The sequence below is a fragment of the Rhopalosiphum padi genome, chromosome 4, assembly GCF_020882245.1.
Source record: "Rhopalosiphum padi isolate XX-2018 chromosome 4, ASM2088224v1, whole genome shotgun sequence".
Lineage (NCBI taxonomy): Eukaryota > Metazoa > Arthropoda > Insecta > Hemiptera > Aphididae > Rhopalosiphum > Rhopalosiphum padi.
Window position 1 is genome coordinate 52,135,859 of NC_083600.1, and position 72,078 is coordinate 52,207,936.

The following is a 72,078-nucleotide window of genomic DNA, read 5'->3' on the forward strand; positions in this document are numbered from 1 at the left end:
CGGCCAAACTGAATAGTCCAACCAAATGTTTTGATAATGATTTAAAAGAAGATATTACTTCTAAACCTGAAAAAATTAATGTGGATATGTCTAAAGAAGCTAAAGAAGATTATGATATAAAAAAGAAATCGGAAACATTGAAACCAGGACATTCAGAAAACAAAACTAGTGTATCGTCAAAATATAATAAATGGCATGATGATAAGGAAATAGTTGAAACTGGTGAAACTGAAAACTATAAAAAGCATCGATCTGATACGGACAAAAGGTTTGCTTACAATAAACGAATAGATAATCGCCGTCAAGAATCCAAGACTGATCGTCGCATTAGAAATAAAGATCGCCCAGCTATTGAAATCTATAGGCCAGGAATGGGTAGACTTAGTAAGTTGAAAGCTGAGAATGATAATATTGAATCAGAAGCTCAAAAGTAATAATTCAAATTGAAATTATACTTAACAGAATATCACATATTCTTCTTGTATTTGATTTTTAAGCTGTTTCTCTATAATTCTCATGTATCTAAATTTTGTAACACATACATTTTTTCAGTAATATTAAACATATTATAATATTATATGAAGTATGGTAAATCATTTGCTGTTTGTTTATTAACTAATGAGTAATGGGTATTATATTAAAAATCTTAAAAGTATTAAAAAGAAATAAATTAGCAGTTTAATATAAATCTCACCAACTGATTTAAAAAAATTTACATTTTTTATGATATAGTTATTATGAATAAATAATTACAGCTATACGGTTGTACAAAAATATTTTTCAATTACCTATTTAAAAATGTATTGTTTCATGTTTGATTATCTACAACAGAATGTTCCAAAACTGGACATGAACTGCATAAATTGTATTCTTAATTTGAATATAAATATAAAATCAATAAAGAAATAATATTATTTTATTTTAAATTATAAATAAGGCTTATTCTCAAGCAACTAAAAAGAAACATTGGATGTATTAAACACACATAAGTACAAATACGTATTTTTTTAATATAATGTCACAAAATAAATTTCTTCTTGCTATTAATTTTCAATTAAAATGTAACACCTGCATTAAAAAAAAAGAGAAATATATTTAGGTATAGAAAATTAAAAGAAATCAGATTACTGATTAATACATGATTCATGGACTCGCGAGATCAATAAGGAGTTGTGTGTATTATAGTGTAGCGGTTAGGCACCGTGGCTAAATTGGGTCCAAAAAAAGGCACCGCGGAAAAAAAAGCTTGGGAACCGCTGTTATAGTGTAATAGTTTAATAGTGTACACTTAATTTCAATTATTATTAATTATTCCCAGGTTTTAATTTAGAATTTAAATTATTAGTTTTAACCTCAGTTGCAGTAATAGTTCACTTAAAAAATAAAATATAAACTAAATGTAACCCAAATTAACAAACATTAAATCTAAGAAATTTGAGGTCAAAATTGAAACTATATTGAAAACAATTTATAATTTTATATTTTTACCCAAGTATAATTTAAAAAAAGTCAAATGTTAAACAGTAATGAAACTACAATTATGTCAAAATTTAAATATTTGATATCTAATTTATATGTAACATGTATTCAAACCACAAATTAAAACAAATAAACGTTAATATCATAAATTCATAACTAAATAAATGTATGAGTTTCAAAAAATTATATGAGCGTCAAGTACAAATAGTATAACAACAAATACAAAAAATACAACAAATAGGTTTAAATTTGTGATGTTGATACTATCTGTTTATTATCTTCATGTTTATGGTCTCATCATGAACATTATAAAATGTTCATGGGTGTCATATAGAAATATTACTATTATTACTATTATAAATATTATTATTATAGAAATAAGTAGTCAGAAACTCAGAAGTAACAATCATATCATTAATATGGTATAATTATTTAAGGACCAAGATTTTTATTTTTAATCGGTATAGTTGATAAATGATAAGTGAACATGATAAGAATTCTCTATCTTTTTCTCAGTCAGTCACCCCATAGTCCACACCGGTAAATCGTAATTCGGTTATTTCAAAAATCTCGAAGTAAATATTAAATAATTCCTAACTGTTAGTTATTAGTAAAGTTTAAAATAATTTGAATTTTAAAAAGAGAAAATGTCAAAAAAATTACCATCTCCTATTTTCACGTTGAAATGTGAAAAATTTACTCCATACTGCTTGAAATTCTATTTAGATGGTGAAATTCTCTATGTTGGCACTTTAAACGGAGAAATTCTTGTCTGGAACCTAGAGGTAAGACTTTCGGTGTTCAAATAGTATCCCAACGATTTGATTATTTGAAGTATACTATATTATAATTATAATACATATATATTTTTCAATTAAACTGTTTCTATAATACATGTATCCATTATCTTATAAATTATGATATTTAAGGTACCTACATTTAGCATGATAATTTTGTTTTTCTGTTTCCAGTCCAATCGTTTAAAAAACGAAATTAAAGCTGGCACAGCGTGTATAATGACCCTAGAACTGTTGACCAAACAAAATCAATTAGTGTCGCAAAATAAAGTCGGCGAAATAAAATTTTGGCAGATAGATGGTATCGAACTCAAACTCCATCATACATTATCAACCCAAATAATTGGATTTTGTAAATTGGCCTTGTACAAAACAAATATGTTATTGTGCAAAGGAGAAAAGTCTACAATGAACTGTTATTCTACTGACAGTTACGATAAAATTACTGAATTTAATCCTCACCAAGACAACAGTTTGGGAGATTTGATGGCCGTAAAACCTATTGGTGATTATATATTTTGTGGTTATGAAGCTAATATAGTTGTTGTGTGGCAGGAAGATCATATTGTCAACCAGTGTAGCTTTCCCGAACTAGAATGTTTGATGGCTCTGGATGTGGATCATAATGTGACCAAAGGTATTTGTGCTGGTAGCTCAAATGTGATAAACACATTTGATATTACAGAGGGTAATCTAAGCTTAAATAAAAGCATTAAGATTACAAATCCTGGTGTTAATGTTTTGCAGTTAAGACCTGATGATAAAATAGTCGCTGCTGCCTGCTGGGATCTAACCGTAAGACTATTTTCTTGGAAAACCATGAAACTGTTAGCGGTTTTGGATTCCCATTCATCTGGAGTCTTAAGTATTGCATATTCCGAATTGTCAGTAACATTTTGGAAAGCTAAGTACTTGCTGGCTGTTACAAATAAAGATAACAAAATCACTCTCTGGGATGTCTACAATGGAAAAGATAAAGATTGACTCATATTAACATATTAGTACTTCCATATTTCAAAGTGATGCCAGTTCATGGGAAAGTACAAATTTTCAAAACAAATTATATACTTTATAGTCAATAAAATGTTTTAGAAAATTGAAAATGAAGCAATTTGATTACTATATAAAACACTTAGCAGAGTGTATTTTTATGTTATGAACTTATGAAGAACATTTTTAAGTGGTTTTTTTTTTAACAATAAAAACTTGAGATTGATTCGAGATTTACATTAAAATATCTAAAGAAATTATTTTTAAAATGTATTACATTATTTAGTTGTGAAAAATAACTATAAATTTATTTATAAAAAACTGTTTTTTTTTTTAATTCTAGTGTTTCATGCTATTCAATATTACTTGTATATTTGAGATGGATAAATCAAAATTTAATATTTAATGTGTAAATAAAAAGACACAATAACCATGATATATGATAATAGATTTTTGACAGAGTTCTTTGTAATTCATATAATCTTCAGTTCAATGTACAACTGTATGTCGTTTTGTAATGGGTACTGAATATCAGTTTTACCACATTATTTTAAACTTTAAAATTTTAGGGGGCATTCCTGAATTCAATAAGGGGTACTTCTATATCTATTGCATTCTCAAAATTTAAACCTGTATAACTATATAAATATATATTTTAATAAATACAGTATATTTTTTTTGTTGCAAAAATATATGAATGTTTTATAGAATAATTATTAATAATGTTATCATTTTTAAATTTTAAAACTGTAAACCAGAAACTAGGTCTGCTGTATAGCAGGTACTGAATATACTTCGTCAATGAGTAAGTCACTTAGTTAATCATTGTATATCTTTATACAGAAAAAAAAAAAACCATAGATGAAAAAATTTTTATGTTAATGATAAATTGTTTGTTGAAGATATACCTTTATAATATTTGAATTGTGTTAGTTTGTTTCTAACCAAAAAAAAAAAAAAAAGCAAATGGTGTTTTCGACCACCATTGAAAAGCGTTGACTATATAGCTACCTGAACTATTGTATAGGAGTAAATTTTGAATTTCAAAAATTCAGTTCCTTATTAGGTATGTTGCTGAATCAATATAAGTATAGAAAAACTAAAATAAAGTCAATTTTTTTCTTATATTGACCACAGCCACCTGTTGACGGTTTTTTAAAAAAAAACTTATAATTCGTCTTTTTAAAAGCATAGGGCATTTGTTAGACTATAGACATATGCTAGAATGTTGAAGGAACTATCGCTTTAACTTTTAAAACAATAATAGGCCTCAAAAACCCGTTTTAAAAAATAAACTATATTTTATGCATTACCCGGGTGAAAGGAATATCTTTGACGTTTGAAACTTCAGATACACGATACGGTGTATGACCAAAACAATATAACTATATAAGCTTAGAAAAACATAAATAAGATCAATTTTCTTTTCTCATATTGACCATGATGGCCATCTGTTGACGGTATTTTCAAAAAAAAAACTCATTTTACGTCTTTTAAGAGCATAGGGCGTTTGTTAGACTTCTACTTATTACCTGTACTGTATAAAGGAACGTTACCCTAGTCCCTAGCTATATTTAAAAACAATAATACATTTCACTTTTATTACTGTGGTCTGGTGGTTGATTTTTAAAATTAAAATAGCTCCATTAAATTATTCTTTGAATTTGTCTAACAAATTTTTTTGTATTAGGAAAATGCCGCCTCAAAATCATACAATCATTTTTTTTAAACCAATATGAGCTTCGTATAAGTGTTATTTTAGTGCACAATTAAAAACTTGTAAAATCAGGTACTTACTCGAGAAACTGGAGATACAAAAGTCAAGACATACAGTAATTACTTTAAAAAAATTTTCTTCGTGCCTTTTGTTGGGCAAATGTGTCGATTAGATCGTCGAAATTTAGGGCTGTCAATATTTCAGCCTCAACGTTGAGAAGCATCAAACTATTTAATCGTGTTTCTAATGTCACTGACCTTAAACAATTTTCTATACGTTTTAAAAATGAAAAGCTACGCTCGGCACTGCAATTTGTAACAGACATGCAATTGAATAATCTGTACGAGATGTCTATGTTCAGAAAACAGATGTCAGATCATGATCACGTATGTGTTGGAGTAGTTTTCGACGGGGAATCTTTTTCAATACTTTTATTTTTGCAGTATATGCAGTAATGAATCAATTCATTTGCAAATGACGACTTTAAATCATCTGGAAAATAATTTCGTAAAACTTCAGCTTCTTCTCTGAGATCAGTCTCATCTAATAAAAGAGTAAAATAATTTTTTTTCTGTTTATATAGAGACGAAAAAAGAGAAAAAATTTGCCGCCCTAGGCTACAGCCTAGTTAGCCTAATGGTAAATCCGGCACTATACAGTTACCTATAACTATGAACTATAGATTAATAGATTATATTTTTGAAATTTAACTCATTAGAACCATAGACATATAAATATTCATATGTTTATGATTAGAACAAATTGCGTTTGTCAATGGTACCTATTACAAAAAATAGTAGATATAGGTATTATGATATTAGATTTAATGCATATGAATTTTTATTATTTATTAAAATTGTTTTTTAACAATATTGCCAATAGCCGTAGTAAATTTAAATATTTAATATGTTGATGGATTACTACCAATGCTAGTAAGTAGTAACCACATGGTCCATCATACTTTGATCTTACCTATGTGTTCGGTTACCAATCTTACTCGTACCTATATAGACTATATAAACTGTATTAGTATTGAATATTTATCTAACTTCAATAAATTATTTTACAGCAAACTAAGCTGTAGGTACCCCAAACCCTGTAAACATTTAATTATAAATGATAGTTTAAATTTTAAAAGACAGAATTGGACAAAAAAACGAGTAAACAACACACACATTATATGTATAGTAATAAAATTATGTTATATATTAATTACACAAAATCATATACTTATCGCGTAGTATATAGTGTATATATATATATATATATATATATATATATATATTTATTTATTTATAGCCTTATAGGTATATAATAATAATATAATATTTCGTTTATGTCTATTATAGGTATGTATATTAACGCGTGTCCGACGCACGATGATAATCATACTTAGTTCATAATAATAATACGTTTTTTCCGTCGTTGTCGTTTTGCTAAAAATTCGCCGCCATATTAGCATATAATCATATAGAATATAACATAATATAATAATAATATATAACTGTACCGCTCCGAGCAGAGCCACTGCACCTACGCAATATTACATCACCTATACATAATTTATAACCAACTCGTTCATACGACGGCGTACTATTTTAATATTATTATACATAATCGTTGTGGTCAATTTAATATTATTATTCGTCGTAGTATTCGTCGGCGTACTCGTAGACGGGCCGCATGGGCCTCATCCTGTTGGCCGCGGACGTCGCCCTCGCCGCGTGTTTGTTGCTGTTGTACTGCGTCGCGGCGGCCTGCTGTTGCTGTTGCTGCGGCCTGTGCCTGTTGTTGTGCGAAACGGCCATCACTTGCCTGACGCTCACTCGCTGCGGCTGCCTGGCCTGCTGGTAGACCGCCTCCGCCGGTTCGTCCGCTCCCTCGTCGTCGACATCGGCCGGCTGTGACCGGTTGATTTTCGTCGGTTTCGATGGCCGCATCAAGAACGGCCCGGACGCTCGTTGCTTGGTCGCCGCGGAGATCGACTGCCGTGTGGCCGCGGCCGGCAGTTCGTCCTCGTAATCGTCGGCCGCGCGATCTGCTGCCGGCCTCTTCCGTGGCGCCGCAGACTGCTGTGGCTGCGGCGGCGCGACGGGCGCCGACACCCTGCTGCTCGGCTTATTGGCCCTGACCGTAGCGACCGACGGGCGCCGTCCGCGGTCCGCGTCGTAGTCGACCACCTGGACGGCCGTCCGTGCGGCGGCTGCCTTGGCCGGCTTGACCGCTTGGTCGGGCTTCGATGCGGCGGCGGTGGCGGCGACCGCGGATTTCACGGCGGCCGGTACTTCCGGTTCCGCCGCGTACTCGTCGTCGGCCACCACTTCCTCGTCGTCGTCGTAATACTCAATCGGATCTTCGGTCGCGGCCGGCCGTGGCGGCTCTTTGGCCTTGGACCCTGACTTGGCCGGTGCGGCTTCCGTGGTGGTACTGGTGGTGCTGGTGGCCGCGGTGGTGGACGCGGGAGCGGCGGCCGCCGACGGACCGGGTTGTAGGCCAGACTTGGAAACGGACGTGTAATCGTATCGATCCCGTTCGTTGATGGGCACCGGGCGGCGGATCTTGGGCGGGGCCCTGGGCTTGTCGTATACCGAAGATATCTGATTGGACACGTTCTTCGTAACTGCGGTGGCCGACGATGGTTGTTGCTGTTGCCGTGGCTGCTGCTGTTGTTGTTGTTGTTGCTGTTGCTGTTGTTGCTGCTGCTGCTGTGGCGCGTGCTGTTGTCCCCTGTGCTGTTTAAAGTTACCACTCGGCGGCGCGTCCGATTCCAAACTGCTTTCCTGGTAATCGGCTTCTAGGTCGGCCTGTTTGTAATCTGAAACGCGTTAACGACTGATTAATTACTGAAAACAACAGTTTGAAATGCCACTATATATATTATAGTATACCCCATCGCAGACCACAATAATTGAGCCCAATGGACGTAAACTCAATCTTTACGTTATTACTGTCAATAAATTATTTGAATTTTCCTACGCGAATAACAAACTAAAACTCAAGACTGTCGAAATAATTTTTATCTTACATTTCAATATTGTGTTTAATATTTGTTCAGAATAGGAACATTTTTAATTCAAAATCTAGTTTCATAAATCTTTCTTTCTCGATAGGTCTAAAGTCACACCCTCCCGGTTCCCACCACTTGCACAGATAAACAATTTGGAACAAATTATTCTCCATAAAATATAATTAATAAAAAAATAACACGATCTGACAGACTTTCATTATAAAATTATATTAAATTGTAAATCTACAAAAACCAATGTTTGACAGAAATTATGCATTTCATTAATATTTTATCGGTACCTATATTAAACCATTAAATTGTACACAAGTCGCAATTTCCTTTGTCAGCTAATGAGATTTCAAATCGAATCACTGAATACAGTCAAACGTTGAAACGTTATATATTTCATAGATAGGTACTCCTCATATGAGTAGGTGATGCATGACAACGAATAATGATACTTTCAAATTAGTGTGTGCGTGTCATGTGGATAATTACATAATTTCCATGTTAAAAAATACGTTTATATCATAATTATTGTATGATGATGTTATATTAAATGATTGAAATTACACGAATCACGATTTTTAATAAGATCCTGATCTAGTTGGGTCAATATATTAAATACAACTATTTGGGTTTTAATTTTGTATTCGTATTTAATAATACACAAGACTTTCTAAAAGAATAAACGTATGTATTTGAAAATGTAGTAAAGTCGATTTCAGTGAAAGATGGTTTATAACATATACAGAATGTATTTATATAATAATGATAGAAAATGATTGGAAATGTTAAAAAAATAAATTTTTAATTTATAAAACGCGCACGACGGCGACAGTCTCGAGTCGCCGTCGATGAACACTTTACATATGTGAAAGACACACTAGTTAATAATGCGTTTGCCTTTGATTCGTGTTCATAATATACAGTATGCACTATGCATCGATTAAAAAACTTCATTGGACGTGCTCGAGACGACGGTAGACTACAAACGTAACGTAGTCGTGTTAGTCGTGTTACACAATAATATCAAGACTCAAGATTCGTGATTGTTTTTAATTACAACGCTAGCCGCAGTTGTTGAAGAGTATGTTTAACACGTGTGAAATTTAACGTTCAACTTTTCATAATAATATACCTACCGACTAAGACTTTGTAACGACAAATATGAAATATACAGAGTTCTCCATTAGGAGGAGTGAGCGCTAATAGCCCCTCCAAAAAAAAAAAAAACTACTAACAATTCTATATTGGATATATGTACGCCATTAGGGATTTTTAGTTGTAAAATTAAAAAAAATCCAAGGGAATGTAATTATATAGCTTTCCCCGACCTCGTATAAACAAAACAAATTAATGATCACAGCCAGTTATATACGTATAAATCGTGTAATTTGTATTATAATAGTAATTAAATAATTTAATTTAAATAAAACGTAATACTGAATAATTGTGTTAAATATAAAGATTATTTTAGAATTTAAATTAACTTTTCGTTTTCTTATTGTCTATAACAACACATCAAAAATATTTTATGATCTAATTTTGGATTGCAACTAATTAGTTAGGAAACACTGGTAGATACACGGTATACCTACTACCGATCGCCATTTAAAATCGATAATGACAATAACAATATACACTCACTGTTGAACCGAGAATGTTTTCTTATGGGTTTTTTGGCCACCGGCATGTGCTCGACGCTGTCGTCGTAGTACTCCTGCTGGTCGTCGTAGTCATCTACGTAATAATACTCGTACACAGGTCTACGCCTCCGATAAGTGGGCCTGCGCTTCCGGCCCTGAGCGTAACCTGGTGGCATGGCCCTGCGCCCTTCGTACGGCATCTGCTGCTGTTGATATTGCGGATAGAACGGTTGTTGTTGTTGTTGTTGTTGTTGTTGTGGTTGTAGTTGTTGTTGCTGTTGTTGCTGCTGCTGTGGTTGCTGAGGCGCGGCTGTCGTGGACGTGGTGGTGGTCGGCAGCGTTGTCGTTTCGGCGGCTTTATACAGCGCATCATTTCTGCGTACATATTTTCATCGTTCAGTTTTTAAATCGGAATTGTAATGACATTTTAGAAATGTTAAAAATTAAATAAATAGTTACCGCCTTCAAATAATGAATTTTCACACTGGCGTATTAGAAGATTTTAAACATTACCGAATACCGACTAAATAAAACCCTACATTGTAGTAACATTTACATAATATTATATATGCGTATCGGTAATATATTTAAAGTATAGAAAATATAAACGTACAGGGTGATTTTCCAAGCATACTCATTCCTATTTTTTCCTTTAATTATAAATTTATTTAAATTCTGAATATTGGAATTTTTAAATATAATATCTTAAGACCTTATGTAATCTCAAATTCTTGAAAAAAAATATAAATCTTGATAAATTAATATTAATTGCTAAAACTATTAATGGATGCAGTTGCAGTAATATATATATATCATAGCTCATCATACACTGCAGTAGTGCTGTTATATCTACACAGATAAGCAATAGCAATAGTCGTTTTTGCGTTACTAGTACGTTTTTTTTACTTTCATTGGATTCTACAGTCCAAATAATCTATTATCTATGCGTAATATTATATCTATATAGCCGTGGCTATTGTGGTTAAACGGTCGATTTGGTTTTATAAACAAAATTTACAAAAGAAAAAACTATTTCGACGTAGACATTCCCGCAAAATTATTTCGTAATTGATGCAATAAAGTTTAAATACGCGAGCGATAGATACGTGTGTAGGTACACTGTGAATACTATCGGTATAACGTGTATATACAGAGTGATTCACCAAGAATGATCAACATTTATAATTTTTTTTAAAAGGTTCGAATATAATAAATAACTAGATTTGATTTTACATATATTTTATATTTTTATAAACCCATTTTAAGGACTATTATAAACCATTATCCTTAATACAAACATTATAAAAGCTGAAAAACTTCTTGTTCGAATTTTAGGTGACTATGATTGTAGAAGCACTTTGTATAATGATATATAGGTAATTCACTACGGCAGAGTGCCGTATAATATAATAACTTGGCATTTTAATAGGTCATAGAACGTATTCGATTTATTATTATTATCATCATATTATGTTGATATATAATATATATGTAGTATATCACATCCAATGCCAACATCCGCGATGCGGACGTCACGTCGGTGATTATAAAATATAATATGTATTTACGATGCGTACGTCGTGACGTCGTCATTACCTGCTAAAGTACTTGGCCGAGTTTGGGCAGTCCACCTGGGACACAAAATGGCAAATGAACGTCTTTTGATCGAAAGCTGTGTAATTGGCGCACAGGAAGTCAAACCTCGTGCCGAACAGACAGTGATGGTAGAGCTGCAATCGTACACATAACCAATAAAATATTACAAATCATAATACATATATTATAGGACTTGGGGCTGAATTAATTATGTGTAGTCAGGTACTTGATATATATTATATAATCCGTTGCGTACTGGCGTACTGTGTCCAGCATAATGACAACGATTGCATTTACGTTTGACGTCATAGGCCACTAGCCACTAAGCCACAGCCAAAATAAACATTTAATTTATTTTGGAACTAAATTTTTGTTTTTATGACGTACTTCTAATCTGTACATTAAGTTATAACAATTACAACGGAGAAACTCAAAAGGACCCTACCTCCCCTTTCATCCATACAACGAACTAAACCGTGTTTTATTAGTTCTTAAAACAATATAATGATTAATGCCAAATTGTGTAAATAATAGTGTAAATTATGATATTGCCAATTTCCCTATATTATGAGCTTGGCGTTATTATTCATAAATATAAATAAAATATCATCTTTTCGTTTATCATATGTTACATTATATTATTGGTAAACAAATATATGTCATGTTTTAATAGATTTCAAGCAATAATGTAGCTATAGGAATAACCCTCTCCCCCTACTTTAATATAAACATAAAACATCGACTCACCTGACATTTGTGGGGAATGCTCGCATAAAAACCATCGTGCAATCCGTCGCATTTGAATTCGATCTCCTCGGGTACCGAGTTTAGGAACGGATAGTCCGTCAAGTTGTAACCGTTTAGCTCCCGGGGCAAGTTTGGATCGTGCACATAGTCGATCTGCGGTATGCCTGTCAACGTGGGTTTGGTGGTCGTAGTCACGTTCAACTCGACTTGTTCCCCATTTTCGTCCACGTCGATAGCTTCATCCGGGTCCTGCGAATTTAACAAAAATTTTTTTCGTTGATTTATTATTGTAGATTCTCCAAAACCATTTAAAGCTATAACAATCAAGGTAATTGTAGAGATATCTTCGCATTGCACCTCCTGAATAAGTTCTGATTTCACTAATGGCGTTGGAATTTGTAAATGTTATTTCAATCATTATGGAACGGGCACGTACAACTCTCCCAATGGTGTTCATATAACATCGTTTAGTATTTACGGATTTATAGTTTTATTGTGTATAGTGATATAATAAGGTATAGACATTATAACAGTATAACACACACCCTGATAATTACGAAATGCCCTTGAAATAATTTAAATTATGGACCTGTCTTTTGCTTATAAAAAAAAAGTTACAACCGTAATAATTACATAAATATAAATGTACAATCGAGCTTATTTTTAAAAGTAGGAATTCCCATCACATATAATATAATAAATTATTAAAAAGAATTTTTTTCGAATTATACTTTATGAATAATATATGCTACTATAAAAATAAGTAGGTAAGATAATTTACATTGAATATTATTTTATCGGGATCATAAAACGACGATTGTTAAATTTATAAGCTATTCACAAATTTCAAAATTATTTACAAATGAAGATTTTAAACTACCACGTAATTTAAATGTTACATCCTACATCCTAATAATTATTTCTTTAAAATATTCTAAATAATAGATTTTGTAATTGAAAATTATGAATTATTTAAATAACTATAGTTTTAACGAGCTTTTATAACTTGAAATGTTGTAAATAATAATTAATTAACCGTCGATTGTACCTACATTTTATTCGATTCACTAAAATAAGGTGCGTAATAAATAAATATAAAAAATATGGAATACTTAATTAATTTAAAGATATTTAAAATTCAGAGATAATTGATAAAATTTAAAATAAAGTACGTATTACTATTATTTTATATCATGTACATTAAAGTTATAAGCTTATAACCTACCTAGTACCTATATGTATATAAATTATAAAATGGAAACAATAAAATCTATTATAAGACTATGTAATGATTAAATTTACTCTATTTCATGTTGTAGATATTTAACCTTTAATAATTTTTAAATTAATATCAAGCAAAAGTATCGAAACTTACAAGGTTGTCTTCGAATACTGAACAATTGAATTTCACCTATACACCTGTGTATATTTATAAATATAATAGGTATATAATATACACTATAATACATATTATGCTGTCAAATGAGGTTTTGATGTAGTATTTTTTATTCTAATGATAGCAATACTAACGAAATAACCTCGACATTTCTTAACTGACACTGCAGTACGTACCGAATTTTTTTTGTCCGCTTTCGCTCTTGCTTGAAGTACAACAGCAGAACCTCGTAGCGCATCTAACTCCGCTACAAATACGGACCATGTCAGTAAACCTGTAATTAAAATACACGAACGTCAATTGATTCACCTTCATTGTATAGGTTATGTTTACATACATTTATACTATGTCACACAAGCCACAAAGTAATTTTCATTCGTTTCACTGAATAATCAATAATATACTTTATCGTATTAAAAAGTTTGCTAAAATAATTAATAAAACCTATCACATTTAATATTTTTACACCTATTATGTATCTGTAATCAGTCCTGGTTATTTTAAAGACAATTATAGCTACTAATAATAATTAAATAAATATTTAAATAACATATTTTGTCTAGCACTATTATGTACAGAATACAATTACCCTAAAGCTGATTGCTACATATAAGGTCTTCAGTATTATTTTAAATAATAATTAATTAAAAATAATTTATTAACATTTTATAATTACAAATTGTGCATGAAAAAAATGTTACAAATAACTGGAGCAGAATATTTATAGCTCTAAGAACGGGGGACCCATAACTTAATACTTAAAAAACAAGAAACATGCAAAATAAGGTTAAACATAAAAAAAAATGATTTAAAAACTAATGCCTCTAAGTTTTGTTTCTTTTCATTAACTTTTAACTTCAAAAAATACTACTAGTAAATTTTTTTACAATAATATGTCGTTTTTAAAAGTAATGATACTATCATAAAAGCTTCAGACATAGTGAATCGAAGAACAAAATTACAATGAAAAAAAAAATTTTCTGAATGAAAATATTGTTTCGATTTCACTAAATCATTATTAATATTCATCTGATAGCCAGTTGTAATTTCACCATGTAGTTTATGTGATACACGAGTGCAAGTATTAATATTGTATAATTATTATAATATTAACAAAAATATATAATAAATAAACTGCAGCCAATAAATCGATATCTCCGTTAAGTCGACGAAATTGTGTCATACTAAATGATAAATATTTATCACAATGTATGAACATGTCATATTACTCGTATTATAATTATTTGTTATGTTAATGATTTGCTATGGTTACAGAATTTTCACCAAACATAAATATAAATGTATCACCTAAGAAAAACTACAGCCGATAGCAATAGATACCAATATAATAATAATAATAGTTATCTATCGTATGTATAATTCTTGTAGGTAATACCTATTTAATATATAGTTCGATTTGTTCCCGATGCATTTTTAATCAAGCATAATTTACGACATGTAAAATGTTCTGGGCATTGTGTAACAGTGGCATACATTTTCGATTGTTAATATTATGAATTAATGCGATATATAGCATTGCAACGAACCAGTTTTAAAAACCCATAAACTCGGTAACGCCCAGAGATACACTCACAAGCACACGCCATATGAGCACATGCGCCACGAGACCCACTGCGTTTCCTGGACAAACATGACAGTGGCATTTCAACATACCAATAAACACGTAATTAGGCGCCGAAAACACTAAACGTCTGTACACCTATGTATTCGGGTTAGTGGTGACGTAATTCTTTTATGTACATACTTGTGCGTTTAAATAGTTCGAATAAGATGACACAAACAAACCGTATAAGTTTATATATTGTATTATACATATATGCAATATATAATAATAGTATATACCACTATACCAGGGATGGGCAGCTGGCGGCCCAAGTACCATTTTTAACTGGCCCGGTGGCCTATGCTACATTTCAAATTACTTTATAAAAATATAAAATTTTAAAAATTTTATATTTTATTTTATTATGTTTATAAAACCGATATAATTTTTATTGTAAAACATAGATATGAATTCTTATTGACTTTTTTTTTGTTTTTGCTTTTTATGTTTTCTGGGCTACTATATTTTTTATACTTTAAAAAAATTGGCCCTCTAGTAGCATTGAGTTTCCCATCCCTGGTATATACTATTTAGGAGCACAGGTCACATGCGGCGTCACAAGTGTGAATTATAATATTATTCTCTCGTCGAAATCAACCATTACACAGCAATTATAGATAATAAATATTATATATAATGATATTGCGATTTACCGTGCACTATGTTCTAGTATATTGTGGACTGTGGACAAAAAATGAACAGCGAGGAAAAAATATACAAATCCTTGATCTTCGATCAATGTGAATGCACTTGAAATGCCCCTATATAATGCGTACGATATAATATACACCATACAGCGTGCGTATCGCGTACGCTGTGTACATACAAATTTATTATATTATATTATTATTATTGTACATATTCGTCGAATCACCTACACGGTATTTTTTTTTTTTGGATTACGCGTTATAGGACTACCGTCTACCATATACTGTGTCCAATTTTCGGTCGTTAACCTTCATAGCAGATTGTCATAATAATATAAAATATTTAATTTTATTATTGTTTTTATTTTACCTCAGTGGCGTCATTTGTGGGATGCAAGGGTGTGCAAATGCATCTCATGAACAAAATTATTATTATTTGTTTTATACTATAATTTCTATAAAATGATCTACATTTACACAAAGTGTGTTGAAAAAAATTCGTGGGATCACTCGACCATGCGAGTGACTGGTATTACTTTAGATTTTCAATATTGGTTTTGCATCCCATGAAAAAATGTGAAATGACGCACTTGTTTTACCTCCAAATGCTTATATTTTCCCATTTTGGTTAAAACGATTTATTCATCAAAGGCATATTTAATTTAAAATCCACGGACATAACTTATTAAATAGGTCGATTTATTATTAAATAAGTACATGAATTTAAAAAAAAACACTACGTATTCATTTTTATCGATAATTAAAAAATGTATGACTTATGTTAAAAAATAACTTAAAATTCTATGATACATCATGTTTGCATCAAATAAAACATACCATTTACATTTTAAACTCAACAAATTATTCAACTGTTGTTTGCTGAAGAGTTTGAGAATCCAAGTAAGAAATAAGTAGGAGTTCGGTAATAATGTAAACAAATGCATATTAATCTATATTGTTATTCATTAATGTTATAATTAATAGATAAATTCATTGAACTAATTTTTTTCTGAAATTTTGAATTAAACTTAATTGCTGCGTACGTATTTTGTGTGCGATTGTTTGCGTGTTATTTTATTATGTAAATAAATATCTAATTAATATTTAATACGTTATTTTCACTCTATATGACTCTTGCCAAATAAAAACCGTAATCACTTATCAATATCAATATGTAACGTCAATGGAAAGTTACGAATAGTTTGACTTTCATAAAGTAGTAATATCGATAAACGTATGTAATCGTGGGTGTTAACTATAGTCTGCGGGTATAACATTGTATAGACGTGTATTGGTATTAATATTATGAATTATAATTACAATGGCTGGGTACAATATTATTAGTGAATGAATAATTCAATAAAATGATAAGACAATACTAAAATACGCAATAGCTGCTTTATTTTCATAATTTATAAACATTTGGTATAGGTACTACAGGTTTTTTTTATTATACTTAGATTTTAATTTAAAAATATTTTATTGTATTTTTAAAAATTCGTAAATATATCAGTCAATTCAACATTTGGAATAAAAAAAAATAAAGTCTTACTTAACATGTTTATGAATTATATTTTATCTAGGGTAATAATTGATTATTGATAATAAATATTTTTTTAAATAAAAATGGAGTATTTAATTTCGTAATAATATATTCTCATTAATCGATATAAATAATAAAATAAAGTATCCAATACTTAGTTCATTATTTTTATACCAGAAACAGAACCAATGCAATTTAATGTTGTAAACATTTATGATAATATTGTTAGGTATTTTAATATCCGTATTTTAAAATATCATGTTTTTAATTTTAATATATTTTTTAAAACCACCTGATTAATTGTTGAATCATATAGAAATACATAGTTAGATGACTTGTGAAATATAGTTATTAATATCATAAATTCATAAAGAACTTAAGAGCTACAATTTATAATCATTAAATAATTATAAAACTGGATCTGAACAATATTTGAATAAATTAGAAGTAGGTATATAACAAAATATTCTACGATGAATACGATTCTTTACACAATTACTATTATTATTATTATTTTTATTGTATTGGTATAAAATATATAGAATGATTACAGGAGTCATGCACGCTTTGTAAAATATTAAATGAAAATTTTATTCAAGGACACTTTTTTTATTATTATTTTTTTAAATTAATTGAATTTTTTTTTATTTTATTACTATATATCTTTTATTTTGTATATATAAATATATTTATCGATAAATATTACGTACACGACTATGGAGTTTTTTTTATCGATATTTTGCAACATGTCATTTTTATACTACAATTTTTATACATGTCTAATAATATAGTGAATATAACGTAATATAATTAAATTTCTACTTTTATAGTTCCAAGAAACATCTACTTTTTATTTTTCAAAAATGTTATACCTATTTTAAACTATTAGCCCTTATTCACAACTATCCAGTTATAATAATTTTAATTTTAAACAACAAAAATAATATGATTATATAAAAATAAATTAATATTTTATTTTAAGTTACAAGTTATAACTAATTTTGGTAATTAAAACCATTACATTAGTAATACAAAATTTGACCAAAAGTAACGAAAATTTGTTGTATTTGACTACCTAAATAAAATTGTTTTGTACTTTATTGTTAATTTTTGGTTTAATATTTTTTTGAAAGAATTTGGATCATGTTTTGGTAATGAAAATCATTTTTCTTACATTGAATAATCATATCTAGAGATCCTTGAAAAGGGGGTAGTTAACTAAATGTGTAGTTAATCTAAATTATAAAATATATGAAGTCCCCTAAAATCACCTATAATAAAATGTGTGGTGTAGCTATAGCCTCACTTCACGAATATTTGGTCACCCTATGTCTCACAGAATAAACCTCGCATTTATACGAGGACAATGGCCTACGGTGTCTTTTCGGTATTGCGTCACATGTTTATAATAATAATATATTATTTATAACTTATAGTCACGAGGGTATTAGTGATTTAAAAACCAGATCATTGATTACAAATATAATATACATTATGTAGATTTAATCAATGGCCATAATACGATAGAATGATCAGCAAAGTACTAGTTAAATAAATAACTACCTATAGTTTGTAATATATTAAATATTTAGACCATAAATATAAAACAAATTTTAAATTATTAAGACCCTATTATAAATCAATAATAATTATGATATAATAACACGAAGACAAATTAAACTGCTTCACATATTGTATATATAATAAATAATATGTAACTACGTATAAGCGTACAACAGTTCTCTTTGTTTCAAGTTGTATTAAATTTAATATTCAAGATAGAAAAATAAAAAAACTCAACGTTGCTCAAGATTACATTTGATTCCTACTTTTCAGATCGATATAAAAAATAACTTCAAAACAGACAACGCCCTCAAATGACTTTCACAAACGTATTAATATTTTTTACAAGGTTCTTCCTATTAGTAACTAAGGCCTTTAAGAAATATGATACATTTAAAATGCATGCATGGAGATCATAATATTTTATTTTGAAACCATTTAGTAAATCATTACAAAATTATAATGATTTGAATTCTTAATGATTCTAAGGTATGCCTTCAATCTACATAGAATGTCATCATAAGAATAATTTTTATCAAAAGCCATTACAATTTCCAATACTTATACATTTTTAAATTAAATAATAATTTCCATTTTTAAAGAAAATTATTAATCAACCTTTATAATACATTTTATATAATTAAATTTTAAGTAAAAAATTAATAAGACAAATTATTATTAAACAGTTTGATGTAGTGATGTATCTTACAATAATAAACTTAATACTTATGTACAATGTACATAATAAGCATTATCTGTGTATGATATAATACATTATATATTATAAAAGTGATTTTATTTTTAATTTACTTACATATTGTCAGCTTACAAATGAATATAATTTTGAGCCGTCTCATTTCAGTCTGAAACAAATAAAAAAAAATAATTAATAAATCTGATTAATATAAAGGAAAATTGATTTCATAAAATCATATGTATAAGTAGGAAACAAAATATAATATATTTTTTTCAATTAATTTATATCATATACTAGAATCAGAATCTAATTAAAATGAATAATGAGTGCCAGATGTATAATATATATAAAATTATTCACCAAGAATACTCATTTCTCAATCTTCTTTTATTCTTTAATAATACATTAATTTATTTAAATTCCAATTTTTAAATTATTAAAGACCATACTTATAGATTTTTATGCCATTTAAGAAGTATCGTATGGTGAGGATACAAATAAATTAAAAATTTGTAAAATATTGAAATTGAATAGTACTATAATTCTCTTTAAAATTAAAATAATAAAAATAAACAACAACAGAACATAGATTATTATCATAATATTATTATTATAATAATATTTTATTACCTTTCAATTTGGTAATAAGTTAATTTACTATAATATTAAAATTAACAATACAAAATAACTCATTTACCGCGGCAATTAGTCTTATAATCAAATTTACATATAAGAAAATTACTCGTGATTATGCGTCGGTTTTTTACAATATTTTAACTTAAAGTGAGTTATTAAACATTTTCAAACTGCAAACTACAATATTGTACATACTCATAACTTGCTTAGAAATTGAACCTTAGTAAAAAACTGGCATACAAACACAGTTAATGTTTTCACATTTAAATAAATACATATCATCAATAATAGATTAATATTTCGCTTCATATTATTATAATATTATATGAGGGTGTGGAAATTGTGTGATAAAATAAATTAATAATAATTAATACATTTTATTAAAATAATGTAAATAATGACTTATTACAGCGAAATGGTAATTACATTGTATATTTAAATGATGTAGAGCAGATTCTTTGCGTACTTGTGTATGCAGTATGCGGATCGCAGAGGGAGGGGAGGATTTAGTATAAAATCATAATATATTATGTTGAAATGGTATAATATTGCCTAACAAAAATATCGTAACGATTCATATATTGACATACTATCATTACTATCAATTAACTATTATGCATTTATCGTTTTACCTCGTACCTACCCAAAACAAACGTAAGTAAATCAGTGTAAAATAGCTCCAATTCCAATACGATAACAAATATACGTCGAGGTAATTACTCGTCAGTAATAGCCGTCGATGTGCAAGTTTTCGTTCAGTGAAAAACCACGTAAACTCTCACTATACACAGAGGTTGGATACTTAGCTGTTGTCGACATAGGACCTTTATATATATATATAAATGTATATAAGCTAATAGCCTATACATCAACGAAGGTTGTAATATAATAATATTGTAAATTGTAATTATATTATATACTATAGACACGAGTAAAATAATATACCCTAATATATGTAACGACTAATGACGCTGACAAGTGTCCAAAATCACAAAAAAATCTGTAACAAGCGCCTGTTTTAATCGACGTGGTTGGAAACCTGTTTTTATTATTATCATAATATAGGTACCTACGTGATTATTATTGCATTTGCAATATCATATATACTTGGGTGTGACCATTACAACCTTGACTGGTCTGACCACATAATATATATATATATATATATATATTCTATGTATATTCTATCGGGAATCGAAGGAGGAGTGACGGCGATGGAGAACGGCGGACAGGGCAGACCGCAAGGAAATAACAGTGCAAAGAGAGAGAAAAAACACGATGACGGGGGAGAAACAAAATAAAAAACGCTACCAGTTTCCAGCACGAGCCGTAGCCCAAATATTACCACATATTTTTATTTTTACAATACCTACACGGTTGGACCTGTCACCTGTGTATGTGTGTGTGTGTGTATGTAGCGTACGACTTTGATCTCGTTTTGTGAAACACGCTTATATAGTTATATATATATACACACGAGTGCGCTATGTAGGCATTATATATTATTTTATGTATAGGTAGGTAAGCGTATTGTATACATATCGCAGCGCGGCAACGTCGTTATGGTTCGTTGCGGAAAATTCGAACGGTTTTTCGTGAGTTATTATGAAATTGATGTCTATTGCGATAATTACTCCACGTCTAATAGGCACATAATAATATTATATTTATATTATTACTGTGTATACTTATGTACATGTATCTGCGCGAACAGCATTACAGTTGTACTATAAATAATAAATATACACTGCACAACGAATAGTGCGCGCGTTACAAAGGCCCCGAAACAAATTTCTAGTCGTTAAAAACGGGTCGGCGCCCGCCGGCCGTAGCGTGCCCGAGTCAGCGCGTGGTTCAGAGTTAATTTAATTATAATATTATTATTAAATTACTACCTATGATTTTATTAAAACACTGCTTGAAAACGCCGTACATACACACCGCTTACATTATTTTTAATATAATATATAAATAATACTCAGCCTATGTCTGCAATTTATGTATATCAATATGTGTTGTTAGTAAATCTATACACGAGCGTATAATATTGTAATATATTATGCGCGTAATAGATATTTTATAATTTATTATAATCTTACATAATACTATTGGTTGCAAACGAATATTCGTGGAAAAATCGGTATGATATAATCCTCATTAGTCATTTTGCTGAAAACCTTAGGACGAAATATTCAAGTACACATGATTACGCACAGACTATATGAAAATATAGTCATATATATAGTCTGTGATACACACGCGAGACGTGTACTACAACTATATTATGTTTTTAATAAACGCATTATTAAAAAGTTGTTTATTATAGTTTTTTCCAAAAATAAATCTACTTAAGAACACATTTATTCCGTGGATATCGATAAGTAATATACGTCATTGAATATATACATTACATATCATATACATTAATATACTTATAAACTACGTATACTTTAAATATTATTCACATCACACTATACAAATTACAAATATATAGGTACTAAATAATTACATAATGATATGTGTAGAACTGCAGTAAAAGTATCCTTATACAAAAAGTGGTTGACATTTATTTAGTATTATAATACTTTATGTTTCTCTATTAGTTAGTATAATTAGTTGTAAATTTTATTTATAAATTATGATTCGTGATGAATGATGATCGCTTCATATCAATCAGATCTTTTTCGAGTACAATTACATACATTTATTAGCTATTAATTATTTCCAGTAAATTAGTCATGTGCAAATTAGGCATTTTAGCAAATTGTTAAATTGAAGCAAATAATATTTTAAGTATTAACGTTGCAATCAAATAATTTGCTAACAATTAATATAATTTTCAACAATAACACGAATTTGACAAATTATATTATACGGATCCCACTTAAGTACTTACTTTACAATTCATATTAGTATTGAATATTAACAACACACAGTTAATGTAGGTACTTTTTCCTAACAAAATAAATGTAATTATGTAAATATGTACTTGATATATGCTTTCATATATTTATAGATAATTTATATTATTATATAAATGTTTTAAGTATGATATAAAATTATTTTGAAGTGAATATTGTTCCAAATAAATGTATCAAACATAATGTATACCACAACTAACGTATAGGTACCTACATGTAAATGTATGCATTATCATATTGCCATCAAATTTTCAGTATACCTGCTTAAAATATTTTGTAAAATAATATTTTTTAAACAAAACATATGTTTGAATCTAACTAACTATATATGATTTTATAATACAAAGCCTATATATTTTACAATCTGTATTTCCATGTTATACAAGTAGTTAATTAAATAATATTTAAATAACGGCAAGGGGTTGGTATGGTTAAGTTAGGTTGGATTTACGGCACCCCGTATAAGTATTATAATGTATAACTATTTAAACATCCCGAGCTAATCCTTAATGATTAATTCATTCTTTATTGAATACAGACACATAGTATAAATCTTTGAATTTATGAATAGTTGATAAGAAACATATTCGATATAATTTGTATAATATACACAGTTGATAGTGGTTATATTTTAACTATGTCTACTGGCTAATAGGTTTATCTAACACAGGCTCATAAGTATATTGTCAATTGTCATTAAAACTATAATTATGTTTATAGATTATACACACCAAACGTAGACACTACACACGAGACACGACACCGCATAAACAGTGTAGGTTTACGGTAAACACTTAATGAGATAAAAAATAAAATTTTGATTAAGACAACAGAATAGTCCAACCGATTTATGATCACCTATGAATAATTAAATGATGCTTTCACATCTTTCACACATTGACTGTACGTAGTAACAACCACTCGATTAGTTGTACAACTAAACTAACTATTTTTTTATTACTATGCACGAAAGACTAGGTATATATTTTAATGAAACAGATTTTTTTTACGAAAAGTAAAAACAATATTGTTTTTTTCATATTTTCTGATCTATATATATTTAAGTATATACTTATATATTATATGGAATAATTGGTTATCAATGAATTGTTATCAATTTTAAATTGCTCATAAATATATTCAGTTAGAACATATTATGTATGAATATAAATAATAAATATATGACATTATTTATTTAATAAGCTCATTAAACATTTTGAAAAGAAAGTAAGAGCACTTTCAGTATTTAGAAGTTATACAAACACTAAACAGCATTCTTCGCATCCTAAACATATTAATTACAAAGTGTGCAATGCATAACATATGAGTTATTTATGTAAAATTATTATAAAACGATTCGTCATAACACTCACAACTCATAATTAACCACGTGATGTGATTTTCTTTCATAATATTATATTTTATCAGTCCACAATTCTAAAAAATAAAAGAAATTTATAATATATCGTATAAAATATAATCTATATAGAATAAGCAAAGTAGGTATTTATATGAATACATGGATATACATATTTTTTATCAGTGTTATAATAATGTACGTTAATAATTTTCACTTTTTGATTTTCTGTCAGTTTCAACCATAATATAGTTTCGTTATAATTATATTTTACTTTTTAATTTAAAACAAAAGACTTTCACATTTAGTTAATGGTATTTTGACTTATTTAAGTAATAAAATGTCAACAATTTTAAATGTTAATTCCATATTCTTGATACAACTAAACACAAATGTTATTAAAAACAATCAATTTGTAATAAAGTTACATCGTCTAACAATAACTTAACCTTATTTTTAAACCTTTAATAACCGATTTATTTCTGCTATGGGAGAAAACTAGTATAAATATCATTCGTGATATTATAATAGTAACGTTTTTGTAATACCTACAACAAAATGATAACTTAAATGTCCATCAAACTATTAAACACTATTATTAATGTATTAACGAATTTTCAACAGAAATTAATATCAATATTTCATAGGTTATAGGTTAGAAAAATGTTGACCAGATTATAATTTATACTTTCTCACATACCAATAATATTCATATTTAAAATGTATAGTTGTAAATTAAAACAATATCTATCGTTGTGATTGGAAAAATTAGTCGACACTATATTATATACGATTGTATATTAATTTAATGTAGTGAAATAAATTGAAATATTATTAGTTAAATACAAACTTACACATTTAAACATATCATATAAGTCATATTTAGCTTTAGAATAAACTATTATTTATTTATTTTTAGAAGAGAGTTTTATACAAATTATACAATTATACACATAACTTATTAATTTTTTACCATCGTAACTTACAAAAAAATTCTATTATAGAGATAGAATTATTTCCCTAAATTGTATGCTAAAAAAATTTAATGTAGTATTGTAATAAGTTTTAAGTACATACCTATAATATTATCTATTAAATAAACCAATATAGTATTAAACTAGCTATTAAGCTAATAAAAGAAAAACAAATCATCCTCATAATAATGCTTATATTCTTTAATCTTTTTTATTATTATTTAGCAAATTATTTTACACACCTAATAAAGGTATCTACATAATTACCGAATACTAAACTTTACCGATTTCTATATTCATCTGCATTTGATTTTTGATTTCATTATCATAATATTATACATATTATATTATTCGAAACTGTACAATATATAGAATACATACAATTTATATTCACAATAATATTGAATTGGAATAATAAAAAAAGAAATTGTTTATGATTCGAACCTGTAATTGAATCAATTAAAATAAAACTTTAGAAAAACGTTTATGTTAGCTTGTATAATTTACGATAAGTACAGTTAAACTAAACTATCACAAGTTTTTTTTTCATTTAATATAACATCATGAGAAATTTTAACAAACGAGTAAAATGTATAAGTAGTTGTTGATGACCACAAACTTCACGAACCGATGAAGGTTCTTATGAAATATGGTTACACTTTCACACACACGCCGGTACATAATACACACTAATATAACACCCGTTATATTTAATACATTGAATCGCTATATCAATCTATTGAAGATAAATGTTATAATAGTATGATATTATATTATTACTGTCTAGAAACAACTAAAATTTATTTAATACATTATTAAATTTACAATAATGTAGCTATAATAAATAACACTCATCTAATGAGACACTTTGATAAATATAATTAGTTGTTAACTTATTGTTTTTACTTATTATACTTGTAAACTTTAAATTAAGCTACATAATACCATCAACATGACAACATTTTTCATTAACAAGTACACAACTATATATTATCAAAATCATTACTTTTTGTCACATTCGTTAAAATCTCCAACAATAACGGAATTTCACTTAAATGCATAAATTACCAATGTCACAATACTACATTGATGGAATAGTTTATAATAATTTTATCATAATTAATATCTGTAACATATAGATGTTAAGTATATACTATACGTATATTTAAGACATAAAAAACACTTGTGTTTTCTTAGAAAATCAGATTTTTGACATTCTTTGTTTTATGTTGGGTATATTATTTAATCATGTGCTTATATTTATCATAACTATCATTTACCCCACAACAAGTTCAGCTTGTAGATAATTTCACTATATTATATTAGAACATATTATATTGTATTTTAAAATTTAATAAAAAATAATAATAAAAAAAAACTATCTCTGTCTAGTGTCTACTGACAACAATCATACTTATATTATGATGTAGTTTTTAAAGTAATTAAATGTATATTCAAGTAGATAACCCTTGTATTACTACAGAATATTGAATTTCCACAATTGCCATCTACTTTTATCAAAGAAATACTTTCGAAAATATTTATAAAGATGTTTTATCGAGTTCAACAATTTTACCTATACCTACTCAATACTCAATAAAAAATTAAACATTTTTTTTCAATCAACAATTAATAATTACTGAAACCTAATTTAAGGCATACACATATTTGTGCAGTAGATACAAAGTTGACAATTTGGCTTAATGCCGAACGATTTTCGTGAATATAGTTAGGAAACGATAGACAGTTCCTATACAAACGATGATGTGACACAGCACTACAGCAGCAGACGAGTCAACAAACCGTATTGTCTACACTCGACATTTATAATATACCTATATAAATATGTATTTATATACATATATATATATATATGGATAAGAAGTGCGGTGGCATTGAGAAAGTACCTAATATTGTTATTATTATATTTTTTTAAACGAAAGTGATATATATTATATATTTATATACAATATACCAACATATACCAATAATACGTACGTTGCCGCGAGATGATTACATCAGGAGCGCTGAACAATAGTGTTACGCGTCAGCTATCACGCGTGCCATTCTGGTCTTGTATCGGAATGATTCCATATAGTTCGCGCTCAACGTGTATGAGTATGTATATAATGTGTGTATAGTAAATATCGTACAGCCAACTGCCAAGTGTGTATACCTACGTATGTTATAGGTATAGTGGTGTGTGTTTGTGTATGTGCATTTATGTATAAGGACCAGAAGACGAAACTTTCACTGTGAACTGATTTTTCCTCTCTTTCTCTCCCCCTTGTCAATATCATATTATTTCTCTCTTATTTCCCTTTCTATCTTTTTATTTCTCTCCCTCTCTATCTCTAATTTTGTACATCATCATAAAGATGATCGCGTAGGTATCTAAATTACAATAATATACTCTGGAAATATTACGTGCACGTCATCGCATGTTCTACATACAGAAAATTATAAGCATCGGGCTCATCCATCCATCTATAACGATGATAGTCCATATCAAAATTTCTTTTATGAAGAATCGCACGCGTAACATGCGTAACACGTTATTAAACATTTGTTTACATAGGTACAACGAATCATTGTCGTTTTAGATTATAAAACGTGCTCGGTGTAATAATTTTCGTTCCAATGAAATGTACCTACAACACGTGTGCATGCAGTGTTTAACAAGACCACAGTGAATTATATTACTACTAATGAATCTTGTTAGATAGTATATGGTACTGACTCGTACGATCCAATAAAAATATTTTGATCAATACATTTAAAAGTTTACAACACTAACATTTAAACATTAAAAGTCTTAAAATAAACGATAGTACGTTAGGTAAATATTTATAATAGACTACAGTTAAAAATATTATTTTAGTCGTATAATTAAAACACTGTAGTTGATAAAATACGAGTATATATACGAGACAATATTAGGTATATGTAATTGTATGTACTGTTGGTTACTTGGTTATATTAATTAATGCTTTAATTTTTAATTAACATTTAATAATATGGTGAGTTTATGACTTTATGTTATATATACAGTTACAACACATATCTTAAATCTTTATTGTTGTTAGCAAAACGTGTTTTTATTTTAAATATGATGTGTTAAATAATATTGAAATTTGAAAGTGAAACAACTCCATGTAGTATGTACTCGACCAGATATTATTATACATTTCCTCTTTGGTGTATAATACAAGCCAAGGTTACGAGGAATTAGCTAACACCAGTAGGACTACATCAAAACGTGCGAATAACATATGATGCATTGTTGAATCTTGAATGCATTTTATTCTGAATAGTTTTCTCAATGTACCTTGTTAGTAGTTACAAATATTTATTTCAATAAAAATTTAATACAAAAAAAATAATAATAATAAAGTCATATAAATATAAATATTTTTTTTTAGTTAATATTAATTTTTAACATTGCAAAAAAAAAATTAATTCTTATAATTATAACTTATAATGAATAGATTTTAAGAGTATAAGACATTTTCCTGGATTTTAAACTATAATATAATTATATATAATATACATGTATATACCTATTTATATAAATTATGATGTAAATATTTTTAATAAATCTATAAACGTGTAGATTTTATCAAAATGTTTAATAATTAAACTTGTTTTTGATCAACATTAGTCAAACACACAGTAGAAAAATTTCAAAATCGAAAAAAATGTATTAATAAATTTTTTATTATAATATACGAGTAGGTAGTCCATATATAATATAGTAATACTAAAATATATAAATAATAATGACGTTTCAAGAATAGTTATCAATAAACATACGTGATAATAAATTGCTTATACATAAAGTTTTAGTAACACTGAATAATATTTTAAAAATATAATAATATGATGTTTAAAAGTTCATAAAAAGTTGGTCAGTTAATCAATAATTTAAATTTTTTATTTTAAAAGCCACACTAGATCAATAACAAAGAGCATCATTGTTAAGATGCATTGATTCTACTGCCTATATAATTACTTATACTACGAAACAAGATCTAGAGAAAATGATCCAAGCGAGTCACGCGCGTTGAAGTCACCTACAGTTATCCGTTCTTCTATCTACAGTGATCCCGAATCCAGATAGATCTGATGAGTGATGATATATTTTTTTTCCTATTTTCATATCCAGAATGATCGTTTAAGGTTATATAATGGATTTGATGGCCAGCACTATAACTGCCACGTCTATCAATATAATATGTACCTAACGACACAAAGTATAAAATAAACACAAACGATTTTTATCGTGTCAAAAACATTACATCATACCGGTAACATAACTACAGGATTCTAATTCAGATCAAGGATCTCCTATCTTTTTATGCCACGCCTAGAAGGCCATTATACCATAATATTTTGTACGTAAAAATTTCGTCGAACTTAGAACCGTGTGTGATCATAATATCAATATCATACATAAAAAGTGTGGTGGTATCTTCGTGTGAATTTAGCAAATAAAACAATATCTATGCGAGAATATTTTAATTACACATTCAAACGTGAAGTTTTACTTGCTAGATTGCATGAAAAAATTAAAAAAATTCATTAGCTTATTTTATATAATATCTAGCACCAAGCTACTCATATTATTCAATAAAAAAATAACATAAATATTATCGTAAAATCAAAAAATTAAAAATTAAATTAAACAAGGATCTAATGGCTACCAAATAAAAAAGTTAAATATTATTGTATCATTGTACAAAACAAGATTAGGCATTTAGTCATTTCCAGTAAAAATTTCTAAGATTACGATTTTATTAAAATACTTACGAAAAACTTCAATTTATTCCTTAATTACTACGAAAGCAAATTGATATTTTAATATTAATAGGAATCATTAAAAATACACATATAAAATTATTAATAATATTGCATAACACGCACTCAATCAAGACGTTATAAATCGAACCCGTATTAGCTATTAGAATGACGATATTTAATTTAAAGGATGGAAATAAAATTTTTTTAAATACTATTATAGCAGCCAACACTGGTGCGGAAATAGTAAATGTACGCAATATGATTCGACGACCGATGGGTACGATGTGGAACACACTCTGAATAGGTTTGGCGGACACGGCCGTGGCGGTCGAAAGCGTAAAATCATGGCATGTGAGACACGACTGCTGCACAGCTCTAATCGTTAATAAATTCAGATTGAAATTCTTGAAACATACAGTCAATACGGTTTTCCCAGGCGTATTATTAACAGCGGTAGAATTCAGTAGAATCGTCTTTGACGATCATAATATATCCTCGGTGGATGAGTTAATCGCTGGCCTTCGACCCGTGGACATTACCACGGCCCGTGGTAATAGCGAATCGTAAATCATATATCGGCAGATACACATGGAAATACTGTTATACCTTATACGATTTGAATCTATTTTAATTTAATAAGATTTAACTATTGATCTTTGAAATCAAGTATTACTTGACATTTACAATAACAAGTTACCCAAGTTTTGAAAAAAGCTAAAAATGACTCATAATGTTTAGACAATTCGAAAACCCCTTATAAGTTCTAAACACCCCCATCTTCCTTGAGGAGGAATCTCATTATTTCAGTAAAAATTTAAAGCAGAGAATTCAACCATAATCTGTATCATGTGGCATACGAATGATACAATTTCAAAAACAAGTGGGAAAGCGTAAATAGGGAATATAGATTTAAGTATGTAAATTTTAATCAAATAAAATCTGCAATTATACTAAAATAAATCATAACATTTTATATTTTTATAGGGCTATATAAAATATATGTATATCTACTATTCTATTTCACAGGCATACGATCATACGAGTATACGACCAAAGTTATGATGTAAATAGTTTGAGTATGAAGTCAAGACTCAAGGCACAGGTTTTCAGTTAAGATACCGATATGTCTGTACATAGTTTTAATTTCATTACTTACACGTTGTGTGTAAATATATAAATATATAAATGTATTGTATAGGTGCCAAATCGAATATAATTAGGTAGGTATTATACATGTATAATAAACTATATGACTGGCAGCTTATCTCATTATGAATCACTAATTAACATTACCTGTTTTCATTATATCGTTATTATATTTAATAATATTATGATAAATCAGAAAACACATATTACAGTAGTCAGATTTCAAGGATTTTGACACCAAAAATATCACTTAATAATAATATACGTAATATATTATATTCTTTTAATTCTTTCTCAATTATAATTTTCCCATATTGTAATATCAACCACCATCATGATCGTTTATCACGCATCCATACAGGGATTTAATTCAAAGACTATATTACCAACAACTAATATTGGCGTTCATTCTAATAAATAGAATATATATTACACATTAATTTAGATTCTTAATTTTAGACCCATTTCCAGATGATAATTAAACTTATCCTTAATTTTAACAATGGTTTAATATTAAAAATGTATTTAATTTTGCGTAGTAAATTTTACACTAAAATATTAAATACTAATTTTAAAAATCTTCACGGTTACCTAAATATTTATGAATTAGGAACGTGTCTCGTTATTATAGTGTCTTGCAATTCATAGTATGTATATTCTTTGTAAAAAAATTAAATTACTTCATGACATAAAAATTTAAAAAAAGGTAAAAATATTATTTATTAGAATTTAAAGTATTAAAACCGGCTAGTTAGAAAAATATACATAGAAAGTAAAAGTTGTAACGATTGCTAACAAATAGGTCACCAAAAAAAAACGAGCTCAAAAATGATAGTAAATACATGTGAAATGTTTACATCATAGCATTATACTCGATACAATAATAATTACATGTAACAATATACGAGTATAGCTATTAAAAAATAAGAATAATAATAAATAAGAATAGCATAGGCTTATAGAAGTATATTATCTTAAATAAAAACTCATTTTCATTAGGACTTATGTTGTAATTATGTTTTTGGTATAGTCAGTTCTAAAATTATATTTATCTATATAGATGGCTACTATAATTAAAATTATCATCAGTCTAAATGAGCTATATTATTCTATAATTGTATAACACATATTATTATGTTCAATAGGGTTAATTTCGTATGACGTATATCTTATAAAAATAAAATAATAGAAAAATTTACAAGGACGTCATTGCGTATAAAATCAAACTTTATAGTATAGTCTACTATATTTAGTATTAAATTAAAATTAATTTCCAAGCAATAAACTTTTATTTTTCCAGACTACCTAATTAAAATGCACACGAAATATATGTTTTTTAAGATATAAAATGTTTTGAATTTATGTATAAATATAGGCAATAGGTAAAGTAATTTGCAAAAATGTAAGTATTCTGTAAACAGTGTAAACAAAAAACGTTTTATAGCGTTTAACTAGATTCAATCTCATAAAACTATAGATAATGTTTGAAATTTTAATAAAATTAATTCATTATTAGAGATTTATATAGGTATTTATAGTACGTAATTTTTTATTCTTGTTTTAATGTTTTTTTCCGACACTTAATAAAAATTAATTTAAAACTCAAGGTAACCATACCTAGAAAACAATCCAATAAATTCTAAAAATTCTAAAAATTATTAAGAACTCGTATTTATGATTAAATAATAACAATCTAAATTTATAATAATTTACAATTATTTTATTGAACTTGCTAAATAACGCCTATTTTTCTTAATCAATAATAATTATTGAAGTATAATTAATTATAAACTTATATAATATTCCTTTCGCTTTTATAATATTCAATTTTTCTGGCTATATAACTATATATTTTAAACAATCGCTCACTTGAGTATCTTTTTTAACAAAACCTTCACCTTTCCAGGTCAAAATATATGAACACAGAATCTATGATTAAACTGATTAAAGTCATTAAATCTAAAACAGACCATAAAATGGTATTTATAAAACTGGAATTTTGAACCACATATTTTAACTGTAATTAATATGAAAAAAAATGAACTATGAATGTTTAGTACAATAATTATAAGTTGTTGCCGTTGTTGATAGATAATCCAATTAGAGGATTTAACTTTTACTTAAATGGTTGACCGAACATCGAAACAAAATATATACCTAAATATGAATAACTTTCTTAAGATTGCGAATAAAAGAAAACTAACTACTGTCTCTTCATTTCAATCATACAATGATAAAAATTCATTAATAAGTAGGTTCCTAATACAGTACAAATAAAATACTTACATTGAAAAAAAATAGTTTTGTAAAATTAATAAAAAACATTTAAAAAGAAAAAAACAGCAGAACTGAATAAATATAATATTATTATTACCTATGTTATTATACTCCTCTACATTTTAAAACTATTGAAACTATTATCATTTGGTAAAATGTTTGTTCAATAAAATTAAACATAACAATTTTTGTAAAAATATTCTTCATTAAAATAATAAATAAAATATTTAAGTAGATATATGTAAAATTTTAAATTTTAAAATTGTACTGGGTTCGTAATATTCATACGAAAAAAAAGACACCTTGAAAATATGAAATCACAAAGTATTATAATTTTATAACTATAATAGTTCTCATTTCTCGTAGTATTAATATTGCATTCAGAGCAATATTAAAATAGTCACATTCAGAGATCAATTATGTATCATAATATTAGGTTTAGATCGACGTAAATGAAAAAGTCATGATTTATATCTAAATTGGTAGAATTTAGTTATAAATTACATGAAAATTTCAAAAATTTGCAAAATAAAGATCAGTTATTTAGAATTGTATGTTATTGGGTCACATTTAAAAAAAAGTATCTTCCAAAATTTCTGAGCCTAAATAATTAATAATAAATAAAATAATATTTGACTTATCGGTGCAGGTAAATCATTAAAAATTAAAAGTAAATATCTAAAATACTGATTTACACACTTAACAACATACTTAATCCTACGGGGTTATAACCTCAACCTATTTTAAATTTTATTATTTTTTAATTTAAAGTTCTCCTGAAGTATGGCTACAGCCTATTTGCGACCCAGAGTAGTACATTTGCGCCCCGAGGGATATGGACAGATGCGCCCGAAAGATAAGGTACTACCTGCCGATTTATAGCCCATATGCGCCCATTTCGTATACAACGTTGCCGTTGTGATTCATATTATTATAGATTATATTTATCATGATAAATACTTAAATTAATTAGATTAGTAGATTATATTATAATAATTAATAATTATTAGTACTTTAATAGGTAATTATAATTGTCTTTAATACATGTTTTATGTTTTTACATACGCACTACAATCTTTTTTAACGCAACGCCAACTTATATTTCCCGAAACCAAATTTCTACTAAAGTGGAATTTAAAGTTACGAAAAATTAAACACTCACGATTTTTAGTAGTATTTATTATATTAAATTCCATTTTTAAACACTCGAAACTCACGTATAATACTCTAGTAAAATATTTTTTAATGTGATAAACAAACATTAATGCGTTTAATTAAAATTCTCACATTTTTGTGATTTTGTAATAGAAGCAATATAGTTTTCTTTTTCAAAGAATTACTTCTTGGAATACAATATGTACTAGAAATATTTGATATACATAGTCGACAGTGAATACAATAACGATATTCGATAACATCCAGGATTTATTTTTTTCTATAACATATAATGTAATAACGTTTACGTCTTCACGATAAGATCAAAGTGCAACTTGAGTTGATTTATATCCAAAGCCGTATTACATAGCGCGGTTAGGTAATGTTTATGCAATTGAAATTCTTGTTGTTTTACAATAATATAAACTAATATTATTATAAACAACGTGGGTTCCTCTCAGAAATTCAACTGTATTTATAAGTATATGCGAGTAGGTTGCTTCCGACTATAAACACTATCTGGTTTATTGAACTTGGATAGTCGACTGCAAGTAAAATTAGAGATATCTATACAAGCTACCACATTTTCTAACGCGTTCACATACTAATTAAAGTAAATAAAATATTCAACCTTTTTTGTGATAAAATCCATGGCTACTTGCCAGGTAAAAATATTCATATTAATCATGTGGATCGGATCATTTCGATAAAAAACTGTGATTTTATACCCATTTACATTAAACAACATACAAATACGTATATATAATAATATACAGTATAAATGACCTTATATTTAAAGATGATTCATTTTGAAAGCGCAAAATAATTATATATTAACATAGGCACTTGAGATTACATAATGTCAAACAACTATAACCATAATGATCGAGCATTATTTTCGTTAAGTTAACACGTTTCAACATTTGATCTAAGTAGGTACCTAAATCTATCATTTATTAAACTTCTTTATTTTTTTTAACATTTTACATTTGATGTTACATAAGAAAACTTCATTTTAAATTCTATACAGGTCGTAAAGTTAAAATGAATGCCATATCGTTTGCAATCTTGTATAGGTAATCAATTCAACGTTATAAATAATTCTTCGTCAGAAGTATTACTAATGACTAATAGGTAAGCTGAGTTTTTTTTATACATATTAGTAAAGACCTTTTAAAATAATTATAAATTAAGTAATATTTGCGCCATTATTTTAAAGGGAAATTTATTTTATTCAAGATGAAGCTATTTCAGAATATAAATAATAATTTTTTAGTTATATCAATACTCATTTTTAAAATATATAAATTATAAATATTATGATTATGCATTATGATTTATGTTTGTAGAATATAAAATAATTAATATACTGCAGACATTTTATAGTACCTAATATACAGAAGTAAGTATAACTGTATAAGTTAGGTTAGTTAAAAAATGGTCTAAGTATTTCCGTTATTCGTGAATTTTTTAAGTAAACGCAGATATTTAAAAATATATTTATGTATATGGAATATGGATAGGTAATTTAATTTTAGATTAATATTCAAAGTATTTATATTGAATAAATTAGCATAATACTGCCAGCATTGTTTTATATTATTGATCTTTTTCTCATTCTAAAAATGTTTTTCGATAAAACGCATCATTATTACAAATGCCTTTTATCCACTTTAAATCTAAAATACACAATAAGATTTAATAGGCAATTATGATTTTAAGTTAAAACTAATCTAACTATAGATGCCTTTTGTATAAGTGATAATTTAAGACAAACTGTAATAATTCACGTTCACTTAACCTAGCCTAATGCCCTGATCTGTTGTATAGACGGTCCTTTATGCTTACAAACTATTTAACTTTGTTGTAATTCGATCAATGTCATTTAAAAATCAATTGTGTTCGTTTTATCTACCTATGCGTATTATATAGTTTCACTATCATTTTGATTACAATGTTTAAAAATTGAAATTGATTCTTGTTGCACAATATTCACCACACGGCAGCGGTATATTCCGTTGCCATCGGGTGACTTCATAATAACGGCACCGTTAACTCGCTTCAATACACTCTGAGGGCGACCAGTCATGAAATCTAATGAGTTGATTTATAACGGATAGGCGGCTCTAGTGCGTTGCATTGAATTCTAATTAACGTTAATAGTTAATACTAACCATGACACGATGGAGAAAAAATAACAACAACTGCTATAAATTCATTAATAAACCATATTATCAAACTTTAGAACCATAAAATATTTATGAAGTATTTTTTATAACAGTTAAATTATGGTATTTTTATTAAAAATACGATAATACTACTTATATTATTGAATATTACGTATTCACATTTTAAATACAACTTAAATTTTTACAGAGTAGGTAGTTATTATTATTCGGTATACAAGGACATCACAGGAACATTAAAAAAATTAATTTCTCTAACACACTATAACAAATTTAGGTATAGGTTGATTAATGAAATATTGTTAGGTCATATTATTATACATGATGTTATCGTAAACAATGAATTGTATAATTGAGGCCTTCTTTTAACATACTGCTAAAGGAAATTAACATTTTGGACAATGTTTAATCTCTAGACGATTAAAATAATAATCCGTTTTAAACCAAATTGGATTTAATTATAATTAAACACTAATAAAATTCAATTTTTTTTTATTTTACCTTCAGACTATTTCATTAAACAATTTTTATGTATTAGGTATGTATGTATTTTTGAAACGATGATAATTGTATAAAAGATATAACCTGTTCCGCGAACCGAGCGAATGACCTCTGGGGACGATGTTTTGAGACGGAATAATATAAATAGGTATTAATAGGTATTATGATACGAGAAGATGAAATCAAAATTTTAAAGTCTATGATTATGATAATCATCTCAGGTGTGAATATTATGAAAACGCGATGAATTTCCATAAACACGTGTACCTATATTATTATATTAGGCATAATATTATACATTTTTTTATATATAAGTTAGACTTGTTGTGTATATCTGTCGACTGTCAACCGCTGTTATAAGCGTATAGATGTTAATTTCGCGTAGATTGGGACAACCAAACCGACAATACTCACGGGATCCCGAACCGATCGTTTGCGGGGAAAATATTGAATGCGCCACCGCCGTGTATATTAGAATATAATATTGTAAAAGAAATAATATATACCAACGAATAAAACATATAATATGATTAACTGGTGTTTTTTTCTCGGAGAAAATAAAATAGTTTCACGCGGATCCATTATTTGCAGTGATGGTAGGAGAGAGTTTTTGTGGCGTAACTGCAGCGTGTTCTGATTATCGTCCACACTGTAACGTCGCTATAATATTATAATTTATAATATAGACGGGCGGGTACCGCGATGATTGCCATGGCTCGATAACGCCGTGATTAACGCGTGATTTATATAAAAAACCACGCACGCGGGGAGGTGCTTATTTCCGAGCGATTGGTCGGAAAAAACGTACGGGTAGCCGCTGCTGCAAGTGAAATATTCATCTGGGAGGAGAGGGGTGAATCGAATAATTAGTACTACATTTATAGTGGCGGGGGTGTAAATTGTGGCAGAACACATAAGAAAACATACAATAGGGGAAAAATAAATTTAGGGGCACCGTCGCTTATTGCAAGTTGTGCGAGAATTGTAATTTTTTTTTTTATTTAAGTAAACTTGGTATGAAACCATTAGTTTCGATAATTACAGTTTTATGGGGAAAAAATAAATAGACAGTTAAAAATAATGTGAGGGACGTCACAGATGGCTAGAGAATAATGACGAATTGCTCTGCAGGTGTTGCACAAATCTTAGGTCCAAAAACCTCGTAGTATAGTTGTTGTAGGTTTCAGTATGGTCTTCTCGTCGTTTCGACATACCCAAGTAATATAACCGATATAATAAGACAAGCAATAATAATACGCACGTGGATAAGTATATACGTATGACTTTAGTGCCTATTATATAATATTGTATACCTATATATATATATATATATATATATACGCGTGATAAAACCATCGGGAATCGCGCGAGTCGAATCGTCGCACAGTTCGGACGGAGCCTCTCGCATATATTATTATTTTTTGATTATTATCATTATTATTATGTTACTTACGAGATCCTTGTCGTACTGCGGACAGTCGTGGACGTTCGGGGAGGTGCGTGCAAGAGGGTCGCATGGACCTCGGCGGTCAACGGGATCGTCGTGCGGAGTTGCGTTTTCCGCGGACGTAATCTAGGTGCATATATGAAGGCGTAGGCACGTAGTCGCGCAAACGGTTACGACGATGCCGTCGGTCGGCGGGCGGGCTGTCGTCCGGTATATCACCACGTCGTCGGCTCCGGGTCTGCTGCAGTGCGCATTACTCGCGAAGGTCGCGACGAGTGTGTATTATACACCCGCGTGATGGTATGACGCGCGGACGACTCGGCTGCGGGGGTACCGAAACGTCGCGGTTTTCGTCAGCTGATCAACGGGCCGAAACAGAATTAATAACAGACGCCTATAATATATAATATCGCACAAATGTGCCGCGGCAGTGACAGAAAAGCGTAGACACACCCCGAACGAGCGTCGCTAAGTTTTCAGATCTCCCGTCGAACGATCGGTATAAAATATAATTATGCGCGTACGATATTATTATAATAATAATTCAAACAGAACGAGTAAAACACGACGATTGCAATATTATTATTACGATTGGTTATTATTATTGTTGATGGTGTTGTTAAAAACAGCCGACGACCGCGGTGCGTGCGTCGTATATTGCGTATGACCGACGAACCGACACTGAGAGAGCTCTGCCGCGGCTGATTTGACGGCGGGACGACGACGGTGTGCGCGTAACGCGGTCGGTGGCGATCGCCGGGGGATCGGCCGAAAGACTTGCCGCGTCCTCCACCATGCAGCCCGAGCCCGGGCCACTTCCACCGGCCGTAGCGGTCGTCGCCACTCGTCGCCGCCGCCACTACCATTTCGCGTGCGTTCTTCTCCGCGGCGGCCGGTGCAACGCCCCCGTGGACGATCGCTGCGGGTCGACGACGCGGGTTTTTTTTCACACGGCCGGAACAAAGAGACGCGCGCGCGACGTCTGCAGGCGGACCCGTCGCTCGGTCGCTGCCACCGTGTGGAGAAGATTTTTCATCTGCACCGTGGTCACTGGTCGCTGGTCGCTGCAAAGGGCACACGTGAGGCGACGAGTATCGTGACCGGGTTACCGGCACCGTGACAGCGGTAAAGGGCGGTAGGGTTGCCAAATTTAAAAATTCAAAATACACGTAGACTATAAAATATGAATATACCTTAGGTATATCTCGAATGTCACAACTCTAACATTTTTTTTTTTATATATAAAAATATCTTGAATTTTTAAAATGAAAGATCTCTATTTTAAGGAGTGTTAGTTTTAACATGAGTTTTCTAAATTTAAATATTGTCATATCAGCTATCCCCAAACAGACAATAAGGTCTTTTTTAAACAACAATGTTTTTTATAAATTTCTGCATCAATAGTTTAATATATATAATAGAATGATATTTCAACAACATACAGGTTAGTTACATAAATATCAACTAAATAAAATATAAACATATTATTTTTAAGTTTAATAAAATAAATACCAACTTTGTCACAGTCCACAGGCATACATATAGTGATATAGGACTTTTAAGGCATGCTATTCATATATTCCTGTCAATCTACACAGCTACTTGTAGATCCAAAACTGCGTACACCGAATACACAATGAGACTGTGATCTTCAGATTTGTTTCAGTGTTTTGATATTGATTTATTATTATCAATGGAATTTTGATGAATTTGCATTTTTACCTTGTATACATAAAAACGTTGTTTTTTTCTTTGGTATATCTTTAAATGTTTCCCATTATACATAATAATAGTATGTATTTACATTAACACATAAGTCATCTCATAGTAAAGCCTCACAGCTCTTGTACTACGTATTTAAAATTATATTTTTAGCGGTCATATTTTACACATCTGCTTTTAGTATCGTATAGTATAAACCGGGGGCACTTGCACATGAGATTCGGCTGGAGAATATCTTAATTTTCAATCGGGAAAATATCAACAACGTATCACCTGCGATTACCAACAGACCGACGACAATAACAACACCGGCTGCAGTCAACAGGAAATCGCAGAGATTCCTCGAACACGCTTACACACATATAATATAAACGCTATTAGTAACTCTATATACTAATACATATTATATTATGACTCATTGTTTGGTATCTGTAAATACATCACGTTCCGATTGGTATACAATACTCGTTATTGCTTAGCCCTCGATACTTATTTTTCAAGCTCTGTAACCAGTAGTTCGGTTTACTTAAATTGTCCAAGGTTCACTTTATTTGCGAACTTTGTCCGTTTACGGATATGCATGAGATGTTAATAACCCAAATATTATATAATGCCATACTACTACGGATATTGAGTGTATTGCACATAAAAACAATGAATGGTCATTTTAGGGACAACTGTGCAAGACAAGAGCTATAAATTATTATTTCTATGATTGATTATAATATTATTATGTAGTAAAAGTACCTATACTCGATTCATACTTTTTACTGAAAAAATATTTATCAAATTTTAATGTGTATAAATAATAACGTAAGTAATTACACATTAACTAAACATTAGTTTTTATTGTTTAAGAATAAATTTGTTAAAATAAATTGTTTGTTAAAAATACAATAATTTTTTATTACATAATTTGTAATATTATTTAATTTATAACACAGCTCATATAAAATGTATAATATGCATAATACATTGAATTTAAATTAATAATAGGTATATATATATATTTATACATAATTAAATAATCGTTTTTTATAGTTATATTTGCATTGAAACTAATTATATAAAATTATAAACTATAATATTAAACAATAAAAAAAAAGCTCTAAATAATATTTAACACTTTACACTTCTGTAAATAAGTATTTAATTTTGCTTTTATTTATTTATATTTGAATTCTAACCATACATTTAATAAGCTGTAGGTAATATAACAATATAGCTATTTTTAGTAATAGCTATTTAGAATTAATTAATTAAATAAATGTGGTATGTAGAAATATTTGGCCATTAATTCAGCAAAGCTGATGCTTGAGAGATCTGAAGTATCTTTTTTAATATTGTTTAACATTTTAACCCAAAATATCTTTTCTTCTGCTAAAGTCGCCTGTGGAATAATTAAGTAATGCACTTTAACAAATATATGAAATATGTAAATTAAGTAATATTTTATACTCTGATACTTGTATGATGTTCACTGATCAGAATTACAAATACTTAAAAAAGTTTTTTTAATATTTTATAGGCAATACAAAACCACAAAAGAATTTAAGTTTAACTAATCAGAACATCAAATATGTTCAATTATAAATACTTTTAATAAAATAAAAAGAGTAATTTAATTGGCCTAGTATGTATAGTATAAAAGACCATCGATTTATTTTAAAAAGTAAAGAGAAGACACTTAGACAGGAATGAAAATGCAGGTATACTATATTGTAAACAATATTTTTTTATATAAATCTGTTTTCTATAGATGGTACATGGCTACATAATGTATAACACCATTATTATGTTTCACCGTGTTTATTCTCGTACATCCCCATTCACCTATTTACTAAACATAAATTTATAACTCTCTACTTCTCGCTTCACACAAAAATTAAATAAATAATTAAATTTCAAAATTTCAATATTAATAATTATATAAACATATGGGCATATGGCTCTACAAATACTTGGAAACTATTAATAAAAATATTAAGATAAACTCTTGCTCTATAAATTGGCAAACCCCAAAATATTTACCTACTACCGTTTCATTTTAAACTTTGAATAAATCAAACAATTAATTATAGTTACCTAACATATTAATCAATGTATTTAATATACTGATAATTATAATTTTCAAAATTGATATTTATAAGATATTATTATTATTATTATTATAGTATTACAATAAATAACTAATATTTAAATTTATAAAAATCCATATAGGTATTTAAATTATTTTATTATCAGTGAAACCCACAATAGTTATCCTAAAATTAAGATTTCATCTTTAAAAATTAAAATTATAATAACATTTATTAGGTAATTAAAATATATACCTATTGTAGATAATACTAAAACTAATTAAATCCTGATCAATTTTTTAAATAATTAATTTAATTTATCGAAGATAAAATAAATATGATAATGAATTTACTTGCAATGTAAACGAATGTTTGGATCCCACGTTAGATGCCAAACGAAAACTTAGTGGATTTCCTTTCACGTGTTCAATCACAGTGATGTTCCGACTCTAAAAAATAAAAAATTAAAAGTTTAACATAATGACATAGCTAGGAAAAACTTACCTTTATATGAGTTTTGTATTCCAACAGTCCACATTTTTGTTCTTTGACAATCAATAACATATTGTTCAATATAATCACATGGAGTTTCTTCTTCGTTCCCGCGATCATTAAATCGCCTTCGGCGTGTAATTCAAAACAATTGTTTGATATATCGACCTGTAAAGAACAATGCATTTTTACAGTTGATTTAAATTGTATTATAATTTTGTATTATTAAACTTAACGAAACACGAATTATTATTAGAATAAATAATTATTATTTGAATATAATGACAATCTACTATGCTGTAGAGTGCAGACAGTGGTTATTACATTTGTCTTATCCTTCAAATTCAAATGTTTAATCATTAATCGTATATCCTTAATACGACCTTCTTTTTCATATTTATTTTTCGTCTCATCAATAACTTTAGCTAAAATAACCATTTTGTCATGAGCTTTTACGACTAAAGAATGATCAGTTTCGTTATATGAAGTATATGCTGCTAATTTCTGTGAAAAAAATAAATGCTTTATTTAAAATATTTCAATTAGGTGTATCTACCTAACAATTTATTATTTACATAATATAAACTTGATTAGTTGTAATTCTAACTCCAAAAAAACAACACTTATGTAGTTCGAAAGTATAATTTGAGTCAAGTATACCTCAAAACGTTGTCATTAAGTATTGATAATTAAAGAATAGTGTAATATTCCAAGTTTCTATGATTATTACAAAATAACACAGAAACCATTAAATATCGTTATTGTAAGTTTAAATATCAAATATCATAAAAATTTAAACTTCAATTGCTCAAATATACTGAACTTTTTTGATTTATAGTAAAAAAAATGTATGTAGAATTTTATGAAATTTTGTCAATTTAGTACATTGAATTTTTTAACTTTATCTTTATTTAAATTTTTACCAAAACTACCCTAAAAATTGATAGTTGAAGCATTTTTACTGCTCTATAAATCAACGTCAGACACAAAGAAAAAATTAAGAATGTAAATAATTTATTTTATGCCAGAGTTTTACTTTCAATTTATTTTTAAATTTTAAACAACCGAAAACATTAAACCATACATGTTTATCACTTTAAACGAGTATCGTAGCTCGTGATTCCAAGAAAACTCAATAAATAATAATAAGATTTACATATTAAGTGTACATATTATTTTTAGTTGAGATTTATATAGACATATTATAATATGTTTAATACATCGAGGTGAGTTTGCATCATTATCATCATTTGGCTGAAATGTATATGGATACCTAAGTGAAATATATTTTCCTTCTCATTTTTAAAAACTCAGGACACTCAGCAGACATAATTTAGTTTTAACTTATGTAGATAAAATGTATCTTGAACACGTATTAACACAGATAACGTTCTTAACTTTAAATTTATATTTAAGTTTAACAATAAAAGTATTTAAAATAATATTATTATAGCAAATTTTATTCTTAAAACTACATAATACAACATTTAAAAATATAATCTCAAATAATAAAATTATAAAATTAATGAAATTAATTCAAAAACGCAGATTTTACGTAAGTACATAATATACGTATATTTTCCAATAAATTCTATATCACTAACACTACTACACTAGACTTTATAAAGGAGCACGTACCATAATGTATTTTTTTGTATAACATTAGTATATATTTATAAGTGCAAATAAGGGTGGCTGGGGGACTTAGCCTCCCACTAGAATTGATATAGCCTTTTTTTTACAGGTTTTGTTTTGAAATAAAGCATTATAAGAGTATCTAGTATAGACCTGGGCTTCAGCGTTCAGCCCCCCCACCCCGAATATCAAACACCAATTACACATATGAATATATTACTTAAAAAAAATTATCTATTTACCTTCCTTTACAGATAAATTTCAACATAATACCTTAAGTAATAAATGATATCTTAAAATACGCTGTACAGGCAGTACTAGATAAGATCCAAGTGGAAGGCGATGTCCTAATTCTTTTTGCCTTTGATATATGATGTTGGTTGACAGTCGACTTTGCATCATTTTTGATATCATAGCATCAGAACTAAATATTAATAATAACATCATTACCTATTTTATGGTTTATTGTTTTAACCAGTATTATTTTTTATAATAAAACATTTTAACTATTGTAACTTACTTTTGGAAATTAATGCAGTATGTTGAGTAAATAATAAACTTAAGATGATTATTTAAAAAACAGTGAGCAATTTTTGGTACGCTATTATTGGCCAATTCTAATTCATTTAAAAATATTCTGTAATTCAAAGAACAAACATTAAAATTTTAATACGTATAATTAGTAATTACCTATACATAATACAGATTTTATTATTTTTCATCGATTTTCTATTAATGCATATTTTTAAAGTATAGATATTTTAACTTTAAAATATACATATGGTAGGTACTCATATATTATATAATATATAAAAGTTATCTTTTATCATTGATGGCGAACAGTGGCCAGTGGCTATCTTATAGGAAATAAATACCTTAAGGGTTAATAGTTAGTAGAAATACTTATAATCACAAAAAATATTAACGTTCATCAAATTATATAATTTACATAATTTGAAGTTAAAACAAAATAATATTTTTGAAAAAAATTATATTAATTCTCATATTTTTTTAAGTTATTGCTTTTTGAATGACAAATGTACATTTATATATATTTCATATTCTGATACAAAATATTTTTATGTTTAAAAATCAAACCACGAATGGTGAAGTTAGTTTTTAATAGAATTTTATAGAATGTGTACTATTACTATTAATTTATTAAATTAATTTAAAATATAAAAGAGTGGTGTATTTATTGGTACCAACATTTTGGGTAACCGTCATATCACTCCGCTTATGTTAACTTTAAATACATATTTTAATTTAATAAATTATTTCTAGTAGAGTAATAGGTAACAAAATTCTTAGAAAAATATGTTGCTTCACAAAATAAATAAAAAATGTACTTCGTCATTTAAATAAGTGAAAACTAAAAAAAAATTATAATGATATAGACAATATTTTTTTCCTAAAAAATATTGTACTGTTGACTGTTGTATAATAGTGATTTCAAATCATGCAAAAAACAATATTTTCAAAAACACTAATAAGTACTGATCGAGTTAATAAATTGTAATCCTAAAATAATTACCCTATTTATGTTGCTCATACCCTTCCTGGTCCACCACAACTGACCTAGCAATTTCTAGCTTATATTGTGGCTTATATTTATTTATACATTATAATAATTATACGAATAGTGTCTATACTCTATATACCGATTTTGTGAGATTAACTATTTAACAGTAGTTTTTTTTTTATTACAATTCGTTATAAAAATTCCCATCCAGGATCAACCGACAAATTAAATATACCTATGTCGGGCTATATATATTATATATATTAAGATTTAAGTTATAGCATGCCAGCAATACGTATAATCCCGTATAGAATGTAATATTCTTGCTATTTCCTCTAAATCTATAACATTTTTGTACCTTTTTAACACCTTTTTTCATATCAAAGTTATATTTTAGTGACACACACAATCCCACTAATACTTTAAATCTACAACTATTATAGAACGAAAAATTAATATATTTTTGTACTTAATTACCTTGAAAATTCATAAATTTCCGTGATATTTCCAAATAATTGATTGCAATGTTCTTTTGACAATATTTCTTTATGCTTCCAATATTCCAAATACTCCTAGTACATTATTTTGAATTTTAATATTTATTTTAACCATTTTTCTAAATTAAAATTATTATATCTATTACAATAGTCAATATCTAATAATTTAAAGTTTAGATGAATGTATTGCACTACAAAATACGTCAGGATATACCTCACCATGGCTCTATCACTACGTAACTTATCTGAACTTATTTTACTAGAATTTGGAACGATTATAGTTTATTTTTTGAACTGACATAAAATCTAGCAGATAGCTATTAATTAATGTAATATTACTACAATAAATTATTTGTTAATACAAATTTAAGCTAATTTTTATTATTACTATTAATAAAAAATATGAAATTATAAGTGTTTATTTTTCTAATTTCGCTGGTTTTATTTTTAATATGATTTTTTTTTTTTTGATAGATACCAATCAAATTTATTGATTATTTAAATTTTTAAGTTCTTTTTGGATTGCTTATAATGACGTATTGAAATGATTATTTGAACGCTTATTTTAATAATTTCAAGTTTTTTAAATCTCAAGCCCTAATAATAACTATACATTTTATAATAATTTATTATAAGGAATTTTATTAATTGTAATAAATTGCTTATAATATATGTATAAATAAAAATTATTTATTCAGTCAATATTCGATATATAGGTCCCTACATTTTTATTATATTTAATACGATAAAAAAGTCAAAAATTAGATTTTGTTATTAAAACTAAAAATGAAATATTTTAGATATACATCAACTCACTTCAACATTTACAGTATAGGTTTATATGTATATGTAAATTTAATTTTAAGAATAATAATAATTTTTTCAAGACTAACAGTTTTATAACTTATTAGGTATTAAACAAAAATTAAAAGCATAATATTATTGATATCCACTGTTCAGTAATTCACGAATATTCAATTTTAAATAACTTAAGTATTAAGTTACAGATTAATTCAACAAATAAATTACTTAATGTGTAATTCTCTAAATCGACTAGTCTACAAAGTAAACAGATATATTCATAACTATTAACTAGGCATCTGGACTTGTTGCACTTAAAATTATCGAAATATGCAGTCAAAATCATCAATATATGCTTAAAAATATGCAACTTATTCTTTATTTTGTTTTTGAAAACGCATATTATAATTATAAAAAAAAATTTAAAAATTAGGTAGGTACATAACAAAAATCGTGAAAAATAACAAATTGATTATAATTTATAATTTATAAAAAAAAAACTGGCACATATCCTAAGTAAATAAGAAATAACGTAAACATGTGATATGCGATCAGTTAACCGTGATTAACCTAGATGGACACGTAGTGCTTTTTAAATTTTCATTTTGTCGTACAATTTAGAATCTATTAGATCATTAGGTTTTACCACAACTATACAATTATTGTCGACAAAAAGTTAGATACGACAGACTACGACCTTAATTTATTAAAAAAATGTATTTTTAAATTTTTTCCAATTATGATTTTTTCCGACAATTTTACGTACATATAAATTTAAAATATGACGAAATATGCAAAAATATACAAATTTAAACTCAGTATTTAGTTTCATCATTTCATAAAACAAATTTATAATTAACCTAGAATAATCTACAACTATTACAAAAAAATATACAAATGCAAGAAGTCCCGAACCCTATTAATAACATATTTAGTAGAAGAATAATGCTATATAAATTATATATGAATTATATATACCTACACAGGTACAAGGTGTCCCGCAAGGATTTACCCATTGCAATATCTCCTGAAATAATAGCTAGAAATATCATAATTTTGTTTTTTTCTTATGAGATTCACAGGGACAGGAACTGTAAGTATTCCATATTTTAATTTAATTTAATATTTTGCTAAAACACAATTTTTTATTTAATTATTTAAAAAAAAAATCGAAGATAGCTATTTTATAATTTATTTTTTTTTAATTTAGACGTTTCAATATTTTATTTTCATTAATTTCATGATTTTTTATTTTTTTTCTTATTACGAAAAAAATTATGAATTATTTAATACCATATTATAAGTGCCAGTGTTATTAAACGTGGCCCGCGAGCTTGTATTACCCGTAAAATAATATAAAAATGTTCTCAATTCTGAAAAAAAAATATTAAAAATCACGATGCTAATGAAAATAAAATGTTGAAATATCAAAATTTTCAGAATAATAAACTATACAAAATAGCTATTTTTGATATTTTTTAACTTTTTTACAATAACATTAAATTAAATTAAAATATGAAATACTTATACTCTTTTAGTCCTTGCCCCTATGAGTCTCATAAAAAAAAAATTATGATATCTCTATTATTTCAGTATATATCGCAATGGGTAAATCCTTACAGGACACTGTATTTAAATCTATGCGAACTACGAAGATTAATAGACAATAAACTTACCTCTACTATTTCTTTCAAATGATTTACATATGATTCTTCGGTTTCCAAAATCTCAGTTATCACCAAATTTTTTTTATTTATTATATTATTGCAATAATTGTCATCCATTATGCTTAACAGCACTAACATCTAAAATACCTATTACAATTATTACAACATCACATATACGAGTAAGTAAATTACTGTTCTCATACAGTACCACCGCCAGTATTATATCTTTGGAAAATAATATTATTAAAATATGCATGCAAAAGGCGCAAATGATTATGTATTTTCAATATTACGTCATTGTTTATTTCCATTAATAAATGTTTTACAATTTTAATGAGTAATAAATTTAGAAATCATACAAGTTTTTACCTATACAACATTGTTATAACAATCATAGAAAAAATAATCTAGTTAACCTCCTATATAAATCATTCCGTGTAATTTTTTATGTCAATAATTAAAAAGTAAAATCAATTAAAAGTATGGCATGACATCGCACCACTGTATTTAATACTTAACCTTATTAAATTATTTGTTCAGAGAAGGGGAATATATACCTATATGGTTCTGTTTCAATATGAAAAATCACATACCTAGTATCTATCATAGGTACGTATATAACTATAAAAATCATGTTCCTACATCCATAAAAGATTTTCATCAATCGATTTTATTGAAAAGTGATGTGTTAATAATATTAATTGACCGTATTAAATATTTTTTACGGGACACAATATAACCACTCTATTTTCTATGTGGGATACTATTTACCACTTTTTTTTTAGGCAGTAAGTACTCTGTTGATTTAAAAATAATAGATTGGGACTTAATTTGCCAAATCCGGTCTCGAAGTCTGTAATTTATGACCATTGACCATAATATGATCCGTACACACTACAACGGGGGCAGTGACATTTTATTGTCTTACACCGAGGCGAAGTAAATTGTGTCCGGCTGATGGGGCTACATAAGAAACCCATGAGGTTCACTAGATATTCTTACTTTGATAATATGTAAACTCAGTATAATATTAAACTACAAAGAAGTTAATGAATTCTTCAGAATGTACTATTTACAATGTTATGCGTTTATTATAAGACGAAGATAATGAATGAAAGTGTAACATCCTTTTAAGAGGACGTCATACCAGCGTATGTGTTGGCTCCATGTGCGTAACTAGGATTTAATAGTTACAAGGGCCAGAGTCCTAAAAAACCAAAGTTAAAAATAATTTGAAGGCTAATTGAGGCTAAAAAGTAAAACCTTATAAGGGAGCTAAATACAAATACAGGGTACTAAGCTCTCCCCCTAGTTACGCCGATGGTTGGCTCCGTCTTACAAACATATAACATACCAATATGGCAATATTTAAGTTCAGCATTTCAACAATTCCAGTTTTGTGTTGATATTATATATGTATTAGAGCATGACAAAATACATATTATTACCTATGTGTTAGAGTGAATTGACTTATTATCAAAATTGTGGGTAAAAACATTATCTGTGTATTATCGTTGGCTATTTAAAATTCTTTAACTTTCAAGCGAGTTGTGACTGTTGTGAGCATTATTATTAAATTTTAATATTTTTACTTACCCATAACTCACTTCAAAATTAAAATAGGTGTTCTAAAAAGCTAAAAAGAGAACACAGATTTTAAGAAACTTAACGCTAATTGCCTTACCGTTAAGTTTGATAATAGGTCAACTCACTCTAATATTTAAGTTAATAACACAAATCTGAACCTAAATATTGGAATGTTAATACTTAATATGTTTTACAGAGTACAGACGTTAATAAGACGGAGTACCTGTGACGTATTTGAGCGCCATTTTTTGATAATAATAGTTTAAAAACACGATACGATTATTTACATAATATGATAATACTTTCTATATACCGATTATTACTGATTAGTGATAAGCGATTACTAAATAGCTATTAGCTACTATAATCTATGAATGTTCTCCGTAATAAACATTATTTACTGAATAGTGAATACTGAATATGCATGAATAGTGAATGTTATACATTTATACATTAAAGATACATCTTTCATAATGGCTTCATCCATCATCGTTAAGTTTTAAAGGTAAAACATCAAAATATGTGGCTTTACGCCAATAACTTAAAAGAATGTATTCTTATACACACACTTTATGTATATTTCGTCATCATAGGAAATAGTACATTTTGTAATACATTACAGTATATTATATTGTTTTTGAAATGTGTCAATATTAAACATTTAGTAATTGTTAGTAATAAAAAAATTAAATTTTACAGAATAGAATCAGTTGTTATACCTACTTATACAATTTAATCTACCATCATGAATACCTCACGATTAAATGTACAAATTCGTACAATTTACACTAACATTCGTTTGCTAACAAAACCATCTGAACTCTATGATCAACGGGTGAGTGATGGTCAATTAATCAATGATGATCATCAACGTAAAATCGTTAAACAGCTAGATGAAGTGTATACATCATTGAAAGATTATTCGCCACCATCACAAAATGTAATTTCAAAATTGTTTAGTGGACTGAAAGAACCTTTAAACGGTGTTTACATGCATGGATCAGTTGGATGTGGTAAAACCATGTTAATGGATTTATTTTTTTCCTGTTGCAAAGTAAATATTATATTTTTTAACTATTGATATTGGTACTAACATATTTATATATTTGACTACAAAATTAAAACAAAATAATATAAAGTATATATAACAATTTTGATAAGTATATGTTTTAATTAGAATTAATTTTTAATTTATTATTTATTTAATATAACTGTTTTTTAACTTTACAATTTTTCTTAATTTTTATTTTTTCTTGATTAATAATTAAGTATATTATCTTAAATTGTTTATACTTATAAAAAAAAGCTTACAAACTTTAATATAAAATTACTGCTCAACTCAAATACTAATAATTATTATAATTGGTAATTGTCCAACATTCAATCTTATTATTTTGCAAATTTTCCAATTTTACAGGTTGAAAAAAAACGAAGAGTCCATTTTGATGAGTTTATGTTGGACGTTCATAATAGAGTTCATAATTTAAGATTGAGCACTAAAAACAATTTTGATGCAATTCCAATGGTTGCTGATACAATACTAGAACAATCATGGTTACTTTGTTTCGATGAATTTCAAGTAATTAAAAAAAAAAAAATTGTCTTTCTTAAATCTCATACTTCTATAATAATTGTAGGACTATCATGAATAATTTTGCTAGGTGACTGACATAGCAAATGCAATGATATTGAAACGACTTTTCACTGAGCTTTTTGATAAAGGTATGGTTATGGTAGCAACCAGCAATCGTAAACCAGATGATCTATATAAGAATGGACTACAAAGGTTTTTATTTTTACCATTCATACCAGTGTTAAAGCAACATTCTATAGTAGTAAATTTGGATTCCGGTATTGATTATAGAGTTATAAGAGCAAAAAGTGGATACAAATCATATTTTGTGTGAGTAGGTATAGATTAGATTATAAACATTAATTTTATAAAAACATTAACTTAAGGTAGGTACTGTTACACTATCAATGTGTTCCATCGTTCCTTGTGATTCACACTCAGAATTTTTTTGTTAGTCGTTAAATTAAATAATATTGTATAGCCATATTGGGTGGCCAACTTTAATAGACTTGCGATCGACCTCCGAGATTTTCTAAGGTATTGCGATCAACCAAAAAAAAAAAAGATTGACAATGTGTGTTACAGTTTTTTTATTCGATATCTATATATAATCTCATTTTTTATATTTCTGGGATAAACAAAAATATACAAATTTACAAAAAAAAAAAAAAAATATTATTTTTTTCTGAAAAAAATTCAAAATTTTATGAAAATGGGAAAAAGTGTCGCGATTGACTCAAATTCATCTTACGATTGACTGGTTGGCCACCCCTGTTGTATAGCATAGTCAATATAGGTAAAATTATTTAAAAAGTTATTAATAAATACATTCATTATTTCATTGACCATGGTAAAGTAATAATATTCGTATTGACAATGCAATGGTACCTCTTATAACTTAGCTTATAACTTTATACAGGGTGATTCTTTTATCATAAAACACTCGTTATTTCAAAAAATATTCATGTTTTTGAAAACATTTTTTTACATAGTTTCAAGTTGTTGAAAACAACGTTTTTATTAAAAAATTATTTTTATTTAAAATATTATTTAAATATTTTTTATTTTTATATTTTTTTAAGTTTTTACTTTTTTGAATGACAACATAGTTTTCATATTTCAAAGCAGAATAATTTTCTAAGTATTTTGATACATAAAAATCAAATTTAGGGTAGTAGTTTATTAGATAAGTATTTAAAGTTTAAATGTGCGGAGTGGAGTGGTACGGGATTACCCCGTAAAATGCTTGTCTACTACTCCACTTGTAAAGAATCACCCTGTATACAAAAAAAATATAGTTTTATGATACTTAATTAGTAATTACCAATTTGTTGTTATTTACAGTAAAATTTCTATTTATTTTGCATAGGCGAAATGTTGATACCATAAAAGATTTTGAAAACTCCATTAAGAGATTTACAAACAGTGAAAATGATACTGTTAGGCCAAGAACATTAATTATAATGCAAAGGAATCTTGTATTCCAAAGAGTATGTGGACAAATCTTGGATGCTTCTTTTGAAGAACTATGTGATAGAGTAAATATTATATTTTACTTAATATACTTTATGAATTTATAGTATAAATGCTTTTATTTCAGCCTTTAGGAGCTGTGGATTACTTATATTTAGCTCAAATGTTTCATACAATAGCTATAAGAGATGTTCCTCAATTGGATTTAGATTCATTGTCACCATTGAGACGTTTTATTACTCTGATTGATACACTTTATGACAATAAGGTAATCTTATAGATTTAATTTATCAACAATAAGTAATATAAAATATTTTTTTTAGATATTTGTTCTAATATATGCAGATAAACCAGTAAAAGAATTATTTGTAGCTAAAAAAACAGGTGGATTAGATGATGACCAAAAAGTTCTTATGGACGATTTAAATTTACAACCCGAATCGGTAAAGTACTCTAACATTTTATCAGTTTCTAATATATTAAAAGTTAAATTTATAAATTATAATGACCATAGCAGCTACAATTTCAACTAATAGCAGTTTTTACATAAATATTTTTCAAGTGAAATATTTACAACTGTTAAGAAATTTAATTAGCTTACTAAATTGTAAATTCTATGATATTCGTTTATTATTATTATTCTCATATATATGATCAAAAAGTATCATAGTATTGTAAAAAATAAACATTTAAAATAAAATAAAAAAACTATTAATTTGTTAATTAAGCTTCAGTGATAAATAATTTATTTTCTATATTCTATTATTAAAACCATTGATTATAACATTAAGCAGTAATCATTATATTTTTTTTTCAACTACAATGTGTTAATATCTTCAGAAAAAAAACAATGTATTGACTTTTTTTAGACCAATGCTAAAGCCAATGTATTTACTGGTGATGAAGAAATATTTGCATTTGATCGAACAGTATCGAGGCTCATAGAAATGCAATCAATTGACTATTGGAAAAATAACCGTTCAAAAGTATAATCCTAATAAAGTTGGTATAATATTATTAATTGGTTACCATTTTTATAATTCTGTTAAAATAATGTTGTTATTTATTTACTTGTTTAGTTACAATTATTTTTCTAAGAAATATGATTATACATAATATGATTAATAATCAAGATCAAACTCAACTATTTAGTTGTAGGTGTTTTAGTATTTTGGATAGCATATAATTATTATAATTAAGTACCTATTAGATAAAATGTATTTAATTTCTACTATGAAATCATAACATATCTTAATGCAATACAACCAAGCACGTTTACAGGGGGGGGGGTTCAAATAATTTTGAGTAACGAAGAAAAAATTGTTTTTTATATTGCGGCACAATTTGTATTGCTAAATTTTGTAAACCTCACCCAAAATTTTTTTTGTATACGTGCTTGAACACAACTATTAAGTATTAACTACATATGAAAAAATATTAAAAATATTAAATGTACAATTGTACGCTTTAAAAGTATTCAAACAGTAAATTAAAAATATTTTGAGAAAAAACATTTATTTTATGCTTTCTATTTTCAAAAAAAAAGCACCAACTAACTTAAATTAATAATTATTACTGTCATATTTAGTTGGGTTTATTATTATTTTAGTTTTCTTTCCCTCTTTTAAACATAAGTAATTTTCAAATCCTTCAGATAGGTTTAATGTATGCAGCATAATATATTATATAAAATACCATTTATTAAAAATGTTTTCTTTATTTTATAAAGATACCCATAAAATATCATCAGAACACTTAATCAATAAAAAAATAATTAATCAGTAACCTATTATTTTTATTCACTACATAATATAGCATGTCAACACTAATATTGAAGTCTGGTAGTGAGTATGATTCACGATTATAAAGATGATAATCGTGGTATGATTGTAGCATTTTTCATTGTGACTGCATTTGATTATACCTAATTACAATCAATAATAAACTTATATAGCCATAGTAACTTTATAAATATTCATATATTGAACCTTACATTTTATAAGTTATTAAATAAAATACCATTTAAAACAAAAAATTGTTTTTTTTTTTGTTTTTAAATAAGACGTTTCTCATTTGTTTTGTAGGTTTATGGATAATTATTATAAGTTAATAAGACTAAAGATAATAGTATTATAATATTAGGTACCTAACTAAATTACTAATAGAAATAATTAAAACAGATAATAATAAAATATAATAACTAATAAGGCAGTGTAGATGACAGCATCTTATGTCGGAGTGATAAATTTAATATAGAAGATTAATGTGAAGTGGACCTAAGGTTTTTAGTAGTTAACTATATATATTTTTAACCTAAATAATTATGTGATTTTGAATTTTGAATTTGTAGGTCTTTGTGTAAAAATTAATTTTGTATAAACCATGGTATATTTGCTATTATTCTTAATTCATTATTATGAAAAAAGTAAAGTTTTGTTAAGTATGTAAATAGTTTATTACTCTATACAAGGCAAGCAACATAGTATTTGCTTATATAATATAAATAATGAATATTTTTTATATATTATAGATTTTTCTGGTATAATATTGAAATGTGCTCTGGTAAACTTGTTATAATTTAATCGATATATGTTACACAGGTAATCCTTTTATTTAATGAAACTCCAAGGTCAGTGAAACATCTTGTTTCTACTATAAAATTTTAATGATAGTGGTGAGGAATAATGATATAGACTAAATATTGACTTGTATTTTCTAATTTATACCTTTTTATTAGTATATTTAGGTCGTCCTGTAGATTGGCAAATGATATTACATAATTCACTATAATTACATTGCTTGGTTACCTGTAAATAGAATAATATTGTAATGTGGCATCTACATCTGTGGAATATCAGATCTGAAAGGCTGTAAATATTAAGATGAGGTCTAGTTCAGAACCTTAAAGTATGTCAGCAAAGATAGACTAAAGTCCAAAAATGTAATATTTATTTTTGGCATAAATTAACAATATGGATAAGTAAACCAATGCAATCATTAACATTCATTATTTTAATTTTATTAACTCGACTAGTGACATGGAGACAAAAGACGAGTTGATACTTATTTCTCACTTCCTTTTGCTGGCATAAGCTATAGTCGTCAAATCCAAATTAAAATAATGAATGATTAATGATTGAATTGATGTTGTGTATCGATAGTATTATTCAATCTTGGAATTTTGTCGAATTTAGACTAATTTTTTATCTATAATATAAAATAATGCTTATAATCAACCACAAATAAGAAACAAAAAAACATGTAAGTATATCCATTATTTTGAGTTTTTTGTTGAGTTGCGAAAATACTTTCATACAATATATATATATATATATATATTAAGTAGACAAAATGTGATATTTTAGTATTACATATACCACGGTTGTCAAATAGTAAATGACAAATGTTGACACGTCTTTACACATCAACACACAATAATTTTAAAAAAAATGGATTAGACTAGTATATAAACCATTTATCTATTACATACATTTAACAATAATAAATCTCATATCCCATCAAAGCAATTTAAAAAAATTAGAGAATTTTTATCTCATTATTGATCTTTAACAATGAAGTACTAACAGATATTATTAACTTTTATTATTGTGTAGACTGTATGGTGAGAATAGCATCAATATAATATAACTTATATTTAAATTGTAGATTTTGAATTCCTGAATTTGCCTAATAACAACAATGTATTGTTAAATAAATTTTTCAAATAATATAGATGACTCAATTCTTTTATTTTTAGTTGAAAACATATTTTTTTGCATGAAATAATACATTTTAAATAAAAAAATATAAAATAAAAAAGAATAATGTATTTCCAAGTTGTAAGAGTTTTCAGAATCCAAGAGTTAAGGTTTTAGTTTAATTTGAAATCAAATATTGATTTATATTTAAGACAGAAAAAAAAAGTTATCCACAATAGAAATTAGATGAGTTTTGCTGATAAATGTAAAATAAATATATCTACTTGGGTTCCTCTCTTTAGTTATACTTGATTTAATAAATTATTATAATTTTATTTCAACTTCCTTAATTACAGCATAACTTCATTGTGGCTGTGGCGTGACCGCCGCAGCAGCAGTTGGCTTGCTCCGATGGGTTGTTGGTGTGGATGAAACTTGTTGAGAAGCTGTATCTTTAACAAATTTTTCCACCTTTAACATTTTTAAAACCACCAAATAAATTACAATTATTATTTTAATTAAATTGATATAAAACAGAAAGTGAAATTCAATATAAATGTTGCATTTAGTAGAATACTTATTTAATACAATAAAGAATTTAAATTTGGGTACTATATTTTGTCTAGAGCAGCATTTTTCAAAGTATGGGTCGTCAGTCAATTTTTGATGGGTTGCAAACAATTTTTTGAATTATGATATCAATGCTGTTATTAACCATAACAGAAAACAAGCACACATTTCGCATACACCTCATAATTAAGAGTATATTTGTAAAAATACTAAATACATAATAAAAATGTATACATATTTATATAATACAAATTTTGTTTTTTATAACTACTTTTTGAAAAGTGAAACCACGTGGGTCGTGAAAGATTTTTCGGGTAAAATTTGGGTGAGGTACTAAAAAGATTGAGAACCACTGATTAAGTGTAAAAGTAACCTCAAGTGTAGTAAATTAAGACATGAAATTAAGCTAATCAAACAAATAATTGTTTTTTCTTCAATTTCCTTTTAAATAAATTATAAAAGAAGTATTATCATCAATAACACTTCAGTCTACTTACAATATTCTTTATGTACAAAATAGCTTTGTCCTCTTGGTTTCCAGTGCCTTTGACATTATCAGCCTTGTAGGGTGGGCTAATTATCACATGATCATATACAACAATATTCTGCCCTTGCCAAGTTACTTCTGGAATTCTAAGTATAAAATACGCAAATATTATTTATTTATTCCTCTTCGGCTAAACTAATAATTTAATATTAAAAGTTTACGTTTTAGTTATAGTCAAATACAATTTTTGTGCCTCGGGAGAAACATTGGCAGACATAGCTGATATTTGACGTTTCTTATCTTGTATTTGAGTTTTTATCCTATTATTTAACTGTAATAAATTATAAGATATATTATTAAATATTCAAATATCTTATTATGTGGAGGGGAATAATAACATACTCTATTTAAATTTAACGAAGGCAAAGGTGGTGGATTGAAACTGGACTCCTTTTTGACTTGTACATCTTTGGCAAACGCTAAGTTCACTATGTTGATGTTGTTTAACATTGGGTTATTATTAGTTGATGGACATTCTGATAATTTATATTAAGGAAATAAACAATTATACATTATATTGATAATTAGTAAATTATTGATATAATTACATAATATATAGAAATTAAACTACCTAAGTAATTGTGTTTTAAATATAAGATAGTATTATAACAAGTTATTTCTAAATTATTAAAAGGGGCTCTATAAATTTAGTATCAATTGCATTTTACAAAAAATGTTACTGGTCTAATTGATGTTAAGAAAGTATTCTCCTACCTCTAGTATTTTTTATGATCTAATCGTTTATTATAAAATGTATATACTGCATTTATCAAACTGTATGAATTGATTTTATTTCCTAAATCTAATTTGTATGCAATAAGTAAATATTTGTTTAAAAAAATAAGGGACAACAAAAAAAAATACAATTAGTATCTATAGTTTGCTATGTTACTCAAGTGAAAATTAATCGATTACCTGACAACTTTAATATGTACCTTTTTAAGCGTTTTATCCATATAAAATATCTACTTACATAAATTAAATTTTAATTTCAACATTTAGTAAGTATATTATTCGTAATAAGTGTACTTATTTATTAGTAGCAGTTTCCAAAATAATTAAAACGTTGGCATATCAAGAATACAATATGTATTTACCAACTAGTAGTAATATTAGAAATATAATGGAAGCATTATTTCTGATACAGTACAAATGATACATGCAAAAAAATGTGACATTAGTATTATGTATTGGCGTCCAAGTGAGTCTATTACCAAAAAAATAATACGCCAAACATATCTGAGAATAGAGTGTATTCAATTCTCTTGTCGAACATCACAATGTATCAGTATCGTCATGGGTTACCAAAATCCTGTTCAGGGGTAGTTGATGTCTATAATTTAGGTAAAATGACAGTGGTGTCATACAGTATAGTAGGAGGGCAATAAAAAATAGCAAGGGTATGGCAAACTGTGCCTACAGTAGTGTGAAAGGGACGTAAAATTCACAAGCATGGCAATTTGAAATTTCAACTACATAACATACATTTACAAAAAAAAATTTGAAGAAATTATCAAAGAAAATGTTTTAAGTTTATAATTTTTATTGTAATAATAACTAATAAAAAAATAGAAGGTTGTATAAATTGTCAAAATATCATTAAGTCAATTTTTCAATCGGTAAATTAGGAGCTTTTTATCAGATTAGTGGCTATTTATGAGGAATTCTTATGCCACAGGGTAGCAACTAACGACCCTAAGCAGATTAGTCAGATACACAGCAGCCATTTAAGAAAAAAGAAACCACAGTGGCGATGACACATGCAAATTCTAGACGATCGTCGAAGCAGTGATCGTATCTCAGACAACTCGAGTGCGGCTCCTCCATAACGGGTGCCGGTGTCCTGATAACGCCGACGATCCCGCACGCACCTAACCCACCATAAAGAATCGCCTAACCCAGTTAAACCAAATATTTCCTGCTAACTAAGCGTTCAAACTACCGGTGGTAGTTGTGTTTTCGGAAAAGGATACTCAATATAAGCATTTTCGTGGTAGGCTCGAACCCGAGAACCTCGCCCTCGATCTCCTCGTCGAAGCAGTTGGTGCACATGACGACGCTACCGATGGAGAAACACTCGTTGACACCGGCCATTTTGTGTTTCCCATAAAAGTTTATCGCCATCTAACGATTGACAAACGGGCGCGGGCACCGGACGCACCGATTCCGGAACTGACCGGGACGACGGGCAGCAACGGCGCGCGCGACTTATCGCACACGATGACGACGATGAGGACGATGACGATACGTATGCGAACGGCCTACGGACGTGCCGTGGACCGTGGTCGTAAGTAAATAATATTATTAACAATTTAACTTTCGCAGTTTCGCGTTCGAGTGAATGAGTGATAGCGATTGCCGATTAGCGACGACTCGGTGTGTGTGTGTGTGTGTATTGCGTTACGTGAGTGTGCGTGTGCCGTGTGGTAGACACGAGACGGTGCGACCAACGCTGATACGAAACGCTTGCGTGGTTTACCGGAAATTAATTTTCGTCTCCGGCTAAAAATAGTATACGAATATCGTCCGTACTTCGAACACTTAACGTACGCAACAATAATAATGATAAAAAAAAAAAAAAAAATACTGCACTCACGGCAATAATGCCGTGTGTCTTGAGACCTGAATCTGAATGTTCGTGCGTACGTGCCGTGTCGTCCGTGAGCGCGCGTGCGTGTATACGATGCGTTGAGTTTGTGCGCCTGCGCAACGTTATCGGTACCGGTGCGTTTTGACCATAGTGACTACTCTATGGTTTTGACTATCCCGGAGAAGGGTTGGGCGGAGTGTTGAGCAAACGCAGTGGCGAATATTGATAACAGGCCGCCGTGCCTTTGGATGGCACCGATGGCAGACCGGTCACCGCGTTTACGTCACACACTCACTTTTACGATTGACGTCTAAGCCCCGAGGACAATTTTACTTCACATAACTTGACAACAACGATTTTCTACCGTGAAGTTTTAAACGTTTTAATAAAATGTTCCTAATTTTATTCGTCAATCCTCTCCGTAATTGGTACTATATAATATATTTTTTTTCCTATTACTTTTCAGTCGTGCGTGAGATGTACTGTTGCAGTACCGTGAAAACACTGAAAACTACAGGGGCATTAGGGCAATGCCTCTGTGACAGTCTAACACTGGGTTGGTGGTTGAGAAAGGATGCTTAGACTTCAGTTTGTTTTTTAATTTTACTACTATCTGAAATTCGGTTTAATAATAAATACATTTATTTGTCAACACTCCTCATCGTATTAATTGTAAATAATTATTTTAAGCAATGGTGGTGTTTGTACATAAATATTAAATTCATAATAAGGATTATTTTAGTGTATAATTAAATATTATATTATTGCTAATATGGATTAGTATCATGCTATTCAGTATTCATACTAGTATGACATATAGGTACCATTTCTCGATTAATATAGAGTGGGGCATTAAAACAGCCTATTTTTAAAGATAAATTATAAAATAAAAAATAAAAAAACGTATACAAATTAATTACTATTTATTATAATGAAGTACATAACTTGCCATTTATTTTTTTTAAATTACGTCCTCAATATGATGGATCTCTTCTCAAGCACTCTTAAAATTTGCATATATTATTAGTTCAATATTATTTTAACTTTAAATTACCATTAAAAAATTTTGATATTTTATTTTGAAGATTTGAGCACATTAGCACATCGCACAAAAATACACATTGAATATTAAAATACAGCAATAATATAAAAATAAAATTCAAAAGCGCAAGTACCTATAAAGCTTAAAACAATAAATATAACTATATAAGTAACTATTAACTATAGGTTATAGGTACACATAGTGCATTTAGTATTATTTATTATCAACGTTAAAAATAGCTTCAAAGACCCAAGTATAAATATTAATAGTACTCATTTTTAAAATAAGTACTAATAACTTTTTTTACGAGTTCTAAGAATGATAATTAATAAAATTAACTATTAGTTGGTCCTCTATCTATTACATTGTTATTTCGAATTTCTCAAAACATTAACTTTTAACACAGAATATAAAATTTTAATAATTAAACAACTATACGATAAAATTTACCTATACATTAAGATTATTATAGTGTATTCTATTAAATTGAACATAAATAATGCATATAGGATATGAGTCGTATATTACGACTATAAATTTATTAAGACTAAGTTACTAGTTAGTGTAAATAATTTAGCTGTTAATTTATGACAAAACGATTCTATATCGTACATTCGCATGTTTAGTGTTAGCACCTACTTAACCCATGTCCCATATATTAGATATTGTTTATACTTTATAACTTTATTCATTACAAGTTTTTAGTTTTATATTTTTCAGTACTTATGAAAAAAAAATTGAAATACAAAATACTCAGTAGGTTTATCATTATTTCGTTTCTTAAAGAAACTTTCTTTCCATTTTTATTTTTTACGTTTCAGGTTACAAAGCATTTTTTGACAATAAAAAAAATTATATTATATTATATATATTATGTACGTATCTACATGCTATAGACATTTTGATACTATATACTTTACTTTAATAGACTTGCGATCGACCTCCGAGATGTTCTAGGTTGTTGCGATCGACCAAAAAAAAATAAAAAAGGTTGTCAATGTGTGTTACAGTTCTTTTATTCGATATCTGTGTATAAGCTCGTTTTATTTATTGCTTTTTTCTAAATATAATTTTTATATTCCTGGGATATACAAAAATATACAAATATACAAATTTACAAAAAAAAAATATTTTAATTGTTTTCTGAAAAAAATTCAAAATTTTATGAAAATGGGAAAAGGTGTTGCGATCGACTGGTTGGCCACCCCTGCTATATATAGTAGTGACATACTTAATGGCTAATACACTCATGGCTACCTTATGTCCAGAGCATAGGCGCAACTAGGGTCAAAAATCTGAGGGGGGTCTAAAAATATTTACAAGTCACATGTTTAATCTAAAAATGTTACCTAGCAATGGTTTATATAGGAGATTTTTAAAGAGGAATGTGGCAAAAGCCCAACATATTAAATTGTTTGTAAATAAGGTAGGTAGGCATATGTTTTGACAATACAGTTTTAAGGAACCTGGTTATTAATTCAGTAAAAATAAGTTATACATACTTACTCATAATAAATATATAATAAAATGAGGATGTCATAACACTCATAACCTCCTAACACTTCCTTTTTACATGCTATACTGTCTAATCAATAAAAATAGAAAACTTAAAAAAATAATACACCTATATTTATTAATAAAAAGTATTGTTTATTATGAATAATAATAATGTTTTTAAACAAAATTATATTAAATAAAAAAAGTATGCAATAAAAAAGTAAAAAAAATTATCATATAATACCTATTATAATAAATTACATAAGTATCCAACTCATAACACATAACATATTGATAGTATTATTATTTTATATTAAAGTAATACGCCTATCTTTTTTTGAAAATTTATCAACAATAACCTGAGAATAACTAAATCGTTCTTGTCCCATACTACTTCTTAACCAATTTTTTATACGCCTCATTGAGGAAAATGAGCGTTCGCATGTAGCTGAACTTACAGGTATTGTTACTGCAATTTATTTGTAATAGCTTATATAAATTTGGATAGATATGGTTTTCAAAAACTTTTTTTAAATTATTAAAATCAAAATCATTTTTTGAGACTTTTAAACAATTATGAGCAACTACCATTTCGGACCTTAAACTGTCGATTTCCTATTGGAAATTATAACTGATAAGCTGCAATAGAGTTGTTATATAATATAAACGTCAATAAATATTAAATTATTTTGTTAGTTGTAATTAAATGGTTTCAATAATTTTAATAAGCTTCAAGTAAAATCGTTTAAAAACTAGGGGGGCTATGGATAAAATTGGGGGAGCTAAGCCCCCAAGCCCCCCCCCCCCCAATTGGCCTAATTGCGACTATGGTCTAGAGAAGAAGCTTATGCAGGATTACAATTAAGTAACCATCAAACATCTCGTTAAATGTCGTCAAATAGCAACTTTTAAAAGTTAAAATAACATCTCTGAATTCCTCTCTCAACTAAGACCAAATGACCCATTTATGGCCCTTACTCTATTTAATTTTCACAAATAATGTAGGAAAATTTTACAAGTATTTTTAATTGCCACTGTTGGCAGATAACTTAAAACTTTACTTAGTTGTTATCTGAAATTATTATGACACTAACGATTGCGATTCTTATTAGTTTGTCAGTTTGGTAACATTAAGAGAACACCAATTATATTGGTATCAAACACTATGGCCAATTTTGACACCACAAAGTACAAATTTAGGGCTGTTTTTTTTTCATTTGTGTAATTCTTTAGAGTATAGGTATATGGCAATACATATATAATAACTAGATTTATTCAAAAATTTTAAATAAAATAAATAAATTGTAAAAGAGTGTAAAATGATATCATTATTCATTTTAGAGATTTTATCAGTTGAAAAAATACCAAATTTCTGTTTGAAATCTAATATCAAACTACCTAGGTATATGAAGACATAACTACCGCCTGCAACGACCTATTTAATTTTTTTATTATTACTTATTTTAAATATATAATCTGTATCTAATTATAGTTACAATAATAAGTATATGAGAGGAGAAAAAAATGTACATACATGGCATGGGACCTTGAGAAGAGTTGCTACCCAGTGGTAACACTCAAACGCGATAGAACATAAATATTTTGAAATTATATCATTACGAGTTACGTACATACGTGATACGACATCGCCCATTACCTAGCTATAACACGACTGGGAGAACTGTAGAAATCATCCGTTGATGACACTTTTTGGATTGAGAAATATATATTTTTAAATAAAATTGTGTAAAATATATATACCTTAATACCTACAAATTTAAATCGGTTATTTATATTTATTGAATTGGTAATTTGTATCTATAATAGTATAATATCAGCATAGATACTATCTACTATTACATAACCATGAATCATGATTAAATTTATAAATACATACTGCTCCCCCATATTATATATATATATATATATATATATTATAGAATGAATAATAACTAATAATTCAGAAACGTTTTTTTTCTTCATTGAAGCATAAAATTGAGAAAAACGAGTTTGCTTCATTTGTTGTACCATTTTAAGGTGATGAGGATGCTATAGCTTCTTTTTTTCAAAAAAAAAATCAACCTTTTTAATCATAAATTATTAAGTTAAGTTAATTTTATACTTATAAACCTAACCTAACCTAACCTACATAGAATTGAAAATATGGTTCTTAAGTTAATAATAGAATTATAATAAATAATAATGGCATAGACAGGAATTTTCATTGCAGGAGGAAAGGGGATATATACCTCAAAAAACTATATAGTTAATTTTTGCGAAAAATTGATAACATAAGATTATTATTATTTTTATTATCAGTATAATATATAAAGTATATATATAACATAGACCTTATACTAGTATAAGGTCTATGATATATAAAAAAGATCATGGAGGGATCCATCCCCATACCCCCCACCCAATATCTACGCCCATAAATTATAAATACATATACCTTATTATTAGACAAAATAGGGATGTGTATATTTGGTGAATCATAGGTACCTACCATAGATAAATATTATATAATATATAATATATAATATATAAATATTGATGTAAATCTATTGCAAACTATTTGCAAATAAATCAACTGAGTAGAAGGATAATATAAGGGAAATGCCCATCACACACATTAAAATTGAGGGCTATAGCCATTACTGGTCTACAAGGTTCTATAATTACGACAGTTGCTCCTATGAATTATACGTACCTAATACATGTTAACAATTGAGTCATTTATATATTTATCATTCATATTATGTAGGTATTAAACATTATTTATTTAAATTTTAAATCATAGTTTTTCAGTATTATTAAAAACATAATGTATAATAAAAGTTTATATTCAAAATAAAAATATGTAATAATAATATTATAGTCCAGTCTCCAGTATGAAATGAAATAATACATCGCTGATTACTATACTAAATAAACAAAAGAGGTCATGGGAGAAGATTTAACCAGTGTTTAAAACATTTATTTCAAAAACAAATGTATGCTGACTATGCTGAGAAATGTATACATTCTTTGTCGTAAAAAAAAAAAGAATTAATTTCTATTCACTATTCATTAGTATTTAGTTTCTATATGTACGATTGCATTCATTATCAAGTTTTTCATAAAATTGAATAGGTAAGTACACGAAAATGAAACAAATCTATTTTAAAAATTTTACGATGACATCAAATCTTTTCATGTCATGACTTATATTAAATAATTGTTGGTTAACTAAAAACTCAGAATTGTTTTTCAAATTTATCTACCTAATACTTTAACATATTATTATATAATATAAGACCTATGTTACTATGTGGCTATGTAATAATATAACATTATCTAATATCTAACTATATTTATTATTATTTTAGATTCTAAGCAGAGCAATGAGCGTATTGATATATTACCGATGTTTATTTTCTGTAAGTATTTGACTTTTTAAAATAGAAAAAATACTTTAATTTTCTACTTCAGCATATTTTTTGGGTTTTTGGTAACATAGTAAATATAGTAGATACTTGGTGATCAAAATTCATAACAATTGCAATATTTTCGACAAAAATTAATTTAATTTGCCTACCCTACGGTATGACTAATAATTTTTTTTATTATTTTTAAACTAGAAAAATAGTACAATCTGTAAAGTAATAATTTAAAATAAGCACAAGTGATAAAAGAGTTAACATAGAAAAGACAAAATACCATAGAATAAAGTAACAAAGTTACAAACAGTAATAAGTTAAGTTACGATTATTTACATCAATTCAGACAGGGGGCTTGAGTGAAAAGACCATCTGTTGATAGTTCTTCATGACATGTGGTGGTGGGGATTAGTCTATTAGTAGATCACGACACCATCATGTTCGTTTTAGACGCTTTCTGGGGTCACCAGGAATAGTGGGAACAGATAGTTCTGAAATCAAGGGGTTGCGATGATTGTGGAGATTGGAATGCATGCGTTTGTAGAAAATCTTGGCAACGTTTTTAACTGTTTGGATAAATAGGTTTTATGGAGAGTGTCGTTGGAGACATAGTATGGAGCTTTAGTTATTTGTCGCAGGCATTTAGATTGGAATGATTGGATTTTAGTAATATTGGAGGGTTTGGCGGCACCCCATAGTTGAATGCCATGAGCCCATATTGGTTTGAGGAGTAATTTGTATGGGAGAAGTTTATTTTTAAGGTTTACATGTTTAGTTGTTAAGAGAAAACGTAATTGACAAGACTGGTCATTTAACAAGCAAGCCGTTTAGTGTGGATATGTGTTGCCCGTGTTAGCCGACGGTTTATAGGTGTAGACCTAAATAACGAACATTTTGGGCAGATGGCAGCAGAAGGTAATTAAGGTACACAGGAGAGCAAGTATGACTAATAATAAAATATAAATATAACATAAAATATATACTTAGTGACTTAATATTAGGCTGATGGACCGTCTTCAATCAAAATTGTTTTTCATATGCCTTTTTTTTTTGATTGAAAAATAAATTTATAATATGTTTAAATTAAAACAATTAATAGGGATAACATGATTCAGAGGAAAAAAATCGGGCGTGTACCAGTTGCACTCAACTAAATGTACCAGTTGCCCTCATATGTAAATATATACACAGTTACAATATATAGCCCGTAAAATAGGGGAGGTAAACATACAAACAATAAATAAAATTATTTATAAAAATAATGTAAAATAGTATAAAATGATAGAATTTATTATTAGTATATGTATTTTTTCTATAATTTTATACTATTTTTTTGTTAACAAATTATCACATTGATTGCCACATAATTAAAATATTTATTATTTCATTGACTATTGTATTCATATTATTTTGTTAGTAATTATTACAAAATACAATATTAGGTAGAGGTATACATAATTCCAAGTATATGAATTTTTTTCTTTCATTTTATACTATTTTACATTATTTTTATAAATAATTTTATTTATTGTTTGTATATTTACTTCCCCTATTTTAAGGGCTATATATTGTAATCATGTATATATTAACATGTGAGGGCAACTGGTATATTTTTAAAATCCCGATAATAGCAGTTGAGGGCAACTGGTCAACACCCAAATAATCATTAGCATTTAGCATTAGAAGTACCTATTAATAATACTTATAATAATAATTGTTGTTATTAATTTATTATTATTAAATAGATATTTCATAGTTCGTGTAGTTGTTTCATGTTTGGGTACATCAATTATTAAATATTTTATTGAATAATTATTCAATTATTGTTAAGAGAAATTATTAGCTATTATACTATAAAATAAATATTTATTAAGGTAAAAATAAGTGCTCGTTTGTATTATAAAATAATTTAATAGTTAATAGTTTAGTAAAATAACATATAACCAAGTACCAACCAGAATAAAGGATCGATTGGGCCCTAGGACACCATAAACTTAGTGTGCCGTGTGCGTGTGCCCCATTAAAGATTGAACTTCAAAAAAATCGTATCACTACATTTTAAAGACTGTATATTATTGTATAATTTTGTACAATAGAAAAAATATATATATAAGGCTATATAAATTAATAATTATGTAATAATTTATTATACATATTATATATAATATGTATATTAAACGCTGTATTTATTATTAAAGAATTATAATTTAAATTGTTTTAATTGCTCTTTTTTTTTTTGCAAATTGTTGTATAGTTTCATTGAAATCAATCAATTTCAAAATATCATTTTCTGAGTACAATATCATTAATGATATTAAATTGTTTCGAGTCTGGCTTGTTATATAGGTATATATTTTTTATTCTTGTTAACTAAAACTGGAAAATACTCTTTTGTCCGAATAATTGGCCACTGTGATAGTTAAATATAACCGAAGGACTATAAGAGCAATTATAATATTTGGGAATACTTCCTGCAATAATATTTTTTTTAAATCATTGTATTGTACATGGGTACTTCATGCAAGATGCAAATATATCAATAAGACTACCTAGTATCAATAATTACTACGCTACCTGCAACTATTAAAATATTAATCTAATATTTATTATAATTTAGTAATTTTCGTGATAAAAAATTAAGACAATTTTTATTTTATAATTATTAATTACCTACTATACCCACTAAAATATATATTTTTTAAACTATTTTAAACGCATTACAAAAATATGTATTTTGGATATAAAAATGGGCCCTGGGACCGTGCTTCCCTTGGCCCCCCTTAATCCGGACTTGCATATTATTACGCAGTATATAAATACATACTATTATACGCACGTGGCACGACGTACTGTTCACTCTGAAATCGATTCGAAAATTGAAATTAAAAATGGAGGGAAAGTGAGACACTGTAATAAATGTGCTAAATTTCAGTTAAAAAATATACATTATATACAAAAAACGATTGAGCAGAGACAATCAACGTAAATCAGTATTTTTTTTTATAACAAAAAATTATATTTCATGATAATACTTAGCTATTAAAAGTTATTTATTGTACTATTAATATTACGGTATATTGATTTAATTTTTTCCGGAAACTTTGAATTTATTGTAATATTATAGTATTTAATTAAAAATTATAGTAATTAATAAAATAATATACATTTTCCATATTAAATAATTGTTATTAATTTTTGAATAACATAACCTTAGCGTAAAAAAAATAAAACATTATGAATAGGTTTATGGCTTATTGTATAAATAAATAATATCTTAAAATTAATCTACATATTTTGGAATATTATTGCGTATGGAAAAGTTCAGAGATACTTACTTAAAAGTTTATTTTCAAACCTTAGCTAAAAAAAATTTAAGATTTTCTAAATTTTTCTTACAAAATTATTATAATAGTTACTTAATTACATTCCTATAAAATGTATGAAAAAAATACAACTATATATTTTTAATAATTTATACAGACATAAGGACAACGTATATGGGGGATCTTGTATTAAACTTTCAAGAACTTTCAATTAGCAAATAATTTTTAATCGTAATTTATTTGAGAAAACACTAAACAAAATTGAAAATTGAAAATATCTATAAATAGCTCAAGAAGAGTTAAAATATTTGACATTTTTTTAATAAAAATTTCGAATACCTATCTACAATTATTTATTTTTGGATAACAACGATTGATTTTGTCAAATACTGGTTTTGCGTAAAATCTATTTTTCATTAATATTTTTTTTTTTTGTTTTTCTCGGTTATTTTGCTACCCAAAGTACCTACTAGATACAATTTGTTACCATGCAGAAACCACTCCCAAAATTGAAAATCCTAGCATTTTTACTGTACTAAAACATTGATGACATAAAGAAAAAAAGAATATACATCGTAGTAAATTTGATACATACATCACCGATCTAAAATAATCACATGAGACGGATAACAGATATTTATATAAATACATAATACTATTATTTAAACTATTTAGTATACGTATACAAAATGTGTACTATGTACAAATGTACAATATATTATGTCGTGACTCGTGACAGCCGTGTATACTGTATAATATTATTATGCACCTACTGCCTATACTGAACGATTGAATACAGGCACTCGGCTTATATAGTTATATTTTTGTAGTGCTGTACAGCGGGAATTCACGAATAATACGTGTAGAGATAATATCTTAACGACACTCTTTGGGCGTATGGCTCTCGCGCTTATAGCCGATGAGCCAAACATGGAACAATCGTTCATATTTCATAATAGTTGTGTAAATATTTACAGTTAACACGTGTGCACATGTTGTCCCCCCAGCGGTGTAGATATAATATAATTATTGGTCGAGTGTCAAGTGTGAAATTAATTATTACTACTTGGTATTTACTACAAAAAAAAAAAAATATAGTAGTAACTGCATGTAGTACAAGTATAATTGTATGTGCCTTTTAAGTATTAATTGTCATTTTATTCTCTCTATAATAGTATAATACATTTAAAAAAAATTACCAATATTACTCATTACTTATTTAATATTTAGCGATTTAACCCTTATTTTGTTTACAACGCGCGATGAGAAAATAATTTCCAGACTAGTAGTTGTATTATTGCGAAATAATTATATATTATAATTCTCTGGCAGTCGCTTCAGAAATACACAAGTTAATTATAAATTATTATTAAGATCATCAATAACTACATTAATATCTAGTAGAAGTATTTATAACATGCACCATGCACTATGTATGTACATAAGGCATTTTAAGTGTCGCCAAAGAAAACTGAATATTAAATTTGATA

At 27.6% G+C, this 72,078-nt stretch overlaps 6 protein-coding genes across 8 annotated transcripts in view; 3 read left to right on the top strand and 3 right to left on the bottom strand.

The window, feature by feature from the left end:
- LOC132930434 (regulator of nonsense transcripts 3B) overlaps window positions 1-577 on the top strand; it is a 2,995-nt gene extending 2,418 nt beyond the window's left edge. Inside the window, exon 6 of the mRNA XM_060996309.1 lies at window positions 1-577. This exon is cut by the window's left edge and continues 137 nt beyond it. Within this exon, the coding sequence (XP_060852292.1) occupies window positions 1-434 (434 nt within the window). The 3' untranslated portion in view covers window positions 435-577.
- Window positions 578-1,977: 1,400 nt separating this feature from the next.
- Window positions 1,978-3,979, top strand: LOC132930709 (guanine nucleotide-binding protein subunit beta-like protein 1). The gene is made up of 2 exons (XM_060996723.1): window positions 1,978-2,264; window positions 2,451-3,979. The coding sequence occupies exons 1-2, from the start codon at window positions 2,127-2,129 to the stop codon at window positions 3,258-3,260; spliced, it is 948 nt and encodes a 315-aa protein (XP_060852706.1). The 5' UTR covers window positions 1,978-2,126; the 3' UTR covers window positions 3,261-3,979.
- Window positions 3,980-6,166: 2,187 nt separating this feature from the next.
- LOC132928784 (ataxin-2 homolog) lies at window positions 6,167-39,601 on the bottom strand. Of its 2 annotated transcripts, none has more exons than XM_060993653.1 (7): window positions 38,859-39,601; window positions 19,570-19,618; window positions 13,555-13,652; window positions 11,983-12,231; window positions 11,236-11,369; window positions 9,641-10,014; window positions 6,167-7,798 (listed from the first exon to the last, which is right to left on the bottom strand). In XM_060993653.1, the coding sequence occupies exons 2-7, from the start codon at window positions 19,610-19,612 to the stop codon at window positions 6,624-6,626; spliced, it is 2,073 nt and encodes a 690-aa protein (XP_060849636.1). In that variant the 5' UTR covers window positions 19,613-19,618; window positions 38,859-39,601; the 3' UTR covers window positions 6,167-6,623. The 2 variants fall into 2 exon arrangements, with proteins under 2 accessions (XP_060849636.1, XP_060849637.1); XM_060993654.1 differs by lacking the exon at window positions 38,859-39,601 and adding an exon at window positions 27,339-27,511.
- Window positions 39,602-41,786: 2,185 nt separating this feature from the next.
- LOC132930039 (pleckstrin homology domain-containing family G member 1-like) lies at window positions 41,787-49,383 on the bottom strand. Its single transcript, XM_060995695.1, has 8 exons — window positions 49,276-49,383; window positions 46,779-46,873; window positions 45,300-45,416; window positions 45,053-45,203; window positions 43,469-43,648; window positions 43,157-43,312; window positions 43,006-43,101; window positions 41,787-41,964 (listed from the first exon to the last, which is right to left on the bottom strand). Exons 1-8 carry the CDS (start codon window positions 49,381-49,383, stop codon window positions 41,830-41,832), a joined length of 1,038 nt encoding a protein of 345 aa, XP_060851678.1. The 3' UTR covers window positions 41,787-41,829.
- A 1,804-nt stretch (window positions 49,384-51,187) lies between these two features.
- Window positions 51,188-55,412, top strand: LOC132929116 (putative ATPase N2B). Of its 2 annotated transcripts, XM_060994224.1 has the most exons (9): window positions 51,188-51,358; window positions 51,553-51,907; window positions 52,271-52,432; window positions 52,515-52,756; window positions 53,796-53,964; window positions 54,027-54,167; window positions 54,223-54,342; window positions 54,769-54,901; window positions 54,979-55,412. In XM_060994224.1, the coding sequence occupies exons 2-8, from the start codon at window positions 51,599-51,601 to the stop codon at window positions 54,889-54,891; spliced, it is 1,266 nt and encodes a 421-aa protein (XP_060850207.1). In that variant the 5' UTR covers window positions 51,188-51,358; window positions 51,553-51,598; the 3' UTR covers window positions 54,892-54,901; window positions 54,979-55,412. The 2 variants fall into 2 exon arrangements, with proteins under 2 accessions (XP_060850207.1, XP_060850206.1); XM_060994223.1 differs by lacking the exon at window positions 54,979-55,412 and having other exon boundaries at window positions 54,769-54,920.
- A 2,217-nt stretch (window positions 55,413-57,629) lies between these two features.
- LOC132929118 (protein LSM12 homolog A-like) lies at window positions 57,630-61,361 on the bottom strand. The gene is made up of 5 exons (XM_060994225.1): window positions 60,688-61,361; window positions 59,057-59,190; window positions 58,876-58,985; window positions 58,665-58,800; window positions 57,630-58,068 (listed from the first exon to the last, which is right to left on the bottom strand). Exons 1-5 carry the CDS (start codon window positions 60,836-60,838, stop codon window positions 57,961-57,963), a joined length of 639 nt encoding a protein of 212 aa, XP_060850208.1. The 5' UTR covers window positions 60,839-61,361; the 3' UTR covers window positions 57,630-57,960.
- Between the last annotated feature and the right edge of the window lie 10,717 nt (window positions 61,362-72,078).

Coding starts and splice junctions, on each gene's coding strand:
- LOC132930709 (XM_060996723.1), top strand. CDS start 2,127: ATGTCAAAAAAATTACCATCTCCTATTTTCACGTTGAAATGTGAAAAA. Junction 2,265..2,450: donor TTCTTGTCTGGAACCTAGAG/GTAAGACTTTCG, acceptor TTCTGTTTCCAG/TCCAATCGTTTAAAAAACGA.
- LOC132928784 (XM_060993653.1), bottom strand. CDS start 19,612: ATGAGACGGCTCAAAATTATATTCATTTGTAAGCTGACAATAT. Junction 12,232..13,554: donor AAGCGGACAAAAAAAATTCG/GTACGTACTGCA, acceptor TTAAATTCGCAG/GACCCGGATGAAGCTATCGA. Junction 10,015..11,235: donor TCGGCCAAGTACTTTAGCAG/GTAATGACGACG, acceptor ATATGTACGCAG/AAATGATGCGCTGTATAAAG.
- LOC132930039 (XM_060995695.1), bottom strand. CDS start 49,383: ATGGATGACAATTATTGCAATAATATAATAAATAAAAAAAATTTGGTG. Junction 45,204..45,299: donor TACTGCATTAATTTCCAAAA/GTAAGTTACAAT, acceptor ATTAATATTTAG/TTCTGATGCTATGATATCAA. Junction 43,102..43,156: donor AATACAAAACTCATATAAAG/GTAAGTTTTTCC, acceptor TTTATTTTTTAG/AGTCGGAACATCACTGTGAT.
- LOC132929116 (XM_060994224.1), top strand. CDS start 51,599: ATGAATACCTCACGATTAAATGTACAAATTCGTACAATTTACACTAAC. Junction 51,908..52,270: donor TATTTTTTTCCTGTTGCAAA/GTAAATATTATA, acceptor CCAATTTTACAG/GTTGAAAAAAAACGAAGAGT. Junction 53,965..54,026: donor TTGAAGAACTATGTGATAGA/GTAAATATTATA, acceptor CTTTTATTTCAG/CCTTTAGGAGCTGTGGATTA.
- LOC132929118 (XM_060994225.1), bottom strand. CDS start 60,838: ATGGCGATAAACTTTTATGGGAAACACAAAATGGCCGGTGTCAACGAG. Junction 59,191..60,687: donor CACGAAAATGCTTATATTGA/GTATCCTTTTCC, acceptor ATAAATTATCAG/AATGTCCATCAACTAATAAT. Junction 58,801..58,875: donor TATTTGACTATAACTAAAAC/GTAAACTTTTAA, acceptor TTTTATACTTAG/AATTCCAGAAGTAACTTGGC.